The following is a 72,089-nucleotide window of genomic DNA, read 5'->3' as shown; positions in this document are numbered from 1 at the left end:
TAAAAATGCGATTGAACAGTTTAAGTAACGGTAAAAACTACCGAGTTGGTAAAATACATTTAAATAACAATAGTAATGAAAATAAGTTGGAAAATAAGACGATACAATATCGCAATTTCCATCTATAGTGTCCTCAAAACGTAATACTTACAATCTTTATTGTTATTTTATTTGCTTTTATACAGGGCGTTCCATATAATTCTGTTACACTTAATTACTTTCTTATTTGTCATGATACAAGAAGATGTTTCAAGACAAAATTATTCTATTTCAATTTGAGTGCCATCTCAATGGTTGTATCTTCTGGGATTTTAATAATAGTAACGATTGTTTGAAACGGAATAGCCTATTTTTCGTTTATCATTTAAAAAGGTATGATCAGAACGCGTAGAGTCATGTACCATACCATGAGCTTGAAATGATCTGAACCGCAAATTTCGCAAGTAAATGACTGAAATGAGAGCTCATAGAAAATGATCGCATTATTTATTATTTTAATATATGCTCAAAGTGTTGCCCTTCAAACTCAATACGAAAATTTATTTAGGCGCGAAGCTAATGCATGTGAAGCTCTCTTTATTGTATTCGAACATATGCTTGCACAGGCGTTGGAAATACGCATTTGTATACCTGATGCCGTTGTCGGAATATCGTTTCACACATTCAATTGATAAACAATGCGATTAACGTATTTAGTTTGTTTCTGCAATTCGTCTTCCGTGAGCTTCCACTTCAGTCATTTACTTGCGAAATTTTCGGCTCAGATCATTTCAGAATCATGGTATGCGGCATGGTTCGATGCGTTTTGATCTCACCTTTTTAATGGTAAACAAGAAAACACATCATCGCGTTAAAAAAACATTCCTATTACTACAACCTCAGAAGATATGAGCTTGAAATGACATTCGCTCTCATTGGTTAACTTCCCTTTTAAAATACAATGACTTTATCTTTAAACATTTTTTCGTATCGTGACAAATAAGAGAGTAATTAAGGGTAGCAGAGTTAGTTGGGACAGCCACTTACCACTGTATATGTACAGAGTGTACACAAAGTAAGTACAAAGGCCACCACAGGCCACAGGGGTTCTACATCTTTGGATTGGTGAGCGGTATTTGTAAACAAAAGTACGTCCTGGAAATTCAAAGCCAAATTTTGTTTGCTTGCATCGTATCGTATTCGTTGCAAAGACCAAGTTCTGTATTCTCGAATTTTGACTTTTGACTTCCCAGAGGAAATACCTAATTTTCGTTTTATTGTATTTATATATCGTTTACAAAAATTGGCAATGGTCGAAAGTAATAAGAAATAATTTCATCATTGATAATGGTTATCGGTAACAAAGAAAAAGTTCCATCATCGATAATGATTATCGGTAACAGAAAAATATTCCGTTAGCGATGATGGTTATTGGTAAACAAAAAAAATTCCCTCGTCGATATTGGTTACCGGTTACCGTAAACCATTCAAATTTAGTCCATTTATAATGGTCAAAGCAGAACCTTTGAACATTTAAAAATTGATATTTTCTAATCATCTAATTTTCTGGAAAATTTCTGTAACATCTAGCGATCGCTGGCTCTTCCAAAAATTCCAAATCTACCTTTTTGTCAATGACTCTTTTCATGAAGATTGCAGAAACTTCATGTAGAAACAACTATTTTTTATCTTTGAATAGACGTTCATATTATATATAGATATTTCAAGTGACGAGGAATAGGACATCAGAGGAAGAACATTTAAAGCAAGCGAAAACATACAGGCAATGGTATTAATTGAATAAACGCAATCGGAGTCGCAGAGGTAGACCGTACTGATTTTCGCGAGATCAAAGACACAAAGAGGCCATGATTTCTGGTGGATAAGACGCCTCTGGCGTCGGTGCACCGTTGACAATAATCGAGAGTACGGTACGATTGCAATCCGAAAGAGGATCACAATAGAGTTAATTAAACATCTCAATAACAGACGGCTGCCCAAGGGTGATTAGGCATGCTGCGCGGTGACACAAGGACACAGGGAAACCGCCAGTGGCTATTGTACCCCTGCGGAGCAACCAGTCGCCGACAGAATACGACAGAGTCGCGAACAGAGGACAGAAACGAGCCTAGGAAGACCAAGAAAGAGAAGTACGTATATGGTATATAATACCGGAGAAAGATCGTGGTGAAACCAAGTCGAGAAAAGGATGAGCAACCAATAGGGAGCTTGACAATGAGGAAAAGAGAGAGAGAAAGGAAACGAGAAAAGGGGAGGCAGGAGAAGAGATCGCAACAAGGAGAAAAGGAGAGAAGGAAAGCAACAACACAATGCAGGTGACAGCTTGCGCACCCCACAGACCCTGTCTCATCTCTTTTGTTCCTGGCGTTTCGTCGGCTTTCTTCCCCTTGACGGCAAGACAACCGTGGTCGCTGCGGCGTCTCAGTCTCATGTCGCACTGAAATTGCTCAAATGGAAACGAGTGTGTCATTCTCACTACGTCCGCCTGTCACTCGGAGCTGCGACTGCTTTCTCCCTCTCATCCTCCTCTCTTTCTCTTTCGTTATCCGTCTCTCTTTTCCTTTTCCATCATATCGTCTACTTATACATCTGCTCTTTTGCTCACCTCAGTTTCGCGAAACGCGAATAGCGGCCATATTTACCGTCACATCGCGTCGCCGCCAATGTTTACGATTTAAGAGCTTTTAACAAATACCTCTGTAGGTATCGATCTTTCATCGTAATTACGCATTATTCGTTTTCAATATCTGTCGTTCCACTTTGTTGTTTTTAACAAATTTCACGCATCACGTAACAAGTATGCCAATATTTATTACTGGATTTAGTACTTACGTTACAATGTAATTGTCAGCAAATTTCCTTCTAGTACCATTTCATAATCCTTATTCGTTGATTAATTACTTTACTTGCAAAGAAGCTGTGGTATATCCTCTTTTTTATATTACTGGCATTTGTAGAAAAATCGTTTATAAAAATGAGCTGAGCGGAAAATCACATGTTTTGGATAGAAAATAATACGTACAAGGATTCATGCAATGCAAAAAACACTATTACCGCGAATAGCAGAATCGGACAAAATCTAAGAAGAAAAGAAAGCAAGAAAAGAAATGATATTATTGGCTGTTCACGTAGCGAATGCTAAGGATCGAGGGCAAACGGATATCAGTTGAGTCGGTCATGAGATAAAAAGCGAAAACGTTCGGTCTAAATTATTGTCCTCTTGTGATGAAAGATAGGAAGGCGCGGAGCGGACGAGGGTCCGGAGATAAGTATCGCGCGTCGCGCGTCTCATTCAAGCCGGCAAACAGCGTTCGTTGTCAACGTGGTAGGTAGCGTGTTAGGCGACGATATACACGCGTTCCGTTAGTCAGCCGGTTAGAGACAAATGGACGTCCTGATTCGTGACTACCGATTCTATAATGTTGACTTATAATTGTAAACCTTTCGATTTTGCTTGCGATAAAAGTCCAGCAAGAGAGAAACATCTTCGAGGATGTTTCAGAACTATCAATTTCCGATACAAGTGTAATCAACCTGCCTATGAATGATAATCTTCACGGGAAATGAAAACACAAAGATGTGTCACACATTGATCGAAGTTAATTCTTCTGTGTGAATCAGTTATGAATATTATAATTGTTATTATAATAACGTAAATATGCCGTACATTTCACCGGGGATGGGAACGAATAAATGGCATTATACTTCGTATGTAGATTCGTATTGATGTAATTTACGAAGCAATATGAAAAATACATATCTTTTCGATATTATCGCTTCTGAGAATTTAAGATAGTTTAATGCATACGATTATCAATTTTGAATATTTTGAACGTATACCTAAATCTATTTTATATATATATATATATAGTTATGTCTTATATATGATATTAAATTGATACTGTGTAATATTTTACATGTTTTAACAACATTTTCACAGAACGCTGACTAATAAATTTTACTGAACATCCGTGACTAAAAATAGAAAAGTATTCGTGAAACTATAAAGTTTCGAATAAAGAATGTTTAAAACCAAAATTGTAACAATCAGAATATAAAAGAAGGTAATAATCTATATATAATACGTCAAGTGGATTATAAAATATCATCAAGTTCGGATTACTAATCTAACTCTTTATTAACCTTCATATTACGTGAAACATGTAAGGTAAATAACACAATCTTTGCAAAATGATTAAAGAAAGTCCTAATAAACATGGATCGAAAAATTAATAGCTTCAAAGTTATAAACAATTTTTTGCTTTGGCCGGAGCGAGTGGAATTTTGCGTCTACATTGAATTATTCCAAATTAATAAGTGTAAGTTAATTTACGATATGCAACTTATAATAAATCTTCAAATAATTATATCTACACATACACTAAACCATGACTGATTTAAAGTTAAGTATATATATAAGCGGCCAAAGTGATTTCCATAATTCGAAGAAGTATTACATCACATATCTTGTGCTTTATTCGCAAATCAATCATATTTAAATCATTGATATTTATCAAATCTCTGATATTTAAATACTTGAACGACTGATAATATACTTATAATCAGAATTTTGAACTTTGACTACACTATAAATCAAAGTCACTTCGCATAAAAAACAAATAAAATAATAATCCTTAGGTCGTTAAATATTCTGAAGTTAATAAAAAGTCGATCGTATCAGATAAAAATGAAAAAATAAGCTCGTTATTTAAGGAATGGGCCTAATCTCCAAATCTTTAATATAGCTGTATTCGTTAAAAGATTGCCTACTTACTATTCGTTATATTATGAATTCCTTTATAAGACTTTATAGAACTTTCATCAGTAGTATTTTTTCGAATCTATAAAAATATCATATGTGTTTAAATTAAAATAACTCCTATTACCGTAATTTACGAAGGGAACCATAAACCATATTAAAAGACTAAAGCAATAAGAGGAAACAAACTTATCTTTTGACTACGTTTGAGTTTTACATAACTCAATAATAATTAAACGAAATTCTTTATCTGTAAATCTGATTTTGTTATGATATTCGGAAGCTATACACTGTACATATCTCTTGATTACAAAGCTTTCGATTTCGCGGTACTTCACAATATCGATAAATTACTTTCTCCTCTTTTCTATGTTGCGTAACTTATATTTAAGTAATAACACACGAGGTATAAACACGTACGAGTGATTCGACCAATTCTTTTTATTCGTGTAATCGCGTTACATTCTGCATGACACGACAGTAAAAATACTTTATTTCGTCTTTCAAGAAGCAGCGCGAAAAAACAGGAAAGTATGTTCACTGTTTTGTAGAAAAACATATCACACAGAACTCATCTCCATTTTCCGTGGCTTCGGCGAACTGTTCGGTAGCTGATAAATCACGGCTGTCATACGCCAGGTGTCGTACATCAGGATGAAAACGCGTTCTACGTCGCCGGCAACGTTATGTCTGCTACACGAATCCGATTTTACGCACATCCCAACGACAAATACAAATTACACGGGATCTCACGAGGCACTCGTGTTTTACGCCTTGGCAGGCGCAATTCTCTGGATTCGCAATGGGGTAAAATTCACCCCCTTCTTCCTTTTCGTTGCGATACCTTCAAACGCATGTGATGTTCGCGCATGAGACTCGTACAGACATACATAGGTACATACCTAAGTACGTGTCAGTGGTATTACATGCTACCTATCACCAGTTTCCTTCGATCTGTGTATGTATACACGCTTATGGGTTGTTTGACGGAGATTCGATTTAAACGTGTTACCGTGTGTGCGTCTTTTTACGAGCAACGTGCATGGGGCTAGTTTGCTTAGTATACGTATCAGACGGCATGTTCTTGAATACGTTGGCAGTGCGGTTTATGCGCCGATCTCTCAGTCCGTTTCCCCCGGTCTGGCCGCAGTTGTGCGTTTGTGTGAAGTTCACGACCACGGCTCTTGTACGGCTCGTCTCTTCTCATCAAAGAAGCGCGTTGTACAGACACAGCAAGCAACACTCGTACAACTCGGAATATAAACAAAATTTACCCATGGACAACACACGTGCGTTTGTCATATTTCAAAACCCGACGTATTCCCCTTCTCTATGTTCGCGTCGCCAGTAATTTCAGCGTTGTACCGTGCCGACTTTGAAGGCGGCTTGTGTAAAAACGCGCGTAAAAAACTGTTAATGCCTGTACGTCGTGTTTGTCTCTGCCAGGATATTTCGTTAACATGCGTCACTCCATTTGAAATTTCAACTTGAAAATGAAGGAACTCTACGAATTCTATCCATTCGACCTTATAAGAATAAAACAAATTCTCGTCACGATTTTATGTATGTGTAGTATGATTAAGTTTTCAGTTAAATTCAATCAGATATTACCTGTTTCGATAAAAAATTAACCGGACTGCGAACATATCTCTATTTTTGACTAGAAAAAATAATATCGTCTCACCATCTATCAATAATTAAGTATCACCGAATTTCCATTAAGAATTCACTTTTTCTAAGGCTCCGTCTCTACCGAAGCAACAATGGACGACTTTCTGTTATCTGTCGCCTCTTGTTGCATGTTCCAAAACATTTCCAACAAACAGCACCTTTTAGAAACACTTCGCTCATACCAAAGTAACTCGACTTCTTCAAGAAACATGAAACAGCGACGAACATTTGCTCGACATGGTCTCAGTGGAAACGGGACTTAAAAATGGTAACGTCATTTATCTTTCTCTGAAACTTTGAATAAAGTCGTTTATCTTGTCATAGATTTAATATTTGTAAATAACAATTGGCTATAATAAAAGTGCAGACTCAATTGTATAGGGTGTAAAGGAATTCTACGTACGTTATAATAATCCCGTTTATCTTCGGATTGCCGAAAATCGGCTAAGAGAAGACAATAAAGTTGTCCTTAACCTTGAAATATAAGAATAAACTCTTTCTATTACCATGATGACTAAGCTCATCAGAAGAACCGTGTGTCATAACTAAACTACATTTTAAATATTTGTTTAAATCGTAGAACGAAACTTCAAGTAAGTACATATGTATGTGTGTACGTATTTGGTTCCTTGATTTCATGTATCCGTGGAAACGTGAAGGAGAAACAAAATCACATTTTGGTCAATTAATCCGTATAATAAGCACGTCGCGTTTCCTGTCACTGAGTAGCGTGAAACAGTTAGGATCGGCTGTCACGATAGGTTTTCATGTTCCAATGGTTTCCCTGGTGCAGGGAGACGACATATTGGTCGAGAGTGCGGGAGGCGACGTCTAGCATCGAATGAGAGACGGGTGTCGTGTTGAAAGCAGACGGCCGAGTGACGAGATGCCAGGACTTCTCCTACCGTAGAAGACAAGATGTCGTCTCTGATTACACACAGCTCTTCCAAAATTCCGAGCGAAGTCGAGAAAAACGTATTACCCTCGTGTTCGCTCCGAAACGAAACGATATTACTGCCCTATTGACAACATTTTCTGTATTTTACGTTATTATTTATTACCGTATTGAAACGTCAAGTGGTATGTGGTTGAAATCTTAAAATAAAGTTATAGATATGCTAATAAATGTAAATACTTCAGTATCTATTTAAGGCAACAAAAAAACTAGGAAATAAATAAAAACTTACGAAATGGCGCTAATAGAAATAAAAAAATATAAAGATATATTACTAATTAGTAAGTGTTGGTCAATATGAAACAATTACTAACCGAATTCAAAGTCAAATTCGCTGATCGTATCGCTATATTCCTGAACGTGTATATTTAAATGATGCAGGTTAAAACCTTTTACGTTTCTCAATAATTCACGATTCATACAAATAAATATGTATAAAAATATGTTCTCTTCTGTGTGATTCTTAGGATAATAAAAACGTAACAGAAATGTACTAAAAAAATTGCAGACTAGTAAAATTTAAAAAGTGGTAAACGAAAATAAAAAAAGATTGTAAGTATATAAATAAATAAATGTGTACACACAATGATAGATACCTGCAAATTTACGATCGCATGATTTGAAAGGCATTAGGATTATCGAGAAGATAACAGTCGCGTGATTACGATACGTTGTTAGATCTGTAATGATTTTCATGTGTACTAATAGTAACGATACTCGGTTCATTCGGAACAACGATTCATCATCCATGCGCGAAACAATTTAACAGTCACGTTCGCATCGAAACCGATAGCTTGGGATATTATACCGTCGAGTAAACGTATCATCAGGAATCAGGACTCCTATTTTAATAACACGATTTGGGCAGGGCGTTCGTTCCCTCAGCATTGTCATTACATGGTGGCCGTTGGGTCATTTCGTCCGAAATAATTAGCGGTCCCAGGTCTTGTCCCAGAAGAGAGGGTTGGGATGTAACGATAATGGCAGGGTGCCCTCTGCGATAATACCAGCGAGAACGTAGCTGAGAACGAATTCAACCAGAGAACGAGGGAATTAGTCATACGACGTAACCTCATCTAAGAGAATCTAAAACTATTCGACATATTAACAACCGCAATGTTACCAGACACCGCACCACATAAATAGAGGGCACTGAATGCCGACTTTTCGGAAATAAAATTGCTAAATCGTGTATACTTTATGCCCATAATCATTCTTATCCTTTCCCTCCTCGTCTTGGCTCTTGATATGATTTAACGTAGACTTGTTTATCGAAAGCAATGTCATTACGGTATACGAAGGAGCTCGTAAAAATACGCAATGCATTTGCGTGCTATTATAGATAATCTGCGAATTTTTACTGCACGACTGGTTAAATAGGCAACTATTTTCCCACTTCTAGCTTGATAGACGTGATCTAGGTTACCTTTGTATACAGGGCAATAAAAAGAAAAACCTACACAATAAGATTTTAATCAATGTAGTTCCTAGAATCATATCCTTTCGATATAAACTTTTGCATTACGAGCCTTCGAAGTCGTAAATAAACTTTTTCATAATCGATTGTATGTAAATAGAGAAATTGATTTATATAGATTCTTTCTTGTGGAATAATTTAAAGCCTTTAGTATAGAGTAACGATAGTCGATCTATGATTATAGAAAATAATTGTTATATGGATAAGAGATATAACAAAAATGCAAGTACTTGAAAATTACTCTTATATTGAAAAATATAAGCCTTGTATTAAATTAAATATTGTAAGTGCCAAAATAGATTTTTATGCTCTCCGTTTTTAAAATTCGTTTGAACACATATGCATAAAATCTTAGAATCTTTTTTCCTTTCTTTCTTATCGCATTATATATGTTTTCAGACTGTATAGTATGAATAATGGCGTGGATACTACCAGGCTATAATTGAATACTAGCACCAACTGATGTCTTATTGTTAAGGTAATAGACCTATTTAGGATAAGTACACTGCATTCTATTCTAGGATATCGTGTAATAAAGAAGAATTATGATTTATGACTACCGGTACCTACTTTACAAAAAAAGATTATAAATATTAATTATTATGTCAACAAATTGGGTAATGAAGAAGAAAAATTGTAATATGAATATAAATTTATACATATATATTTCATATTTCTGTTATGTGTGTAATTCTTTTATTTTCACATCCAAAATATAATTGTATATACACTACACATGCTTTACCGACCGACGATCTTATAATTTTGTAATTAAGTAGTTTTGAAATGTTTATAGCCATTTGTAAAAGGAAAACTTTTACTTCGATGATTTAAGAACGTTAATATACACACGTATTTGCATAATACGTCTATACAGATGTATAATAATTTTTATTCGAAATTTACTTCAAACGTGCATCGTTAAACATATAATAAACTAAAAATTCTACACGGATATGACAGAATAATTAAAGAAACATCGTAGAAAGATAGAAAAAATTTCCCAGAGAATCCAAATACATATGTCGACACGCCGCAATAGATTTGCATGTTGTAGCAGGACGCTATTGTAATAGTATTACGTTTAGCGTATTTTTTCTCTGTCCACGTTTTTATCCGACGTTTTGGAGAAAATCTGTACGCGGACCTTACCGCCAACATAAAAATGCAGGTCGTGCACGCCTGCGCAATTGCGCATTGGCTGGGTGACCCGACACGAGTGTTTTATGGCCGACAGTTTTGTGTGTTCCGAGTAGGCATTATTTTTCTTTCTAAACTCCGTTATACCTGGAACAATGGAGAGATTAAAACATAAAATATGATCCCCAGGGTATAGTTCGGAGTGGAGATCGGAGGATGGCGGCGCATAGTGCCTATAATAAATTCGATATACCTGAAGCTCCCTTTCGAATGACCTTTTTTTCGTCACGTGCGATACAGTGGCACCTCGAGTTAATTCACTCCGAAGTCTTAGAAATCAATCTGTATTCAACAAACGTGTTTTTCAAAATACTACATGGAGGACGTTACAAACGTAAGTGCAAAAAACGAAAAAAATTCTTGCAGAGACCTTTCTTAATTTTTCATCTCATCGCTCTACGACTGGCTCAATAAATTGAATGCACTTTTTTATAAGAAATCACAAAAGATACGATACAGATAAGTACATAATAAATTTTGCTACGGACATATCTTCTCGTATGTATCCATATGATAAATATATAATATATGGATACATTACATGTTGATACCGTGTTTATAACAATGAAAATTCATACAAAAATAAACGTATCAAGAATAAAATATATCATTGTATGCACGAGTGAGATACATCATAAAATCGCATACTATATGCAATTTACTTACTAACATACTACAATTATGTATATACTGATTTTACCATTATTATACAAATTTAATATGATTTATATAAGCGTCCCGGCTTTTCAGTATGCTGAATATGATTTATGTCTCCACACTTCGTGTTTCGTCTTGCTTCATTCATATTTATAAGCGTATAAACAGACATTTGTGCTTCAAGTAATTAAGAGATTTATAGTAGATCGAATTAGCATTAAACGCTTCGATAATTACCTATGTAACTACGTCAAATGTTTAGATAATCAACAAAGAACCATGATTTTCCGTGGAATAAATTGATGTTATTACATTAATTATGAACGGTAACCGAAAGATTAATAATTTTTTGTAGCAAATTGTATATTCCGTTTTTTACATTGTCTATATACAATTATAATTTTATAATTAATAAATGATTCTTAACACATTGACATTCACGGCGATTTTTCATCATACAAATACATTACGTACACTTTCAACAAGTCATTTAATCGTTAAGCCGCTATTATTGATTGACACCGATAAACCTATTTGATCGAAAATATATATGTACAAGGTAATCAATGTAGAAAGACGATGGACGAACTGTCACTTCGTCCACCATCTCAATTAAGTTATATAAGTCGATAAAATAATTATGTATCACACTTATTACTTGAAGCTAGATTATATACAGTGATATCGTCCCATTAAATTTTAACGACAATTTTACATTTCGTATTCATATTTCATAATTTTTAAGATTAAGATATATAATAACCACATTTATTGTTATTTTTAAATTACCCATCTATCTATTTTAAAAAATCCGAAGAAACATCTTGTCGAAAAATAATCAAAAGAATAAATAGTATCTATCATCATACACTAGAATGTTTGTAATATTACGAAATACGTAGCATTTACGTAATAACGTTTGAAACAAGGTAAGCATTTTCCACGCATTATATAAATTTATTTTACGATCTCTTGTACTTCTTAATACATTCTATTGTTAGGTAATTAAAATAAATGTATTCCGTAATAAAATCCAAGCTCGACTAATCTGTAAAATTCAATCTTGAAAAATACTAATAGATTGGTGAGATGGACGCAGTGATGAAATGAGAAGAAATGTCCCGTAGCATGAATAGCAAAATGCAGAATGCATAATAGAATTGAAAGGAAGAACGAAAGTGGTCGTTCAAGAGGAGGAAAGCATCCTATTACACGATTCGTTTTTCCATAAAAGCAAATGTCTTTTGGCTAGCGGCGAAGATAGTTTGCAATAGTGGTTGGTCCGGGTCGCGGTCGTATCGTCGCGCCGGACCGAGGACGCTCTTGTATTTGTCGAATACGAAGTCACGTACCGAATACATTATCGGGTGGAATACGGTCTATGCATGTGAAGGTTGAAAAGCAGGCATGCAGGCAGGCAGGCAGGCAGGCAGGCGGGCAGGCTGAGAGCAAGCTAGCTGGCGGACAGACGGACAGACGGACGAACGAACGAACGGACGGGTGGGTGACTATATTGATTGTGTAGCCGGCTGACAGCGACAGTGACATATGTCACCGAGGCTTCTCGTTATCGCTGATTTAAACATGAGGCAACGAGGCCCTTGCCGAGTTGTCTGCGCTGCACCAGCTTCGTATTTCTGTCTACGTCTCCATCCCTCCCTCCAGCCCCTGTTATTATTATTGCCGCACATATTTTTTTCTCTTCCTCTTTCCTGGTCAATGTATTGACTGTCACATTGTCGGAAGCCTGACGACGTGACCTTTTTGATCACCGTACCGATGAAACGCCATGTCAGAAATAATTACGAGCTAGTCGCACGCAGCTATGTTGTTGTTGCTTGAGCGCTCGTTACTGTTATTATCACTCACGTGCCGTATAATATTGCACCAAATAACAGTTTTTCCCAGAGCCATACGACATATATTGTGATTTTATCGAATATTTGACATTGAATCATGACATTTCAAATGACACTGTTTGTTAAAAAAAAAAATTTAATTTTCCTATCTCCTATTTCAATAAACAATATATTGTTATGTCTAATATAGGAACTCGTAAATTTGAAGATAAACGTATGACAAACAGGTCACATTTTGGCGGAAGTTGCTACAACATAGATTGTATTGGAAAGCAACGATACGTACATAATCACGTAGCGCCCCCCTGTCATTTCGTGCTTCGAGTTCGATATATAAGAAGTAAGGGATGAGGCGAAGGGAGAAGAAAGAAGACTGCTATGATTTATTACCGGCCGCAAATTCTGTTTCTCCTCTGTGCACGCCAACTGCGTTTGCGTTCATCCATCTTTTTCCCTTTCACGGCTCACCGAGCAACTTTTCCCCAGCTTCCCCTCTCCTTCTTCCTTCACCCTCTTTGTTCCGCGCCATCTCTCAAAGTGACTGACTGCCTCCTTTATTATCCGCTTGTCAGCATTTTTACACTTTTATCCAGCGTTCTAGTATCTATTGTCCCCGAAGCGAATTCGTTTGGTCACAATACGTCATGAAGAACGATCATCCTGAAGTATTACTAAAGTATTGTTAAATCTCGTTGAAAATAGCGGTGATGTTTGAAAAGCTATTGCGGTCTAATGTCTGATTCGAATTGACGCATGGATTATAAATTATATACTTCGTAAGCGTTCTTTGGCTTTCGAAACGGAAAAATGGAGGACAGCTGCCGTTTCTAGGTCAACACACGTTCACTAGTAGCCAGTCTTATCAATTTCCATATATTTAAATATAAATAATTCTAAAAACTATTTTTTTTAGAAAATGATTTATAGAAGCTTCTTTCGTTATAGAATTTTAAGATAAATATAATTTCATTTTATATATTGATTGACACATCATGTTATTTTTCCAAATTCATAAAATATAATTTTTATTGTTGTTTATGATTCTTCATTCTCACTTGACATTTTTATAACACAGCCCATAAAAGCTTTTACGACCGGCAGAATTTCCCAATTTCTTAAATCTATTTATAGCCAGGTATGACTAACCAGTACCCTAATGCGAGTCTGTAATAGTTCGGAAAATTATAGTCTAATAAAATTATAGTTTAATCATAATATCTACCATTTCATATATTCTATTTATTGCATCACCCACTTATATTACCCCTCCCCCTTTCTCTCCCTCATTTTACAACTACTGTAAACTAGAAAGGAATTGTGTACGCATTAAATTACTATTACTTAAATTACTTTACGATCGCATTATTGTTACATCAGAAGGACATTTTCACAAAACTAGCATGATCTATATCTATATTTATCAGATTTATTGTTTGCATACATGTATACATTTTCCTACGATTGACGAAATAATGCATATTTCACATCAGATGCAATTAGCATTGCATTTTATATAATAAACATTGTTTATGTCACTGCATCTGTCAGTAACACATCAAAGCTGAATCTTTATCCGTCTGGTAGCTGACGTTTTGAAATCTCCGAAACGTGGACTGAAGGAGCGGCGGAGATGAAAGAGAACTATATTAGCCGTAAACTCATCCGTCAGCGTCAAAACGTCAAAGACTTGCCATTGGGGTATTAACGGCGCCATAACTTCAGAGAAACAGAGCAGGAGAAAGGAGAGAAGAGGAATGAGAGGGATACAGAAAGTCAAAGATATAGAATGGAAGTAGAACTCCCAAAGACCTTTATTTCTTCTGGGAAATATTACACGATAGAAAGATTTAATATTACCTTGTATCCCACTGTTTAGTTGAAAATGGAAGTTCAACGCATACAGACGCAATCATTCTTATTAGTAGACTTTCAATATTATTTATCGTTATTCTTAGATTTGTTTAATACGTTACGATCTTAATTATGCAATAGCAAATTGTAATAATGTGTGTGAGATTAGACATAATTAATGTACTATAATTGTTGTTCGTTTCACTCTTCACAAATAGAGTACGCACGATAAATATGTACAGAATGTTATTAAAATTCTTAATATCTACATATATACATATTTCTAAATCAGTAACAAATATAGTTCTATATTTTTATTCCGTTTTTTCCATCTGTTTCTGTTGGAAGTTGACCTAAAATTGAAATTTTACATAGGATACTTTGCGTTTAAAATTGATCGTATTTTATTGTATGTTATACCATTTCGAAACTCCAAAAACATTATGAATTTAAATTTAAACTGCAACCGACATAACTGTATACATTTCTCAGACACTATTCGCGTACATTTCTACACAAAGTGTTTCTCGGGCTAATTATTGCTTACCGCGATTATGCGGTCTACGTAACCAGCGTGTGGATATTGTCATAATTCGTTGTAATTACCTTGTAACATAACTGCTTCACCGATCGCTTTATCTTACTTAAAGTCATACCGCGTGAAATGGCCACAATCCCCTAACCGCGCGGAACGTTTGAGTTTCAACGCAGCTGGTATTCAAGTTTTTTAATGGCCACGTTTGGCGGGTGCAGCAGTCACGATGCGTAGCTTTTATTAATACACAGCACAGAACACACGTTTGTTTTAAAGGTTTCGCATAAATACTATTGCGACCATATTGCGAAAACAGTTTCTATGAGTCGTGAAAACGGTATTTTTCTTCCAACTAATACATTATTGATTACATATTATGATAAACTATGACTATAAAAGCTAAAGTAGAAATCAAAACGCATCTTGTTGTGTTTGGAAAATAATTTATAGCGGAAATTCGCAACGAAAATTTCAAAGACGTTTATTTAAAAGTAATGCCAGCGCTTGTGTTTGTTCGTTATATTTTGGTAGAATGACGATTCCTCGAAACGTGTACATTCCATTACTTTACATTATTTAATGGTGTTATCTTAGCACGGAAGTCAGAAGAGATCAGTAGCTCGAATCGTTTAGTATCCGGTGAGTCAGTATGCGACAAAGTCGAGGCGCGGTTGGGGCGATAATTAAAACGCTTTTACAAAACTGTAGGCAAACAGCGCTTAAGTGGCTGTCATTCGTTACCCCGTGGGCTGTGGCAAGTCGGTAAGTCGCTGAGCGAGCAATCAATCACCCGACATTCCCTTCCCCACCAACCCATTACATTTCTATTTTGAAAGCTGCTTATTAAGCGGGGCCGGTCGGAGAGACAGACAGGTTTCACGGTATAAAATATCGGGTTGCCGTGGTGGCAGGGACGGTTCCGTGTCGAGGTAGCTATGGTAGGCAAACTGGAAGGGGTGTGCAGAGTGAGAGGACGGAAGAGGAGAAGAGAGAGAGAGGGGGGGATGGACGGCTGTAAAAGCGGTGAAATATCAAAGCCGGGATGGGAGCTGTCATCGTCGGGCCAACATCATGGGTGGCGTGTTGAATTAGAATGCCTTCCCACACCCCACACAGGGCCAAACCCCACCGCAATTCTCCCACCATAATCCTTCGACTAGAACTGGTGGGGACGACAAGAGAGGACAGGTTATACACCCTGGCTTGCCGAAGAAGGAGGGGAAGAGAGCGGATCGTGTCGCCAGGCGGCGTTGCGGTCGCATTCCACTTCGTGCACCGAACAGCTCCGTCGAGAGCTGCCACTATTTTCCTGGATTCCACTTGGTGTACATCGTTTGCGTTTAATCGTTTCATATCACGGAGAAATTGATCAACTAAAGCGTATATCGAAACTGTGCCCCGGAATATTTAAAACGTTTACGTTCATCAGTTTGTTTCTGTTTCGTGATTTGTGAAGATTTACTTGTAGTTTTGTGCAGTGATTGGCTTAATAAGTGTAAAACCAAATGGTTGTCCTCGAGGAAGGCGGTATGCTGACTACTGGACACAATCAATATCTACAACCGGATTATCTTTCTCCGCTTCCAACTACGGTTAGTATATGCTTCAAAAAAATATTGTTTTTGATAAACAATTTTTAAATTATTTAATTGTGGATGCAGTGAAGGGAGTAAAGTACTACAATTTTTACATTATTCTATTTCTTTTTGTTATTTTGTATATAAATTAAAATTAACAACATTATTTTTTATGGAAAATCGAATGAACTTCGTTTGAATATTCAAAAATAAGATGTTTCATTTGTTTGTCGTATACCGACGGTACACGATGTCCGACGGGTTGCTGTACACCAACCTATTCGATCTTTTCGTGTGTATTTCATAAAATAATAAATGTTTCACGATATTACGTTCAAAGTTTTAGTATGTATTTATAAAATATCAAACATAGATATTGATTTGTAACGAGTTGCACAACTTTATTTTACAGTTGGATGCGAAGAAGAGTCCTTTAGCTTTATTGGCCCAAACATGCAGTCAGATAGGTGCTGATTCTCCAACAAAGCCTTTGATTTCTCCGCTGGATAAAACGCCGAAGAGTATGAATACCGGTACAAACGCAAAATCTCCACCAGCTGCAAAGTTGGAACGGAGTAGTACACGCAGCAGCCCGTCGGACGGGAAATCCTTGGCTTTTAAGCCTTACGAAACTAATGTTGTTTCGAAAAAATCTACTGACGAAAGTAGACCTGCGTCGAAAGCAAGTGTTCACAGTGTTAGTGGTCAAGAGAGTGTAAGTGTGAGTGATACCAGTCACACAGAAAAAAAGTCATCGGGAAATCGTACGCCCGTCGGCCGAAAGTCAGCCTCTCCCGCGACTCAAGCGACAGCGACGGCAAGTACCACTCCATCCACTGATCGGAAGACACCGGCGGATCGAGACAAAACCGATGGATCGCCACGTAATAACAACAATGGTACTAGCCCCATCATTAGATCAGGCATGGAGATTCTTTCTGGCAGTCATACAAAGGAATCGAACTTGGGTGCATATAAGCCTAGTCTTCCGGGATTTTCTGGAAACCCGCTCTGTTGCCCACCCGGATTAGCAGAAAATCCAGCGTTTAGACCACCGTTTGCTGGTGCATCTCCCTTTTCACACCATCACGCTGCAGCAGCAGCTCTTTTGGGTTATCCATCAAGTACTCCGACTGGTGGAAACCCATATCTGAATTACGCTCGTGTCAAGACTCCGACCGGTGCGGATGCCCTAATACCAGTTTGTAAGGATCCTTACTGTACTGGCTGCCAATACAGTATGCACAGCGCGCAGCTAATGATGAGTACTGGAACTTGTCCGAGTGGATGTACACAATGTGATCATCAAAAGTACGGTTTGGCAATGGCATTGTCATCGTTTGGTCCTATGGCTCCACCGTCGCTTTCTTACCCGTCCACATTAACTGGTGGTAGACCATACGTTTGTAATTGGATCGCTGGTGATTCTTATTGTGGAAAGCGATTTACTACATCGGAAGAGCTTCTTCAGCATCTTCGTAGTCACACAAGTTTAACCGGTGGCGATCATGCCTCGTCTTCAGCCGCTTTACTTAGTAATCCACATCCGCATCCTTTGCTCTCGCCGTCGGCAGCTTTACATCGTGCGAGCGGCGGGTCTTACCCGACGCCTTCTTTGAGTCCGTTGAGCGCCAGATATCACCCATACGGAAAGCCACCGACGGGACCTCTTCCAGCCTCGCTCGCCGCATCACCTTATAGCGCTTTCAACGCATTAGGACCTTATTATTCTCCATACGCGATCTACGGCCAGCGAATTGGTGCTGCAGTACATCCTTAAACTGGTGCTCCGGTGTAAACATTTTCAGTGTACAGTCTACAATAGTGTAAAATAGGAAATTGTCAAAATGAGCTTTTGACAATCTGTTGTGTAAATAATTAAACGTGTATAATATAAATTTATTTAAAAAGATATCTATATATATATATATATATATACAACATGTGTGTATAAATTCAAGATTACAATTAAAGTTTATAAAGATATCTTGTGACTTTAACGTTTCACCATCAAATCATTCTTTGCGGAAAACCTATATTAACGTACCTCCTAACGTTTGATCATTATGTAGGGAAGAACATGTACACCGTGGATAGACACCTTAAACATCTTCGAATCGATAGGAATGTTTCTATATGGCACGTTACTGCGTAAAGTATTGCGATCTTTGTAACCAAGTTCAAAAACCTATGGACAAGTAGCAAAAACGCCGTGCGTAGCGAAATTTTCAAGTGCTAATTAATTTCCATGTTCAATGGGAAACATTCGCTTGTTTCTTAATTGTGTTTGAAGTTTAAAGTGACACAATTAGTCGTACGGAAATAGTGTTAGGTGTTGACGAAAATCATAGTCTTATGTAGCGATACTCACTAATCGCTTTCTTCTATGATAGTGATGATAGTCTGATGGCGTGGATCTTGAAACGGTCGTGCATGTTCTAATGTCCACAATGTAACTGTGATATTACGCTATTTTTTCGAAAAAATAATAGGTGATAACATTAATGATGGTATCTAAACTATATCTATAATGAAGTGTATCGTCTAACTTATTCGTATCGTTTGTATAAGTGACAGATTGTAAAAGTGATAAAACTGAGAAAGAAATGTGCTTATTATTTCCTCTGAATTTCCGAATGCAGTTATTATAAACGGAATAATTAACAATACTTTACATTTATTCAGAAATACATTGGATTTTTATTCTTCGTTATGTAAAGTACTCTGATTGAACGAACATAATGTATGATAGATATTATTTGCACTGTAAATATCTCTTGTAAATATCGTTGAGTTTCCATACCGCTTTAATAAAAACAATGTTTGTGAAATCATTAAATTTGTCTTTTTATTAATACATTTTCCATACTCGTTGCGTATATAATTCTATTTCATTCGGATAAAACTTATTTTAATAGAAACTACTATTTATTCTTATTTATGTTTGTATAATAAAATAATTTTTATTATCATTTCATTAGAAAAAATATTTTCGTATCTCATGTGACATACTTTGCGGTACTAAATCGTTTGTATTATTATTGATCTACATATTTTTCTGTTAAGTTACTAGCTCTGGTAGACCACAAATTAAAAATGTTATGCTTTAATAATATAGTTCTCTGTGACTTAACGTCAAAAGTTTAATTCGTTTAAAATGATCATATGTTGGAATAGTTTTGTAATCGTACCAATTGAATATATCAAAAGTATTAATGCAAGTACAAAATTAAAAATTGAAGAGAAATAGTAGGAAAGGTAGAAGGCGACAAGGAAGAGGCAGAGGAACCGCCGTATCTACGCTTCTGATGCGCACCACCAGGGTGCTCGTTGTTCATGTGCGCGCACGAACGGTGAGTCTCAATCCCCGGGGTACCCAGGAGAGTAAATTTATTTCTTTCATTACGGACGGAGCAGGTCGCGAGTTCTCGGATATCAGCGCTGCAAGGCGGGGCGCATAAATCTGCAGCGTAGTGTCGGAAGGAGGAAAAGGGGCAGGGTGTGGAAGTAGGGAGGAAAATGCGGAGAGGGGGTGGTGGAGTGGGTGGTTGAAGGTTTTTAGACCCATGCAGAGGGAGAGACTTGCTTTACCCTCTGCGAACGTCGTTTCTATCGCCAGGGTGCCACGACAGGCGGTGGCAGGCTCAGCTGGCTCAGCAAAGTGAAATATTCGGTGATTTTAAACGTCGGGATGAATAGTTTCCTCGTATTTCGCGTTCTCGACCCGTTTCATGGATTGGAATTCATGTTATTTCGGTATCATTATGTGCATCGTTGGGTCTCAATTAGTGGCTCGTCCATTCTAAGTAGAATATTTATACGAACATGGATCGATTCACGTAATTTACCCCTTGTGATTGAATCTGCTAAGAAATATGCGCTTCTTGGAAAATTAATATAAAAGCGGTTATGTAACTGTCGAAAATGAATAAATATATTGCATGTAAATAAAATATACATCGGATTTTCAATTATGACTGTGCAATAGCAATAAATAGAAGTTCAATTGTGGAATAATAGGACTAATCTTGTTTATGATGTAACAAGTAGCATTTCAGTCAAAATAGCTTAAATTTTCAAAAGAATGAATTAACAAATAAATGAAATAACAAACAAATATAAAATAATCATATATATTTTGTTACTCATATTTTATTTCTTTATTATCTGTAATAAGATTTCTTTTATTATCTCTTTTTATTATCTCTAATAAGATTTCTTGAAGTAAAATTACAGTTTGATATTTTCTGGGTCGTTAGTCCCAAATTTAAACCTCAGACATGGGACCAAAAGCATACGAAAATCCCGTATTTCCCCACTCAAATACTCCTAATTTTTTATCTATATTTATTTCAAACGAAAAGGTTTATTTTTTCTATGCTGTTCTTTGTTGTTGTTTTTTTTCCCTTTTTTTGTTTGAGAATTTATTTTGAATCATCCTAATAGTGAACTTACCTCTTCTACTTAAAGAACGTATAAAAAGATATTGTCCTGCAATTTTGTTGATTCATCCTATAATATATTTTAACAACATTTATGTATTTAAATTTAGTAACAACTGTTCGTTATATTGCTTTTTGAATTTATTATTTTAGTATTAACACGTTATTTTAGTGTTTGTGCTAACATTGGAAAAAAATTAAATTTATTTCATGACAAGACTTGTCGAGTATGTATAATACATCTCTGATTGTTTTCTTATACAATGATACGTTCTGACTATATTGCTTTTTACAAATTAACTACGTTATTTAATAACATGTCTATTATCCTCCTTCCTTTGCTTCTTAAAACCAAACAATAGATAATTTGTGTGATAGAAGTAATTCATATTTCACTGAATTTATTTATCTTTTAATTACTAAATAATTAGTACCTGCACTGCACGCTAGGCTCTATGTAATAATTCGTTGAAAATACATAACTAGTACTTTAGTTAGTTTGCTTACTTATTTCATATAATGGTAAATCGCCATATTTTATGCCAGGCTATATATAATATTTCGTTACTGCTTTACAGCAGATAGATTTATTATATCTACAGGGTGGTCCATAAATCACTTTTCCATTTGAAAGTTGTATAACCTTTTTAATTGTATATTTTTATTTATTATTTATTTAAAGGTTATATAACTTCTAAGTGGAAAAGTAACTTATGAGCCTGTATATAATAAATCACCATATTTAAGAATAACCTATGCGTTTTCTTATGAAAAAGTTTAAAAATAATTGTAATAATTTGGTAATATCTTTTAGTATCGGTATAAAATTAATTATGTTTTATTATTTTTTGTTAAACATTTTGACAAAATACATATGTACACGGTATAAAGGTTATTTTTAATTAAAGGTTATTTAATCTATTGTCTATTTCAAGATAATATATAATTTATTATGAAATGAAAAGAGTAATAATAATTCATGTTTGTTTGCATTTATTTAATCTTGAAATCCCCTTTGTTTGGCGTTGCCATGTAAAATTGCACCGTCAATGAAAGTAATAGGGTGGTGCATGACGTGTTGTTTTTTATTACCCAGGCTAAATAATTTTGTAGCTTTGATGTGTATTTCCTTCGAATGATTCGATAAGTCATTGCAGCAATAATTATATTTTTCCCTTTTGCACAACCAGATTATAAATCTATTTCAGTTAGTTTCTTAAAAGTTAAACGTTGCGCTACAGATAGCAATTTATCATTATTTTGTAAGATATGTATAGCGTGTACATTATACCTAATGCGTATTCTCTTTTGCTTGGTGTCTTTTTGTTATTCTATCCAGATTTATCTCGATAATTGGGAAAAACGGGAACATGTACAACGAGACGCAAATAAAGGTGACAAACGATTTATTACCCGTTATTTCTAGAACGTGAGTTTCTCTTTTGCTCGAACCATTATCAACCTCCTACTCGACTAGCTGCAAAAAAAAGCTTTGAATTTTAATTACAGAGTATCGGGGGAATAGCTTTGAACACAGGAACCAAGTTCTTCGATATTCAACGCTTACATAGTATGTTACGTACATATATAGACTTTACGTTACCAGAAATTTACTATAATTTTGGTTAAAGAATGAAAGTCCCTGGTGTCATCGGCTGAATCTTTTTGTCGTTGAGAACATATCCTCGAATGACGTCTATCAGCCATCCTGCCCAGTCTTACGAGTCACAGCAGACAATTTAGCACATCAATAACAGGCCGCAGATAAAAGCAGCCCATACATCGTGGCTGACGTATCGTTTGTAATAAAACACAAAGGGGGTCTAGCCGCCAGCGGCATCTGTGTACCGCGTTGTGCAGCCGTTCGTTCATTCTTGCTGTTATTAACAGGCCGTACATCGTGGATGTTTTCTACCTACCATCTCCCGCCGAGTCATACATCACCGTTGAATGCGCGACAGCAAAGAGCAACTATAATTCATCTATAAGCTACAGCCGATCCCCCTCGGCAGAAATTGTGGAAGACGAAATCGATAGGTCAAACGTCGCTGAAGGTTTTACGATGTTCGCACTTCTGTCACATAAAATTGAATTTTCGGATAACGCGATCAAGACGCCGGATTATTGCTTTCCTATCGAATTTACTTCTTTTCCGACAAACAGAGGGCTTTTGACACGCTATAATAAATCTCAACTTTTGATTACGTGACGACACAATGACTTATCGTTGATCGGGCGCCTGATAACAGTAACGATACATTTTGCAAATAAATAAATTTTCGATTTCTCTTAAAATTCATAATCACATAAAAATCGCAGCATTTCTTGCGATTAATCTTATATAAGTTGATTTTCTAGTAATAACGCATAATCGTAGCTATAACTTATTGGAACAGATGCGATTGGAATAAATGGACGAAAGTAACGTTATTGTGTGAACATCGATCGCGATATCTGTGAACATTAAAGTAAAACTAACACTGTTATCGTTAGATATAATGCAGCATTACGTATAGCACAGGTATGTACCTCGTCGATTTCGTTTCTGCGGCGTCGCGTCGCGTCGTCTCCCGCAGCGTCATCGTGCCGGGGGCGCTGCACGGAAGAAGCAACAGCAGGACGGTGATGCATTATGCCTCCTTGTTACTTCCATTTACACCCAGCATGAGTGCCAGCCACTGTTTGCGTATGAGCGCATTTAATTTCGATGATGCGACCTACCCGCGGCTGCCCCTTTTCAAAGAATTTCTTCGATCGTCGTGTAGCGAATTAATTTTTGCTTGTCATAGAAGAAACTACGTGTATTTCTTAATAAACAGAGTGCACGAAGATATAATCTTTAAGCGTATATATTAATAAAAGGAATGAAGTTTCAGGCCTGTCCTGGCGAAGAGAACTGTAATGTTCATGAAACGTCGGCATAAAGAGTAACGCACGATTAAAACGCAATCGTAACTCGAAAAACCATAAATATATCACCAGGGTGATAGCTTTTTCGATTTAACTCTTCGACATCGATGGAATGTTGAAAAGTAGTAAGGCATCTTTGCAGTCTCTTTATAGAAGTCGTCGACAAATAAACTAGAAATTAACAAAAATATATCACGTTGCAGACGTTGATTACGATAGATGTAATTGCACTAAATCACAAAACAATTAACATTTTTGCTCAAACAAAATGACTAGAGATTTCATTTGGCTTAGATTTCGTTAAGTACACCACAATCCAAAGAGAATTACTTTACAAATTTTACGTGAAAATATATTTTAGTTTGTTGTTCCGGTCAACGTCGATCATCGAATTAATATTTAAAAGTGCCTTTCTAAGAAATATACGTCACCTGTATAGATGTAGTCTTCGTTATAAAAAGTTTTATATCTTTGTAATTAATATTGCTTATCGCAAAAGTTATTGCAAAAAAAGATTATCATAGAATCTTGATGTAGCATCCACTTCAAAGCAAAGGTTAGACGGATACTACATTATTTTCATCGATCATGTAGAGTCAAGAAGACGACGTCCGTCTCATTGACGAAGAAGCATTGCTCCAAAAGGCATTTGGAAATATCTTTCAGTTTATTTTTCAAATATACGTTAGAATCGATATTTTTAAGATATAATAAAATGGTAAATAGACTTTTCTTGCTCGAAACCTTGCAGTAAGTACAACATACACTGGACAGCTTGTACAGCAATGCATCCGCAATTTTGCAAATTATAATTGAAGTATTCAAATCATCTGTACATATTTAATTACGACATTTAATTACGTCTAATCTTTTACGTAGGAAATTTCAAAATACGATTTCGAACTACTCTTCAAAAAACCGTTTGTAGTGAAGCCAAAAAGTCCTTTATATTTCTTCAACGATCAATATCTCAAGACTTTTATGTTACTTATTACTGTTATCATCGCGTTTTACATGTAAGGTTGTACCTTCTCAAGCGTCTTCAAGAAAATCTCGGTTAAAAATCATAATTGCATTTGGTCTGGTATATCATTGTAATGATCGACTTAGCAGAACATTGAAAATTATTATCGTATTATATTTGTTGATCGCGTAGATACAAGGCCAAGAACTGATTTTACTTTAGAAGTTTGAAACGTTTTTCGACGAAATTTTTACTCATCGATGATGAAATAGCTGAAGTTAGCAGAATTTGATCGCATAAAAGTGGTAAGAATCAGAGTTCTTGGAATTACAATAGAACCCAGCAGAATCGACGTAATCTCGAAAATATGTTAAAAGTCAAACGATGGTTTACGATCCAATAAGATTTGCTTGATGAGAAGTTTTACAAGGATCAATCGGTGGAGATTAACTAAAAGTACAGATACTGATCTGGCCGTTTCACTGATCACATTGCCCGATTGCTGTCTCAGCGAAGAGTTGAACAGATTGATTCAGACTCAGATACTTAAGTGGCTGATACTTTCTCGAAGCAGTCGAGTAAAGGAAAAGACATATGCCTAGCTTTTTCGCTGCTATTATAGGGCAAATAGCGAAATCAGACGCGCGCAAAGGTGAAAAGTCGCAGAGGCAAGCAACGTTGAAAACAAAGGGAGTTTAGAAGAAAGAGAAAGGAAGGGATTGAGAAAAGTGGACGAAGAACCGAGGAGAGGGTTGAAGTGTGTGCCAAGCGGACACGAGGAAACGAGATGGTTAGGGGTAAAAGGAGAGCAGAGGGAGAGAGCAAACGCGACGGACCGGATGATGAATTAGCCGAGGTGACCTCTCGCGCGAAATCTCTCCTGCTAGCTCTCGCGGTAGGCAGCTCCCGTGATGTCGGCCCCGAGATGATGGATCGCTCCCCGTCACGGAGCCATTCATCACCTCCATCTATCAGCCACCCCTTCACCTTGCTTTAGAAAGCGAGCATTCGACGGCTATCTACTCGCTTCGGATAGTGATTAATGTTGATCGGAGCGTACCCTGTTATTCGACCTCACTTCCATCTCTATCTTGCTCTCTCTCTCTCTCTCTCTCTCTCTCTCCCTTTCCCTCTTTCTCTCTTTCTCACTCGCTTCCACCGTTTCCCTCGCTCTTTTCCTTTTCTTCCTTCTCGTTATCCCCTCTATCCTCCTCTCTCTTCTTGAACGACGTACGTCCACACGTCTCTGGACGTTGACTTAGTATTGACTATGCGCGTTCATCTCCTCGATCGTTGGACAGCTCGTTGGAAACGGCGTAAAGGATGACCTCCGAGCTGCTTCGTCTGAAATACCGATCTCCCATGTTTCCCTTCGATTTTCCATACGAAGTGCACAATCCATCGCCGAGCTTTTGCTACATCTCTCTATAGCATTAGGCCATTCCACGTATTTCGTAAGTTACTACGTCAGTACCAAATATGTCCCAGTCGGTCGTCAGCACCTTGAAATATACATATTTCGTTGCAACAGTATCATTTATTTTATTTAATGATTGCATTTGGTAGATTGTTATCGATCTCTTCATTGCCGATCACGAAGACTCAAAACTCGGAGGCTCTTGAATGACTCCTATCGAACAGTTCCTTTGCATATCATAATATGTTGCGAAAAATATACAATCGGATAAAAATATTTTTATATACCTGTAACGTCGCGAGTCAGAAGCACGCAGCGTCGTCGATGTGCGATCGTTGAAAATTCCAGGAGAAAGACACCAGGAAATCTTTACAAAAGTTTATGTGTACACGCGAATAACTAATTGTAGGGTCAGAGCTGATGTCGAGAATTTACATAAAACGACAGCGGCATAGCGATCAGCTGAGTCTACCGGCAGTGGCTAGGGAAGAGGCAACTATCGTTCCGCTGGAATGGCTGATAATGTTGCACAAGTCGTATATCGTAGTCTTCTTAATGGGATAGCATTAACCTTTTTTCACGTGGCTCCTTCTGCCATGAACTTCGGTTTCGTTCGCGCCTCTTTCTCGCTTATTTAAAACCTGTAGGAATATAATGTATAATGATAATTGATCGATGCTTTTGGATTTTCATTTTATTTCATCGCTCAATGCCGCGTCACATTGTGCCGCATTGCGTCCGTGTGTCGTGTGTACAATTCGCGTGCTTATAGCGTTTCAATAAAGTACAGATTTTTTTATCTTTGATTGACTCGACTGCTTGTGACATAGCATCAACTTCGTGTTACAACATACCTCCGGCATGAAAGCGACTATTTTCTATATTAATAAACGGATCAAAATGAAACATTTTTTACGACATTTCTATCCAACGAAAGAACGTGTAGTCCATTCAAAGTATCGACTATGTCCCTGTTACACATGTATTTTTTACAATGGTGTGTATTACTTTTTTCAGTAGTTTATTGCGTATCGATCAGTATTCACTAGCAAACGAAAAGTGTTATTTAAGGGCTGGTTGTAGGTATACCTATAGCACAGAGAATTTAAAAAAAATTTCTTTAAAATTTTTTACTTTTTTCGAGTATGTATAATATGTATTGAAAGGAATGGTTTGAAATTTGAAAAATAATGTGCGATGCTAAAAAATTCAGGCAATACGTAGAAGAATATGTAAAGATAGTCTCATTACCTTCGTGTAGATGTGTGTTTTAAAACAGTTGTATCCAATACAGAAATCGTTTAAATCGCTAAAATTTATGGATATACAATTTATAGTGTATTCGAGATATGTACTGAAAAATAGAGAGAGATTGTGAAAAATAGAATACATTTGAAGCGTATAGTAAACAAAATAAGGTTGCGTCAGTTACGTTTATAGAAATGATCGTCTCTCAGTTCAAACTTGTTAATTACAGCGATTATTAACACTTCAATGCACCATTATGACATGAAATTAACGTGCACTTTCACCTTGGTTTAAAGTGACAATGAAATAATCGTGCGTTCAAGCGTATCGACGATGCAGATCCAATTAAACGGACGCATTAAATTAATTCACCTGAAATTCAAGCGGAATGGCGTGCCATGAAAAATATTTTTATTACATTTTCCTTCGTTTGTGAAAGCGATCCTACCTCTCGAAATCAAATTAATTTCAGAGCCAATCACTGATCCTCTGTTAAAAGACATTTCACGTTACGATGTCGTGAGTCGTGGCATGGTATGGAACGCAGTTTCAAATGTGTTTGCCTGAGCCGCGTCTGCAGCCTATCTACCAGCATGCTACGCTTGTAATTACGTTAAATTATTGGATCGAGCATGAAGGAGCAAGTTATCTCTCAATCTAGTCGACTACAAAGGAGCCGACCGAGTAATTGTGATTGGTGTAACGGAGCCGACTGACAAGAGACGATACTCACATTTCATTATACATATATATGTCATACTTGCATTTATCTGTGAGCGAGCCATGTAGTTATTATATACGGCATTTATGCTTTTTTCTTCTGCTACTCCCGTCCACAAAACGCGGCGTACAGTCGACATTTCTCAACGACTGTTACCGATTTCGTGGTAACATGGTGTCGAGAGAAGAAAATGATATTTGATAGAACATTTTATTTCGAAGATTTTCAGAAAATTATCACAATCAAGTACGAATTTTATTTCGCCGCTATTCGAATTGTTTCAGTTATTTCTATAAACGAATACACGAGGAAAACGTTCGTACCACAATCCCCGAATACAAATACATATATTTAGTTATTGAAAACTTGCGACATTTTGTACGCATCTTTAGATATTTTAATAAACTAATTGCTCTGTTTCGAGAGATTGATCCACGAAACAAAAGATGATGGATTTCTATGCTTTACGTCACAATTCATTTGCCATACTTGGTTTGATTTCATCGAAACATGATACACGATATCCATTAATTATGCTATTCCGCAGATCGGAATTACTATGAGTCAAGCGTCTTTGTTTCGCTTAAAGCACGGTATCGTAATTTCCAAGTAAAATGTTAGTGACAAAAGCCGTATAACGAGGCACTCGAGAAGAGGCAGGAAGTCGCAGACGCCAGGTTGGATGGGACATTGATGAGGAAACTTCGGTTGGTTATAGCCGGGGCTGGTGATAAGGAGCCAAGGAGTTCCTAAGTAAGAGGAGGTATAGCGGTGCTTGGCGAGGGGTTAAACCCGAGCTATCTCTTGCCTCGCGTTATCCTGCGAGCCCGTATATATCCGGCCCAGTCGAGGGTAGATATACCTTCGGATGGAAGGCGCCTTCGCGCTCCTTATCGCGTCGTTTTACAATCTAAATACAAGGAATCAGGAAGGATCAGCCGCAACCTCGTCTTAATGAACCGCAATGTCTTTGCCGGGCTTGTGCTCTCTAGACAACAAGCACCGCGTAACCTCTTGGGTCGATATTGCAAATAGAAATTAAAATCTACACCAAGAGATTTTCATTGAAATACGAAAGTTTATTGCTGCTGGAATTATCGAATCAATTATCGAGCTCAATTTGTACGCCTTCCAGACGAGTCTTTGATTAAACCGTCTCTGTGACTTTTTAAACATTCACCTCGTTGAAACGATGCTTTATATTACGTTACAGAATGAAGCGCGTGTAATTGCAACTATATATATACGTATATATTTTGATCGCTCCGCAGATAAAAGCTTTAGCGAGAATTGTTTCAGATAAATATCATACATGGTTCGAGGAAAGCTATACAGATACTATTTAATATTTTTAATCACCTGTCGAAATTTCCAAATTTCTACATTGTTTTCGATCTTTTAAATAGATGGACGCTACATTTTTTTTTTATAACAAAAGTTATGAATAATCTTGGAATAAATCCGGTCATCTGTATTAAAATGATTATTAAAAGATTTTTAAGGAAGGTGAAAATCATTTATGAAAATTGTAATTGTCGAATAACACAAAATAAGTCGTTTGCAAAATCGTACAATGATCTTAGAAATCAAGCTACAGTGACATTTCACGCAAAATAATTTCTTAACATAAATATATTTCTCATATATGATAATAAAATTTTTTGAATATTTTAATATAGATTTTTAATAATATTAATATCGTACAACTTCAATCCTTCGACACCGAGGAGAAGAGGAATACGATTTAATAAATATATGTACTAGCTACTCTTGTTTAATCGAGAAACTGAATGTCTTCTATTTAACTTTTCTATTTTACAAATTTGTAATATTGGATAATTTTCATCCGAATAAAACAACAAGACGATATTTTGATTATTTGGAGCATCGTATGTAGAACGACAGGAAACTCTTCTGTAGTGAAATGGTCACATTTTAATCGAAGTGCCGATTATCCATTCTCTGTTGTTCGTCTCGACATTTCTGTCCTCATAATCATGTTCGTATCGCTGTCGAGCCTCTGTGACACTTATTTCATTAGCTCCAAATAGAATTACACAAGTTACAGTCAGTGCAAGTCAACTGCAGGGTTGTGTGAGTGGTTTTAAGTGATTCCGAGTAGGACGATTCAATTGCCGGCTTGAACGAATTCCAAGTAAGGAGGAAGCAGATCCGTCGAACTATGAACATGATATACACTACTTGCTTAAATACGACTTATAAAAGTATGTTTCGTACTCCCATTCTGTATTGTTTTACTCCTTTTTGTTTTTGAAATCGTCAAAGCATTAATACGAAATTGTATACATGTTTTCTACATATATGTGAAATGACAGTTACCGAAAATGTACAATAGACATATTACTTTTATCGAAATGTCTTGTCATTTTTCTCTCTGTCATTTATAAGAATTTGCTTTGTAAATATACATTTTTTAAATAGCTTATAAAATAAAATATTATATTTGTACTTCTACTGTAGTTCAACTATGCATTCAAAATACCTCCCTTCTGAAATCACTGAACTTTTATCTATTTTTCACTACAAATAGTAATATTGATATCTATGGTAATAGTACCATGCGCGTCATAGGGCGAATAATGTTTCTTAAAGATTATTTATTTTGTCAAATTTTGCTTATACGTATGTACCGTTATTTTTTCTTTTGTCATAAAGAAGTTTTAACATACGTACAGTGACGAACAAAAGTGTAAACACATTCCGCTGATTTTATGTAAAAGGCGATAATACGACTAATTTTTCAAGTGATCGGTAAAGATTAGGTAACAATAACTACAAGCTGCATCTGATTAACGAAATGTAATAGTTCATTTTCATTAACATTAATAATGTACAGAACATTTTACAAAAATGGACATCTCAAAGCATGTTTACAGTTTTGCACTTTAATTATACTCGTCCAATTAAGGTTTCAACCTAGTATTTCGTCCACTTTCCTTTACTTTTTTTTAATGCTTTTAATCTACGAGGCATACTGTCAATTAAATTTTTAATTATTTGTAGTTCAATATTGTACCATTCCTGTTGTGTTCTTCCCCATAATCCATGAACACTTCAAGGTGGATTATTATATTTTGCCAGCCTTCTTTTCAAAATGGACCACGAATTTTCGATCGGATTCATATCCGAACTTTGTGCTGGCCACTTCATCACAGAAAAATTTTGACTTTCTAGCCAGGCTTTAACTATTTTTGCAGTATACTTAGGATCCTCGTCTTGTTGAAATACTACTTCACGTTCATTATATCCAATAGAATTAACAACAGAAGGTAAATTGCTTTATAGAATGGTCAAATAATGCTCTTTTCGCATTATACCTTTGATTCGAACTAAGGAACCAACACCTCTGTGAGTAAAGCAACCCTAACACATAATTGAGTCACCTCCAAACTTCATAGTTTGTTTTATACCACCTGGTTGATCATTATTCTCGGATGAAGTCCAATATACCAGGACCTTCTGTCGGATTCGAATCTGTTAATTTTTGTTTCGTCACTCCATATAACTCTTTTCCAATCTTCGGTCGTCCATTCTTTGTACTAGGTGTCAATAAATTGTTTTCGTAATTTTTTTTTTCGTAATATTTTTGTTTGGAAGAGCTGGTTTACTTTCTTTTTCCTTCGCTCGGAAACCAATTCTCTTTAAAGAGCGACGAATGGTCAATTCACTAGCACTTATTTCGATTTCCTGAGCAGCAATTTTTGGTGTTTTGTAACAACCCGACCGAATACAGTGTGCAATTTCACGTGCTGCTCTATCCGAAATAAGTCGCGGTCTACGGTTTTGTGAAGAAATTGGTGCACTAACTATTGGTGCAACTATCGTATGACTGACACTACATTTCTCTGTTTGCCGCAACGACAAACCTTTATCACACAAACAAATAATACTGTTCTTTTTATCTTCACTAAGTGGCTTCATCTTGGATTAAGTATATCAAACTGAAAAGTAACCTAACAATGGTGTGGAACAGTTGACTGCGAAACAGTGGACAATCAGTGCTTACCGACAGTTTCGTTTCCCTGACATTTATGTAGTATCGTGAGGAAAAAACCTGGTTAGAAACTAACCAAAACAATGTCGTCTGTCCTTCGGCTGTTAGTTTACATAGGAGAAAAACCTATTGACTAAAGTCACCTAATCCTTGCGGCACGAAAACAGGACCGCATTAGGAAAAGGACAAAATAACGTTGATGGAGAAGTGAGAACGTTTTATCGAGAGGTCAGAGCTAGTCGAGAAGCCGAAGAGTAGAGTTGTAGAGTTGAGAGAGTCAGCGGAGTTGCCTGAGTTGCTAGCGTTGTTGAGAGATTGAGTTGTTAGAGTTATAGAGTTGCGAGAGTGATTTGAGTAGAATAAGATTTTTGCGTTTAGTTCAAGTTGAACATTTATCGTTCTCTGTCCAATTAATCTCTGTTATTTTTATTTATCTTAAATAAATAGTATTAGGAGAATTTTACAAATCTAAATTATCCTAATCCTATCCTTTTCCGATACTACATTTACATGCTATCAAAACTGTAAACATTGTTTCAAAACATAATTATTATAAAATATTCTGTATATTATTAATGTTAATGAAAATGAACTATTACATTTCGTCAATCAGACGTAGCTTGTAGTTACTGTTACCTAATCTTTACCGATCACTTGAAAAATTAGTCGCAGTATCGCCTTTTACATAAAATCAGTGTGTTTACACTTTCGCTCGTCACTGTATATAAGATTCTACGGAGTCATTCTATCCATCGTATAAAACTATTAATATAAAGAGCTATATCTTCAGTAGGACCAAACATATCCACAGAATTTTTTAACATTTACATAATCTTTTATTTCGTCCTTTATGATATATAAATCATGATAATATATAGATGACTTTGATTTTATAAAATCTTACTTAGTTGCTTCCCAATTCTTCTCATAGTTGTAGCAATCGTTCAAACTCAAGATACGATATTGAAAGTATACCGCATTTAAAGAGGAAATTATTAGATAACCTGTTAACGAACAAATTATTCATTTTCGATACTCCTGAATATTATTTATGCGAAAAATGAACATTCTAAGGTAACAGTTCAATATCGATTGCTTGGGATATCTGCAGGTATTTTGTCCTATAGGAAATATGTGCAAAACGCGTTGCTGAGAGCGATAATTATGTATAACATACTTCGCCCAGCATAATTATATATTATTATTACATAATTATATTATTACACTTTTCTGATCGAGATAGGTATTCAATTTTATTTCTTTAAATTAGCGTATCTAAATATTGAAAATGGAAACAGTGTAGACAGATTCGATTAAAATTCAGAACGAAACGGCTTACATTTAAATACTCGTTTTTCGGTATCGTTCGTTTTTTATTTGCAGAAGCATAAAATCTTAGGTTTTACGATTGTGTTTCTTAATGTAATGATTCATACGGTGTTATACCAGATAAAATCTGTCGTTAAAATTTATAATGCTATTAACGCAGAAATTCCCGATGAAGATTATTATTCGACTCAAAATACCTCGTAACTCTTCGTTATCGACGGCACGGGTTAATTATATGTATCTGTAGGAATTACAGGATCGTGATGTCCGATCTCTGAACGCCAATTTGAAAATGTATCGATGTTGGCATTTTGTTAACAATCCTACTTTTTGCATTTTCCTAGAGCCGATTAACATAATCGATGATAACGAAATAAACCGAATTTCTAGGCCTTAATGACGTAATTCATGATTCATTTGTGGTTGTCAGCAAGTTGTTACGTTGTCGGGTAACCGGCATATTCCGAAATCGAATAAATTAGCAGTTACACACTGCGTGGTATTTTATATCGTTGGCAAAGTATCGCCGTGTAAAGGGAAAAAAGTGGTTCTTTATAATCGCCTGAAATGGACGTTCATTTGAAATTCAACGGGTGGATCCTCGCGAGGCATCGTTGTTTGCGTGTCCGTGTACCGTAGTGAGAGAAAGTCGGTGAATTACTGCCATAATTCACGGAGAATAATGAGGGCTTAATTAGCCACGTGATGTAATGCATACGCGGTAGGAACGAAACGGAACGAAACGGAACGAAACGAAAGGAAAGACACATCGTGCTGTGCGCCGCTCGTAAACCAGCAATTCTTACGATTAATGCGGACATTGTATCTGTGTTGTATCTGGCACACTATGTTTATGAAGTGATTAGCCAGTAGGAACGGAGAAGTACCTATTAAAGTTTAAAATTAACGAGCACACTTTGCGGATCTTCAACAGCTTGCAACTATAATTTTCCGTTTTTCCTTTATGTGATTTCAACGAAGATTTACACCGTACGTGTTCGGTATTGTAACGTCCATCTAGCAAATAATTTAATACTTCGCCATTTTATCATGCAAGCATCGGGCAACCGTTCCATTCCTTCAATGATGTTAACTATATAAATGTGTACTAAAAAAAAATTTCTTTAGTAAAACTTGTATCGTTTGTTATTCGTATTTCTTTCGAAGCTTCAAGTAAATGGAATCTAAACGGAAACTACGCAAGTGCCGTTGGTAGTGAAAGAGATGCCGTCTGCTTGAGAATGGTTGGAACGATGTACGGAAAGTTGCAAGAAGTATAAGAATCTACGTAGGATGTATTGCGAGCTGGCGATCGGCACAGCGCAGCGGAGGTAGACGGGGAGTCACGCGAGACCGGATAAAATACGTGACCAGCTGCAGCGTGGCGTGGCTCGCGACGACAAGCCGAGGCTAACCATAAAAATAATAGGGTTTCCAGCGAAATAAATTGAGTTATTAACGTGACAGTATCACAATAAATTATGATGAAACGGTTCTAGGGGCAAAAAGGACCGGTCAGATGGCGGTTGGCGAAAGGTCGGACAGGGCTAACAGCGGTTGATTGCCGGTCGCTCGTTTGTCTCCATGTAGCTTGACAGGAACTATCCTGTCTGGAGTAACGTCAACTGAGCCTGCTAGCCAGACCAACGTGATTCGTTCTGTTGCGCGTTGCTTTGCTCTGCCCTGTTCTGCCCTGTTCTATTCCACTCGGCTCTACATTGTTCTGCATCATCCTGCGTCGCCCGTGGAAACTGACCGGTGAAGAGACCCGAATACGAGCGTTATTCGATGCTACTGTAATTATCTCTGTCCATAGATTGAAACAAATGGCACGCGGCACGAGACTCATTTGTACGGCGACGCTCGTGACGTGGTGCGGCGATGCGGTGCAGCCCAACCCGCGCCACGACCATGATTAACGCAACTCGCGCGTCTTTCTGTTCGTGCTGCTTTGGCTTTGCGCTACGGCACGAAACAAACTGACAGAGGGAACTTTGCGCTTCGTCTCTTCTCACGCCTTACCCTCATTCTGACGTCACACAGCTTAGATTCTATCATTTTCCTCTTTCTTCTTGCTATTGCCATTAACCATACTTTCAGCACGTTAATATCATGTTTTATCAATCTGATGTTAACTACGTTATTTCGTTATTCAAAGAACGTAAAACAGGGACTATAGCGATGACTGACCAAGAGAATGATTTATCGGCAGTTTCGCACAATACACGTAGATATTGATCGTAATACCGTGCAACGTTTTAAACGTGACGATATTAATTATGATCAACCACGATCGTACTTGATAAGGTTGGACGCCTAGGCTTTTGTATTGTTTTTAAGACAATTGTAGAATACGAAGAAGAAGAAGAAAAGTTTGTAGCTAACTTTATTTGTTATACACTACATAATTTTCCCTTACATGACTCTGTGATTAAGATAATATAAACAATAGTTACTCGTAACATCTGTGCCGTTGCTTAAGAAGAATTATGCAGTTCATTATAGTAATATTCCCATAATCTCACCTTGTAACAAATTGCATTCTGCGATTAAAATATTAGAGATTATAATTAATCTGTAAATGGTGAGCTTCTGAGAGAATGAAAAAAAAAGATTACGCGTTTTTGATAAGTATACTATATAAGCGTAATAACATATTTCGATATTATTATACATATGTAGATATGTGTGTGTTATACCACAAGATATTGTTTAAGAAAGATAGTTGTGTATTTTACATTGCATTTTCGTTATGAAAATAGCGTTAACGAGAAAGAATAATTTTATTGTTCTGATTATTCATTTTTAACAAATTGAAAATGTTAATTAGATCGCATCGTTAAGATCGCATGCAATATCCTGTATTTAATACGTATAACAATGATAAAGACTAACAGTAAAATTATAAAACTCCTAAAATCATTTGCTATTAACAGTCAATTAATGGAAGTATAAAACTATTTCTAGAAAATAAAAATTTTTTGTACATACATATAATTCTTATTACATGCATCAGTTTCTTCTATGCTTTTATTATTTATTGCCTTCCAGTACGCAGAGATTATTACATCCGTAACAGTTTAATTACTTTTGTGTAGTGGATATCTATTTTAGAGTTTATATTTTATATAAGATCAGTAGTTTTCTCTTTACTTTCTCTTAATTAATTTCTCTAATTTATACCGGTCTATACCTTTTAATTAACACTAAACAAATATATTTTATGGCAAAAGAAATTTTAACGATCCTTTCTCATATTGTTAATTTGAAATTACAAATAACAACACATATTTTTTAAATCATGATTACAGAAATTTATGTTTTACACTAATTTTTACAAATTACCGTTAACTATTTTATTCTAATCCATTTTTATTATCTTAGTTACATTTGATGTTTTCAATCGATTAAATGTTCATAACCATAAAAGTGGTATTATTGTACAATATGAACAAACAGGTTATAAGAAATAAAATAAGTGGCTATATTATATTTATGGCCAATAAAATCATTCAGTCGTTTCTTTATTCAACTTTTTTATTAGCTAAAATCGAAATGGTTTCGCAGAAATATTATCGATGCTAAAATTAATATAACATTATCAATGCAATTTCGTTTCGCTTGGCTTTATATTGGCAAAGATTTTTGCTATTCGATATTCTACAGAAAAGGTCCAATCACATACACCGTAGTAATTTCTTTTCAGTTGGTGTGTTTTAATAATGTTATCTTGGAAAAACGTGTGTTCGATTGAAAGAATTTTACCGTGTTTGAACATCGTATTACTTTACGGTTTATGAATAACGAACGGTCAATAACTTGATAAAACACTGATACTCGTATGAAGAGAGAAAGTACGAAAACGGACATGTGTACGTATTTTTACACACACCGAGAACCTTCACTTATACATTCGTATCTTAAAATTAATCTTGCTTAAATCATACTACAACGAAATTTCGGGATCTCGCACCTGTTGCACAAGCAATTTTCCTCTAATGAGAATAGACTACGTGATTATGATTCTCAAGTATTTCCGATATTCGTACTTTCGTGCAATACGCTTTAATATACACTACTTCCATGAAATTTTATTCAGCGTATCTGTTTATTATATATACAGGTCTATTATAACGAACTATTATAACAAGTGAAATAGAAAAGTAGCGAGTACTTTATGAAGTAGGATATTTGTAGTCTAATAATTCACATGAAAATCTAGCTAATATAAAAGGATCAAGTTGTATCGAGTCTCGAATGGATTTCATTTGGAAATTAATTATATTGTTTACAAGCGGCGGTTGCTACGAGAAAAAGTAGGATACAGACGCGCGAGAAATTCATTAACGTTACAGTTACAAAGAAATTCCAGAGGAATCAGAATGAATGACTGTTATAAACTTTCAATGAAATTGGGGGCGAATGGTTCGGCGATGTCTTCTTGTAAGTTAAAGTGTCCCCCCTCCTCGATCGGAACACCTATGGTCTGGTCGAGCCATTAATTACCTTTATTGAGCTTCTGTGCCGGTCTCGGTCGTACTTGTCGATCGGCCCTATCACTGCCAATCAATCTCGAACGCAACAGCGGTGGGGCTTCGTCAAACGTCCCGACGAAATCAGCCAATCTACTGCGGGACAATGGGCCAGCATGATTCGATCGTGTCTCGCCGGCTTTGCATCAACTGGCCGTCCCCTCTCTTTTTTGCCTCAACATCTATACATACTCTGTTCCAAGAACGCTTTCTCGATTCCTTCTTCGTCTTTTTGCCGCGGCCAAAGACGGTGAACATTAGCTGTTACGGTTGTCCGCAAGATTCGAGCATTAAATGAAAATGATCGTGTGCACGTCGTTTCAGATAGGGTAGGATATACGATGAATAGTAGATTCATTTCGCTTTGTGGGATACGCTTTCACGAAATAACGTGTTGTGGGTGATATACTTTCATATAAATGCGTTTTATTTTCCTTCGCAACACGTACATATCTATTATACGAATTCTTTGTACGATAAATCGGTTATATTCGAAAGTACGATAGTTTGCGTAATTCGAATCAAGATTTTTTTTTAATATTGCACATAAGATTTAGTTTGTGTATTGAAATTTTGAAGCAAGTGGAATATATATTAAAATATCATATGTTTTAAGTAAAAAGATTAGAAAATCAGCGATTGATCGTATTGTAATAAATGTCCCTGTGAAAAAATATTTTAAGTAAACAGGTAATGTAACAAAAATTCAATTATAGATACGTGGAAACGTACCATTCGTATTCGAATCTGTACGATGATTGATTCTAAAATGACTGACGCTTACACAATATCGGCCGTCTATTTGAATGCTAAACTGGCAGACACGTATCAGTTAAGTAATTGCTATTACATTATTTAGTGAGATTTCATTAATGGAGGTTCAAGTGAGCTACTAGAGAGATACGATGGGACGTTAATTTCATTGGTGAATTTAGTTCACTTCGTAACAATTGCCATCGACACCGATAATCCAATGAATCGAGGTCTACTCACTTCGTTTAAACATCAAATTTTACTAGTTTTAAAAGTATACAGCGAATAAGACATTATGTTTGCATTTTTATTTGCAAGAATATTAATAAAAATTTCGGAGTTATTCGATTCCTTTGCTCCAGCCTCCAGCAAGCATATAAAATAATCCTTCGAAATGCATTGGTAGTATCTTTCGTCTTGTTTCATCTTTCCTAGAATATACTTATTACTTATTTTAATATTTCGTTTATTATTGCGATATTAGATTGATCTTATGACTATACGTTCCAGTAATCATCTGAAAACTGATACACTCGATGTTCATTTTATAATTATCTGAAGTACTTTTCCGTTAAACGCTCTTATTGGTTTTATTATGGAAAGAAAAATTCATAATGTCGGCAAGATACGGAAAATTTTCTTAATTACTTTGTTATGTGTTCAGAGATAAAAAAGTTTTTGTGATCAAGATTGTCAGTGGTAAATTGAATAATTGTCAAAGTAATTGGTGACTCGAAGGAGAAAGATCTATTTTTACTTATTACTTCCTGACAGCCCCAACGATGTGGGTATGTGACATCTGAATAGCTGGCGTCACGTTTTCAATTTTCTACTCACCGGTTCGGCAAGCTGTCCTTACTCGTTAAGTGTACTGACAGCATCACTGGAGCGTTCCCCTTAGATAAATTAAAATATCGATCGGGACACGCCAATTATAAGTTTGACGTTGTACTAATATCAGCCACGTCACCGTTCCCGCGCACACACTTGTACAAGATCATAGTAAACGTTGTAATAAATAATTTATGTAAATTCTAAAAAAATATGTTTAGCTCCTCTTTCGAAACTTTAACATTTGTTCCATTTAATTGTCTTTTTTCCTAGGAAAATAAATTGTTTAGTCCGTCGAAATAATAGTTGCTTTATTTAAATTTAAGATGAGATAAAATAAAATTAATACACAGCTACGATAATAGAAAAGCTTGGGTTTTGGTCAGAATTTAATCGGCGAACATAAACATATAACAGGATATTTATAAAAATTGTATACATGAGACGTAAACTTTTCAACTATGGTAGCACCTGCATACATGTTTGTATATTAAAAAGTTATAATATATTCGGAAACGTTGCGTTTATAACGCATATACGACGAACAATCCTCAATTATATACACAGTATGAAAATTAAAGTATATAATCCATCTTCCTTGTCTTCGGTTAAGTCTGTTCGAAAAGCAGTTCCTACGACAGCTTGAAATTTTGACGCTCGTCGCATCGCATTATCCCATGAGTCGGCGAATGAACACGGCCACTGACGTATAATATGTGGGCCGAAAAAAACCAGTGACTCGTTGATACCTTGGTTGAAGCAGCTCCAGGAAATCGATATCGACAAGTTGAATCATTGCTTCTGCGGTCTCGCGGTAAGCAGTTAAAGTGGTTTTCGGCAGTTCGTTGTACCTTTCCGCCGTTGGCGAGAGGTTAATGGACTATGTATCGGTCGCGATACGTCAATATCACGTATCTGCAAATTATTTTTCCGGTCATTTATTTATACATTTTGATATATGTATAAATTTCGGTTGATTTTTTTATGGTTGAGCCACAGAAAAATTCTAACGCATGGACAACAATATCGAGAGGTGTACTTTTCGAGCGATGGCAGCAGCAGTAGCGGCGTCGGTGGTGGTGCAGGCGGAGGCGGAGGCGGTGACGGTAGAAGCAGAGGCAGGTAGATGGTATGCAGACGTTGACTAGAGTCAGCCGGGGTGGTTGTGCATTTAGCAAGCTGTCGCCCCCAACCAGTCCGCCGTGTCAGGCCACTGACAGTTTTCATTCCGCGCATACTTGACGTGCAACCGGCTCCTCTTCGCTCGCTTCGTTTCTACTAGAACCGCCAACACCATGCCGATCGCTGCGATTAATTATTTTGTCGATCCACTACCTTTTCTTTTCTTCGTCTAACGATGCCAGTCATAGCTCGTTTAATCTCGATAATCTACGTCCTATAGTCGTTTGCGTGGATCCGTAATAAGTTGCGCGCACCATAGGTAATAGTCGTGTAGCATTGTTGTCGTGAACGTGGAAATGAAATTCCTGAATTGGAAAAAATCATATTTTAATACCTTTCCATTTGTCTAAAATTGATGATTAAAATTCTTGAAGAAATCCGTGAAAAACGTGATTAGAGTCCGAAAATATTTAAATAATATTATCCAAATATTACCTCACTATAACATACGAGAGATATTCAGAATTTGGTGATGGCAGAAAGGACATGGTGATAATTAATTATAGAAATTGGTGTCATTTTTCCAAAAGAATAAAACCTATAATACGTCAAGGATCAAATGTATCGTTTATAAGCGTTTTACATTTAAACGAAATAAGCAAGTTGTTTATTTCAAGTTAGGTTTCGAGCATTTCGAATTTTGGACAACATCAACTCGTATTTACAGAAGGGGCAACAAGAAACAACATACGACATGACGCGACGTGACGCGATGCGAAGAATCGAAACGAGACGTGAAAGACGTGAGGAGAGGAGAGGAGAGAAGAGGAGAGGAGAAGAGAAGAGAAGAGAAGAGAAGCGGAGAGAAGCGAAGAGAGGCGGAAAGAAGCGAAGAGATGTGAAGAGAAGCGAAGCGAAGAGAAGAGAAGAGAAGAGAAGAGAAGGGAGGAGAAGAGGAGGAGACTATAGGATAGGTGGAAGTTCGATTCAGGGCGAAAGGGAAGGATTAATGGCGCAGGCGGGACACACCGCGGCCATAAATCGCCGCACGGCCAGGAATTACCGGCTCGCAACTTGCGAAATATGACGGTCTCATAAATCCGAGTCCACTAGCCCGCGCGCCTCCATCGACTACGTCGACTAGTCCCGCTTCCAGTCTCGCGTCGGTATATTGCGATCTCGCTTCTACTTCTAACTCGCGGCCTAACGTCATCTTCGTTCGCTCGCGCTCGCGGGAGAATACACCGTGCACCCTGTGTATACGTTTCAGCTCGGCGTGCAACGGCCATTTATAACTTGCGCGCCTGGAAAAGCGAGGTCCATAACCTAATACGTTCGTTCCGCTCGCCGAGGGGAGGCGAGAAAGGAGTTAAACAAAGAACGGGGCACGCCGATTTAAAGGACGGGGATAGATGGATGGAGACACCGGTGTGTCGTAACGATGTGCCGCCTCGAACGATCAATTCACTTACCGCTTACCGTGCTTAGATTCATGTGCCTTGCCGTGATTTTCCATTCGTCCTCCACTATTTCACTCTTCTTGCGCCTCCTCGGAAGTTCGATCGTATCAACTGTCTTACCTTCTCGTAATTGTTCCTAAAATCCAACGATCCAACTTATCCTCGGAAATTTCGTATTATTGTAAACTTTTTAATGTTTAATGAAGTAACAACACTCTCTAGCTCCCCATTCGGAGAACTCTGCAAATTATAATTAGCTTTTTCGCATTTTTAGTTTAATAATTTCGTAAATATAAAGTTAACCAGAGATATACTTATAAGAATGAATTGAAATTTAAATATTTTTACGATTTGATACGAGATTATATTTTACTTGAACAAGAATTTCGTAAAGTACCCTGCAATCGAATCAATTGAATTTTCAAACGTGGTTCGTCAGCCCTGAAGTTTGACTTTATGTTCGTATCCGATTTTTCTATATTTAAGTAAATTTATTTCAAAAATAATATTTGTTTGTAAAATAAATATTAGAATTTGTGATGTGGAATTTTTCTATTTATTTTATTACTTTATTATGTATCCTATGATACATGCACTTACATATGTGCGCTCTTAATTAGCTGTTAAAAATGCCTAAAAATCTATCCCTAGTTTGAATAATTCTGTATAGTACAAATAATAATTATAAGTATAATAGTAAATAAAATACTTGTAAACAAAGATGAGCAGGAAGGACATCCTAGCAATGTTTAAATTAATTTCTTGATTACGCGACATACATACATCTAAATACATACATGAAACATGCCATGCATATGAAAGAGCAGCTTAAACGGAGTACAATAGTCGAGGCACTTTCCGACCACGATAATGCTTTAGCTTGAATTATTCTGTAATTTTCACGAAATTGTCTCTGAATATGATTTGTAGAGTTATTAAGATTTACAGAGATTAGAAGAGTACCCATACTAAACATAGATACGGTTATTACAAAGCTACGGCTAAAATGCTATTACATATGTATATATTTAAGTATTACGAGCAATCTTAAAGTGCTGTTGATATTATTTGACTTGCATCAAATATATTGTCATCTATTAAACGTGTGATCGTTCAGGTAATAAAAATCAAACCGAGAAACACTAAACTATCGTAAATTAATAACGTAATCGCTTTTTATTGATATTTTTATATCCTGAAATCTAATGCACAAATATCATATCCAACTTACGCGTTTCACACGCGTAAAGAATCAATTTCCAATTTTTTTTATTATGGAAAAGCGTGAACACATTTGGTTTATATTTGACGATTTTTTTCCAAGCGAAATGAACAAATACTGTAAAACGCAGTTTATTGCTCCTTTAGTAGATACTACGAAATACAACTAATGTTTATGTCAATTATATTAGCAGTAATTACGATATGTGCTGTAATTGAGAATTACACGAACACGCTGTATCAGGATGCCAGAATAAAATATCCCTAGTGTATGTACAGCGTACATGGGTATCCGCCTATCGTTATCTAAATCCATGGAAATCGAATTTATGGTTTGGCTACCAGCCATTAAGTAATAATAATTTGTTTCAACAAACATTTGTTTATTGATTTTACGCAGTCTGTCATGAACGCTGTAATGAGCGGAAGTTTTAAATGTTGTTCATTTATTATTTGTATATTACCTGCGTTTCCAGTATCAGAATTCATACGATTAAACGTATCATATATTATCTGCTTTTACAAATACTTTCTATTTGAAACGCTTTTACAATGAAAATTTATAAATATGGCAATTGAAAATTATAGATGTTGTCAGTTTGAAAAATGTCAATAACTTTTAACACTGTAATTTAAAATAAATCATTTAAAGCCTCAACCATGTTATTCTATACGTTTACGAGATAATTGGACAAACCTAAATATCTAGGTAATATAATTTTATATATTTTGCCTTAAGGATACTTTAGACTTTTTAAATTGTTAAATTTGAAAGTTTCATATACTAATAAAAAAATTCTAATAAATAAAAATGAATACTCTAACTAATTATTCTCCTCCGCGATTCTATGCTTATCGTATAAAAAACTAAGTAAACCATTAAAAAGGAAATATATTAATTTTCATAATTTGTTTTATTTTTTATTATTTTTATACGTAATACCTTATTATTTTCCGTTTTTATTTCCTCGGGAATGAATCTTCTAAGGTTAAAACAAAATAATATAATTTTTTGCGTAGTCGTGGCTCATTTAATGAAAATTTATAGTAGTTAAGCGAAAAAGAAGGGAGATCGATAAATTTAAAAGTAAACCTGAGAAAAAGAGTATGTATACATATATATGTCATCCGGCTACAATAGGTGTTAGTTAAGGATAAAGTATACGTGTCGATAACCTTGACGCAGTTAATTACTATTTCTTCCTAGGCGAAGCAGCGTCCGAGTACGTAATAATGAATTAGTGAATTATAAAATGAAATGGCTCTATCGTCAATCATAAATTTTCTGCTTGTTCATTAATTTTATATGTTATGTGGAATATTTATACAAGTGTGACAATTTTGAAAGTGGAAATAGGAACAACTCGGCAACGTTGTGTCAGCGTTTATATCGTCATCGATCCTAAAATTTATACGTTCCATAAAATTCCGGAGCGAGAGAAAGGCTATCGAAATTCATAAAGTTATAATAATAAAATTTAAAAGCAGCTTCGATTTCGCAGCATGTTGGGTTTCGCGGTTATCGCGATAAACATGCGAATTGTGCAAAAAATTTATAGCGGCATAACACTCGGCTTCATTAGTTTCCATTCGATTAAAACGACGGCCAAGAGGAATGTATGCGCTGTTCTGCAGGTTAGGTAGTCACACGTATTCGTACACGCGCATGCACGCACCGTAGAAGGCGGGCAGAGCTCGTTACCATTCATAACGTTATCTCAAATTATAAAGTATCTTGCATTTCATATCTTTGGCTCTTTCTCGTATCTCCTTAACGGCTGCCCGACAGGCTTAATCGACCGTTAATCGAACGAGCAACAGGCAAGTAACCTTAGTGGAAACGAGAATTACAGCCTGACAGTTATACGTTACTGTGTTATGTATATTTCTAGGATATTAGAAAGGCACGCATACACCGATCGACATTCGCGACTGATCCGTAAAATACCTTAGACAGCTCTTGATAACTCTGCAATGACGCTGAAATACGTGAATACATTCGGTAGAAGATATATTCCAGAAGACTAACTCAGACTCGGCGTATTACATATGTAAATTGCAGGGATAGAAATGTTTTGGAAATTTGCAACTTACCACCAAAAGAGAAAGACAGACTCAATTAACAACAGAAGGTACGCGAACAGATAATAGATTTCTGTAACGACTAAGATTAAACGGTATGAATACAAGTACTAGTGCATTTTCTTAATTTACACTCGGACATGTTGAACATTTTTTTAACACATTTCAAATCCTACTTTTATCGTTTGCAATTTTGACGCGATGACCGAAAAGTAGAAAGTATCGAGAGATCCTTTTGAAAGTTACGTCATCGATATTTTAAAGTTAATGGCTGACATCGCAGGTTGAACGATCAAAAATCCTGTTATAACGTGCTACGTAATCAATGTTGATGGTTGAAAGATGCGATCGTTGGAGAATTTACCTAAGAGTGTGAAATTTATAATGATTATATTCTTCGGAAGAGAGAAAGAAAGGCGTGTGAAATATTTCGTATCAGTGGTTGTTGGAATCTCCTTAACGGCTGTCACATGAACCTAATTGATCGCTAATCGAGTGGATAACGGGCAACTAGTTTTAACAGAAACGAGACTTACGAGCTGACAGCTATACATACCGTAATTCTTCGCGATAATGGTGAAAAGGAGGGGTTCCAGCAAACCTTAAAGGCAGTGACAGTGGCGCTAATTGACGGGTTGCCAGTTGCAGCCGGGAACGTGAAAGTCCCCGCCGGAACCGCTGTCGCCTTTGGACTTTCTGTCTTTCGCCTCGACACTATAATTAATCTGCTGCATGTTACGATAACCACAAGAATCATTGACTGCGGGTGATTAACGTTGAAGCGTAGTAATCGAATCGATGATTGCGAACCCTTAAAACTTATTACATTCACGTATTCGTAATTAAAAGGAAGGCATTTTAACGACCAAAAAGAAATCGATGACTAATAGAACCGATATGATATTAAAATATATATAATATACGAGTTTTTTAACCTCTCGATACCAAAATGTGAAAATAATCGCAAGACAAAATACTAACAATAAACATTAACTGTTAACTTTATTAATATCTTTACAGTATAGGTATAGTCAGTGAAAGAAATACATATAGTGAGAAATTGTAAATTCGATCAACTGTCGAAGTTGAAAAAACCTGAGAAGATAAAGACTAAAAAGTTTGATTAGAATCGCGTAATGTATACATCGTGCCTAAAGATGTATAATATTGTGCACGGCGATAAATGTCATTGTATCATATGTGAAGCTCTGATTTCAAACTTTTTTATACTTCTTTTTTCAAAGTAGTTTTCAGGGCAAATTCCGTATATGTACAGTGACTTAGTGTTTTAGTATATAGATTAGTATTCGGACATCCTTTCAAACGGAATAATTTTTTTAATATTGGACGAAACGACTTGTGTTTTCTTGGGAAGTTAGAAGAACTATTTTACTAGATGACGTGCGAAAAAATTTTGAAAATATAGCAATTGCAATCCAATGAGCAAGCGCTCCCTGCTGCAACTTGTTTAACTGAATCTGCAATGAAAATTTAAAAAATGATTTATGTCAATTAGATATACATGCCGGAAATTTCATCGAAATAAGTTGATGCAGTAATAATAGACAGATATGGAAAGATATTATAGCAGCTGTAAGCCGCAAGTCGCGATAATCTGCGATTTTTACCATTTTTAACAGTTTATAGCTCGTAAGAACGTACTAGCAAGGCTCATAAACTAATGTTCAGTATGTATATACAATAATTCTCATAAATCAACAGAACGTATTGTACAAATTTTCATCACAGGTTCAGATAAGAAATCGTAGAAATCTAGTCCACTAATCCTTCCAATTTGTCATAAAACGTAAAGTCCAATTTTGTTCCAATATTACAAAGGTTATTCCGTTTTAAAAGGTGTCCGAATATTAATGTGAGCGACTGTATATGTATGCACGTATATACGTATGTGTATACAAGCATGGATAAAAGTGGAAAATGCGACTGATTTATACCAAATTTGAATGTAATGATAATCATGCATAAAATAAGTAGGTACACACAGATACGTGCAATATATGTAAATATATATTTGCCACCAACTCTCTCGTATTTGTTTGAAAGTGTTATTTCGTATAATTTGCATTACGATCTGCACTATTTCGATATAAGTCCGTGCAAAACATTGCAGTGCTAACATTTCGTTCATTTCACTAGAAACAGGGTGGCGTCTCTATAACTTACGTTTCATAAAATCGTAGTCCGGGCTCGTATCTTAAACCGGACAAGGAAAGAACTACGAACCTCAAAGCGTGTCTACTGTCTACATTTACTGAAATATTATCTAGATATTTGTTGAACGTCTAGACAGCGATTACATATTCGGCCGATATCACAGTGCAAGAATTAACTCTTTGGCTCATATGTAAATCCCTGGGTGATTCAGCACGAATTACGAGAATTTCGGAGAATGTACATGCGAGTTGGATCGTAGATCGTAGGCATACAAAGTTTTCTGCATACTGGTCGCTATTTTCGTACGTCGACCGAGAGAACCGAGATGGTCGACGACTCGCTTTGAGCGAGATATCGCGTTGTTGACCGCATAAATCGACGGTAGATATGGCGGTTAGTCTTGCATATACGTAGACACGAGTGAGTACAAACGGATACACCCACACGGTAGGATTTTAACACGAGTCGGCTGCCGGACAAGCGAGCATACGTATGTAGTATGTATGTATTGAAAGTAATCTACTGTCGGATTACTTTGATGGCGCAGTCAGCCTAAGCGGATCAAAGAGACTCTCTCTATCTCTCTTCCTCTCTTTCTCTCTCTCTCTCTCCTTCGTTCCTCCTTCTCTTTCTTTCTCTTCCTGCTCGTTCCTTCTTTTTCTCTCTATTTCGCACAGAGTACCAATGCTCTGCTATAGTTCTTCTCAGTTCCTCTTGCCCACTTTATCTTTGTTAGATACTTCACGGAGACGTGTCTAATGTGCTGTCCGCATTAATACTAACCGATCCTACACGCTCTACCCTGCCTTTCATCTCATGCTGATTTAACCGTGTTGTAAAAAGAATTTACTGGATCGCGTGTATATCTAAATGTAATGTCTTCGGTAGGGGTAGCAGCGAACGGAGAACGGGAAAATCCACACAACACACAACCCATCGACGAAACTAACAAAAATAGATACCGCTTCTCTGTGCCTGTCCCCTTCGTTTTATCGTTCACCGTTTCCCTTCTCGTTCTTGCTTCTCTTTACTTCTCCTTACTTCTTTTCGACAGAGACGAAGAAGACGACGAGGACATTGAGAATTGAGAACGAAGCGACGCATTGATAGTTTGTCGAGTGAGTCACGTAGAGTGTCGTAGAACGTTGCGCGGGGTGAAACGCACGGTGCGTTTATCCGGGCCCCTTTAAAGCCTCCGGCTTCCGTAGCTGATTCGACTTAGTCATTTCTCTTTTCGAAACATCTTTTATGTTTTACCCACGCGCGATTTCGAGCAGTTTTATGTGCCACAGGTGCGGATACTTACGGTGAAATTGTTTTCAGAAAATATTTTATATCGTTACTCAATGGCATTTGCGTATTTATAACCCGCATGCGAACAGGGGACATCTTTCTCGAATTTACTTTATGTACGATTATACATCCCTGCGATTTGTTTGAAAAGCTTGGATTTTCCGAAACTAACCTGTACTTTTCTTACTTCCTTCGCTGCATAATCTATGCAAAATATTAAGGTCTAAAGTACTTTTTTTAAAAGTACAAACAGTGTATAATACGCTTTATAAAATCAACGGTGGGTTATAGTGACTTTTAGGAATTTTTCTTTGCGTAAATTCTACAATTCTTGCGTAAATATTACAAGAAAGAATGAATTCCCTAATATTCCGCGTAAGTTCTTAGTTATCTTTGTTGATCGTTTCCTTCAAAGAAATTGTTCGATGTATTAATAAACAATTTATTGAATTCTATGAGAAATATTACTATGAAAAAAACGAATATTTATAATCGATGAATTATATGTTGTATTATTCTGTACTGTTCACTGTATCATATGCCGTAAATTACAATATACTGTCACCAGTGAACTGATATCAAATTGGTCAGGTATGACGTATATCAAATTTTGTTCTCTTTTTTTAATGACATTTTTGTTACGCTATAAAATCGCAGTACCTTAACTTATTCGCGTACGTATTCTGATTACGTATGTACGATATCTGTAAGAAATCGTTTCTCTCAAATACGTTTCACTTGGCTGGTTCCTTTCGTATTAAAATTTTCAAGTTAAGTACGTTGAAAGGTATTATTGCGTATGCAAGGAACCTTATAATATGTAGATATATTAGCAAATTGTGTGAAGTATCTTGTTGAAAGTAATTATGTGAAATGCCTCGTTGTAACAAAATTCTTTAACACATTATTATACACTATCTATGGAAAACGATGTTAGATACCTAATACGTTTCGTATAAATGAATATTTTACGCATTTACAGCGTTGGTGTCACAATGCGGCGGTTTCTTAAGAAACGTGGGAGAACGTTTAACGAGTAATCAACATCGAATACAATAATACTGCGAAGAAAAATGTTTTTAGGTGACAAAGAAGAGATAATGATCATCGTTCCCACAATGACTAACGCGATTATAGGATTGTGCAACAGTTTTATTAGTTTTGACGTGTCGCAACGAGTACATGGCTGGTTGCATAGCATATAACGTATTCATTATCTGTGATTGTGCAGACGCGCGAAGAAATTGATTTAACCTTGTTGTTAAACGATAGTGCCTTAAATCAATTCAATTTATTGGCGATTATGGATTCAGTTATTGGTATGCAAATGCGGAGTAGATACAAGTAAAAGATTAACACGCTTGCATCTAGCCCAACTAGCTTTTGATTTATGCTTGTAATAAAGTATAAAACGTTTACACGCCGGAAATTTTATATACAGGCAAATACGATCACTTTTTAAATAATTACCTATCAACGTTAAATAATTGATAATTGGTGTGGATGAAACTCGGTTCGCGTTTAACGCATAAACGTTTATCACCAATGAGAGAACGAGAGATCGCTAACGTAAATCGTATAGCGAAGGACGAGTACGGACGTGTCAAACTACGTAACGCTCGAACGTGTCCGGTTGAGCGGAAAATTAAAACGTAAAGGCTCGCGAGGAAGGAACGAGAATACAATCCTAACGTGAGCTCCACGTACATTTCGTTATCTGCATCCGGCCCATCGAATATCCGGAGGACGTCTTCCATCTCGAAGGAATATTTATCGCGCGAGGGAAGGGCGCTCTGGTAAGCTGGAAGCGCGAAGGTGAACGTGCGACGCGACGTATCGGGAGCGCGAAGAAGACAGCTGTGTGGCTGCGGTTGTGGAGAGGTTAAAAGCGGTTGTAGCATAATTGTACTCGTGCTATGAAGCGCAGTCCAGGGGTGAGATGCAACATATTGCCCCGTAGCCGACTCTTATCGACTGGGAGCAGACAGGCGGGCTGGTAGGAAGGCTGGCTGGCTGGATGGCGGGCAGATTTACGAGGACCGCTCGGATAGCGAATGATAAACGCGAGTCGAGATAGCTTTATTTATTCGCGCCGTGCCTACCATCCCTTTGCCTCGCGTTTCCCTTCTTGGTCTGCTCGCCAGTTTGGCCGCTTCTCTACATTCTACACTCTACACGACGATTGTCAGAGCCGTGTCCGCGCGACGGGATTCTGCTAGGTCAAGATGCCTCTTTGACATAACGACTTTGTTTTACATGCGTTGCCAGCCGACCGTGCAACGTCGATATAATTTATGTATCTCAAGACGCGACCACCGCTCGCTGCCACACCACGCCGCACCACATCGCGCCGAGCTTTCCATCGTAGTTAAATTTTTTTCGTGTGTCATTTACTCGCCATTCGCTCGTTACCTGAAAATCCTGTAATTACCGCGTGCTGCTGCACACCGCGTTATAATGCTACGCGAGAAATCTGTGTGATCCTTTATAACGCAAAACAACCAACTGCTCTTTGATTTTCGTAGAATCTCGAGATTCCGTTGCTAATAAACCGGTAATTACTATCTTCGCCGTGATACATACTACGTATTTTCACCACTGAGGAATTTGAAACTATTATCGGGCATTGCACCACGCGTATCGTGCCAATCTAGGGGCTACTATCTTATCATCAATTTTTACGTGATATTTTACAGCTCGATATGCACTTGATTTTCTAAGTAATTACCAACTTTCGCAATACTTTATTTTAATTGTAAATGCCAACGTTATGATCTTACTCCACATTAGAATTTTATTCTATTCCGTTCTGCATCGAGGAAATTGAGAGCGATAAGGAATAATGATAAGGAGATTTTCAGAGTCTTAAAGCATTTAACATTTACAACATGAATATATACAAATACTAATAGATTATAATCTTTATATTATAATAATTGTATTAATTATAATTATAATATCAGCCGTTCATAATATATATATATATAACGTATGAATACTAATAATTAATGGTAGTAAATATAACGTACGAATAACAGAATACTGTTGTATATGTACAAGATGTACAACTTTCCAGCAGGATACAATATTTTATTTCAATGTAAAGATTATCATCTTTATACGCTCTATCTATTAATCAATTTTGTTTACCTCAATTATGATGGGTAGCTATATGACATTTCTAATCGTAGGAGTATCTACTTTTCAAATCTATAAATTTTGTTCGTCGAAATCATATTAACCCAGGCGTGTTTAACTTCTAGGCGGACCTCCACGTTTCAATCCAACGAACTATTTTCTTATATGCGACGTAATATGCGCTTATCGAAAATACATCCTTGAGCATAGGTTCTCCAGCAATTTTATTTGTCACCAAGCTTTATTATTCCTCGAAATTCGGTTGGTAAATCACGACGAAGGTCGAAAATCGGATCAACTATACATACACACTGCCAGATAACATTGCGAGCTCACTACCTATTTACTGTTATTTTGCTCAATAAATAACTATAAACACTGGTGAATGTGAGAAATTTAAAAAAAAGAGAAATGTTTTTTCAAAATTTACCCCCACTACTCATAAGTTCTGAAATTTTATCTTTCGCTATCACACCGTGTATGATCTTTGAAGAGCTTTTTACGAATACATAATGATTTGAAACAACAAAATTTCTGAACACACAAAATCGAAGGATGTAACATTGAATACCGACCGTGAGATCTTGCTTAGCTGTGGCAGCTCATGAAAATTATATAGATTAATTATATTATACTAATTATATTAAATTACTCACATAATTTCTCACATGTACAAGCATGGGGATTTGTAGCAATGTTTGTGTCTTAATATCTTTTTATAAACTGTTTATTTACGTATTAAAATTCCTCTGATTCAAATCGTACAAACATTACATAAACTGGATCACGGTTACATTGCTCTATTGTATACAACGCATTTCCTTATCCTTTGTTCAAACGATACAATAGTTGGATATTAGAGAGTTGGATACTATTGTAACAATAACATCTATTTATGTCCGGTTTATTTCGCGATAAAAAAGATAGAAGAAATTATTTATGTGCATATATTTAATGTAATTAGTATAATATAATTAATATATATAATTTTCATGAGTTACCACAGCTAAGCAAGATCTCACAGTCGGTATTCTATGTTACATCCTTCGATTTTATGTGTTGAAAAATGTTGTTATTTCAAATCATTTATATATTTGTGAAGAGTAATATCTTTCTCTTTTTTTAATTTCTCACATCCACAATGTATGTAAGAGCCTTTGCGTATCGCTTTATTAATTAAAAAATAATTTTTTAATTGTCAAAGTTTTACATTTTTTTAGAATTTCATATTTTATTACCACAAATCCTCTAAGCAATCATCGTTAGATCAGCCAGAGTAGATTACAGTAATTCATACTTTGTTAAAGATTTCTCATTCCTTCCTCTTTTTCCTGCTTTCTGAAAAGTATCTAATGGTAAGCAGTTCTCTGATACTCCAAAAGCCAAGAATGTAAATAACCTCGTAATGTTTATTTCATTTAATTCCATTTCTGGTGTTGTACATTAATTATTATTAATTAAAAAATAGAGTGCGAACGTAAATTTGTCCGTAAGTTTAAACTTCTCATTCTCTTGAATTATTATCACTAAAATTGTATCTTTGATACAAATCAATCTCCCATAGAAAATAAAAACCGAAGAGTCACAAACATGTCAGTCTTTAGGTATTTCAAAGTTTCCAATTAATTAACACAGTCTTTAAGAATAAATTATAATATTATATGCCTCGTTAGATTTCCTCCACTTATTCCTTTGGATTCGATGATTCCTGCTTGATGCCGAACTGTATGTTGACATCCCCTGAGCCACATTATGAATGACAACAAGCTTTCGCATCTCATAAAATATGAGTTGTGTGCATTTTTGCCCCTCTGGCCACTCAATCATGTCGTAAAATGAAAGGTTTAAATCGACACAGGTGACTGGTTGTATTGCGTGAAACTTTTGAGCACAGTGCATAAAACATAGTTATTTATTAGTTCAGAATATGTTTTTGTTACACGTTACATTTTTAAATGTTAATAACACTTCATTAATGACTAATATACGTATACTGAGTGGAACACTTAAAACAGGCAACATGAATAAATCTCTTGCTTTTGCAAATTTGTTTGATTTTGAGGCATAATCTGTTGTTAATGATCTTTTTTATAGATGGGAAATATCAAAGCCAGCTTCATTTTTTTAACTTTCCTTGTTTCTTTATTTTTTTATTTACTTTCTGATGCAGCGTTTTAACATAAATACGATGACTTATGACCTGTAGTACACACCTTGTATAAAAGTATAATGTAGGAATATAGATACAATTGTTAAATTATCAAAATATTACAATATAAAGAATTGATATGAATAACACAATGTTGATAATTAATATATGTATCCGTAACTGAAATTACAGAGTGTATTCATTATAATTATTTATAAGATCAAAGTATATTCAAGATGATCTTTTTAGCTCATGATTTTCAGACTTATTTTTTCTGTATTCACATTATGTGTGTATCGTATGGTTACATTGGTTAGCTGGTATGGTTAGGCTGTGGAATTGTATCGTTCTTTACTATTCCAAGCAATATATAATATATTCCAAACAATATAGTTTTGAAATATTAATAAATTTCACAATTACTATCGATACGTTCGCAATTTACGATGTTAAAAACAGCAAATTGAATAATAGTACAATTATTAATCTTAATAAATGATATGATAATGAAAAGTATACAATAACGGTAACAAATTTCGTATTACTTATTTCAATAATATCATTTATTCAGATGACGTATATACACATGATTATGAATATTTATATAACACGATCGGCGGCGAATATCGAATTAAAATTGAAATTAAAATATGTCTAATTAAAATCGAATATTTATGTATAAGTTTTATCGTTTTATTTTACGCAATAGTAGCTAGCCTTCGTCAGCCAACTTCAAGAAAATAGTACGAAAATTAGAATGTGAAAGTATTCGGTTGTCCCGAGCGTCTTGAAACGTCTTTCCACTGTAGGCTTTTGCGTCCGAGTTATGTATAAATACCGCGAAGTAAATGTGTTGATACGCTTATATTGCCATCTTTGTAATGTAGAATTAAATAGGATAAATAATATACTTCCTGGTGCGTTTGTTGTAATTATAAGTGTGTAAGTAGAACTGACTAGATTAGCGCAGTTTCTGGTCGGATAGGCTTATCCTTTCGCTTGTCCAACCTGTTTCGCGAAATGCAATCTGAAAAATCAACGGCGACACTGGCACAAATGGAGCATGCCAGTCTTCTCTAGCTTCGCCCTTCGATTTTTTGAATTTTGCGATTGCGGTCGCGACAAACATATCTCGAAACAAACGTCCATATATGTACGAGTACTGTAATTGCTCGAGCATGTATATGTGAACGGACAGCAATCACTATGATCAATGGTCGTCCACGTGAAATTGAATCAGTTTACGTGATCTATCTTTTTATTCTTTCTCTATAAGCAGTTTCTTGTTTTACGATTAGAAAGACTTGGGCCTGGATTTAAATTTTAGCGGATGTAGCGTCCGGAGAAAGAAGAGACTTTAAGCAAGTTGCCATACAAGAAGGCCACTACCAATGGCTTTTCAATGGTTTCAATGGATAAGAAGTGCTTCATTCAGCGCTTGAGAAGCGTAACATAAATTGATTTCTTTTTAAATGTCGTGTATGGCATAGGTCTATATATTTCATTTTGTTAGTCAGTTGTATCATAAGTTTATTTTTCTGTTTCTTTTGATCTAACAGAAACAATATCGAAGGTAGCTTTTAAATAGACGATCTTTCATTCCCTCTCTCCATAATCAATTTCGCCATTGTAATTTTTGAAGCTCTACAATCAAGGTCCGGTTGGCTGCTTGCATTTCCGTTTTTATATTACACGTAAATACACATCATATCGATATAAATTCATAACGGAGTATGATGTACTATGTACGATATGGTAAAAATGGTAAAACTAGATACTAAACGAAGAATTGATAACAGAACTGACTCATAGTATAATATTTAAGAGTACGAAATATTGAAAATGTAATCATTATAAAAGCTTTCTAAAATGCTAACTTGGTTGGTTAAAAAATACTTAACGAAGAAAATATTTATACGGTTATTGAGAAAGATAAGTTCGCAATCTATGCCGAGCAAGTCGTTACGAACAAGCCGAAAGTTTATAACGGCGTTAAGTAATTGCGGTAGGCGGAGTGCGAACGCTTGGCCGTTAGTGTAAAATATCAATTCATTTATCCCCTGTTCGGCGGCGCGGTTGTTCGCAAGCAACGGTCTCTCTTATGAGAGTATAATTGCACGTAGACGCGCAAAGTGGCGTGAGCTGCGGGCCAAAGACAATCAAGATTATTATTATACCGCACACAACAGATGTGCTCCGTTTCTCAGTAATAATGCTGGTAATGGTCGTGGTAATGATAACGATAATAAACCATGGACCGTTTCTCTATATATAAGTACGGTGACGTGGAAAGATACGGGGCAAGTGATCGTTGGAAATAATTATCAATGTACCAGGTTCTCTTTTCGCTCGGTATCGGATATCGATTTATGTAAAACAGGTTTGGTATTAATCGATCAGATGTACCTCTCTGATCTATCTTTCGTTTATAAATGAAAGAGAACTGGTTCGACTGACGTATGATCATTTGCTATTTCTTCGACTAATAGTCGATGAAATTCAATTTCTCAGTACCGAGCGCTTTCATTGATCGCCCCCTATGAAGCACCAATCAGATCGGTAATGTTGTTCTATCGACGTTAAATCCTATAATTCTTCTTTCATATACTTATTATTTCATGTTCTTACATATTATTTCTTTTTTTCTGGTTAAAGATTCGGTTTAGTTAAAAAATGTTTTTTCGTATTGTCATTTATCTTTAAATTATATTTAGAAATACGATTACATTCTAATACGTATTTACTATCTTCCCTTTTAAAAACTTTTATCGGTAGCAATAAAAATGACAACATATGATATTTTTAAGACGGTAATTTAAATAATTGTTTGTTAAACGAGGGTCATGTTTAAAATATACTGCTTCGTTCCATTGTTAATTAGTGCTATAGTTTAAGGTTATTGTGGAAAGGTCGTTTGCCAAGTACCTAAGTCATAGAGATATTCGTAGAATGTGTAATACGTAAGTATGTATAAATATGTTATCCTGTTTGGACACGATTACAAATGATTGATATTATTTATGATAACCACCAATGATAAAAATGACTTGAGTTACTGGACTAAAAATTTATTTTACATATATGATTATACATTATGTAACGGAGTATCGGCAGCATTTTAAATTATTTAAATTGTTAAAGTTTATTCTTTAAGGACTAAAAATAAAATTATGACGAAACAATTTATTTTAATACAAGAATTTATCATTATTTAATATAAGATATAGGAAATTTGAAACATGTCCAAAATTACGTGTAAAAGTAAAATAATATCTTAGATGTCAAACAGCATGTTGCCTTCAATTTATACAATTACGTATGTATTTATTTTCTAAAATAGCGATTCGAATTCTTAGGATTTCGAAGTTGTTTGAAGAAGAGAATATAAAACGAGAATACAAATTACTTTTGAATCGTTTCTGTTAAAACTCAACTTTCTCTCATAAAATAACTTCATTTATTCAAGATGTCTACTCTATAACTATTTTATCTCTATAACTCTATAACTATAACTATTCTAAAAATATTTGTTGTTCTTTCCGCCAGAAACAGATCTAAGGATAAAAATGTGCGTCGTAATTCTAATTGAAATATTTTTTACAATCCTTAGGATAATCGGTGCTAACTTGTAATTAATATAAAAGGAAATTAAATTGTTGGGATTTATTCATCTGACAGAGAATATTTATACCAACAGCTACATGTGTACATCTAATTGTCGGATAAAACAAAACGGTAATCAGCGGCACTCCGATTGCATAAAATGCTGTTTCTAATCCAAAGTATATATCTTTTAATTGAACGAAAAACGTACGGCATGTAATGAGTACTTTCAAACTACTTTAACACACCTTCAAACCAGTATACGTTGTTGATTGTTGGCGGAAATTTATGCGCTCTATTCGCCTGAGTTACGAGTAGAAAGTCGATAAGGCACATCGTGCTCACGGTACAAGAATAACCCAGCATATTTATGATATTCGTTTCAATTTTATCTAATCGGCTCCAGGGCCATTAATTATTAGTAGCTGTGAACAATTACGCTTTGCGCGCGTCTTCCTGTAACTTTCTACGATATCTCGCGCGTTCCTCCTGCTATTTCACTTAAAACATAAAACATCTTGTTGCGTAGGCCCTACTATAGGTATACATACATAAGTTGTAACGTTTCGTAATTGATCAATTCAATAATCATTATTCCACTTTGTAAAATATCTATTGTGCATTTTACCATTTCAGGTTTCACTGAAATGGTTTACGTTTTTTCTTTTTTACGCATGCAGATATTGATTATATAATTAATCTTTCCATTAAACATCTTTGTTAGGCATGGTAAAATATAATTCTTACACACATCATTCATAATTTTAATACTGCATTACTTTTTTAAAACAAACTCGAGAGAATTGTATCTTTAACATCATTTTCTACCTTCCATTAAACTTTTTCAAATAAACATAAACAAACGAATTCCGATGTAAATATTTTTCTAATTAAATAAATAACCTATATATAATACTTTCTAGCGATTAACGATCATAAACTTTCTTCGAAATGTTTTTACAATGAAAGTCTGCCTATGTAGGTAATCTCAAAAATACAAAGCAGTTCAGCCTTTCTAATCTTCGATCTAGTCCTCTCATATTTGGCATGTACTGCTTTGGAAATTTCTAAAAGATTTCCAAAACGCGGGAACGTGTTTCACGAAAACAAAATATGAATGTTGAAATACTCGCCTTGCTAATTAACCTATCTTTTCATATTTCTGCTCGCCATCTTTGCTCATATGTTTCATTTGAAGGTTAAAAACAGTGCGATATATAATATATAATGATATAATATAACGATAAATAAATACATAGTATAAAAATGTACAACTATACGTGTACAACTATACTATAAATATACAACGATACGTGTTCAATTTATGAACGTATCGATGGTTCCATTAATTAGACGCGATGTCAGAGAGAAAGGTAAAACGTTGATTTCCCCATTTTATAAATTTTTCGTAAGAGTAAAACGGCGATAAATGTTTCAAACGTCCTATGTATTATGTTCGATATGAAACTTAAACATCGAATCGCGTGAATTCACAGATGTTTGGCAAACGGCTTGTAAATAATTATGACCTAATAACGCGTTCGGTGTATCACGTGAACGCGCAGTTTCGCTTTCGCGCCATTTTGACGAAAATCGACCATTGTAGTTGCCGTTGGTAACGCAAGATCATAGCCGAGTAGAAAGAGCTGACGATGAGAACGAAGGTAACAGCTTGTATAAATTTGAGAGTGTGTACCAAGCTGTATACAGACGGTAACCATTTTCTGCGGAAGCAGCCTTTCTTTGAAACGATCCTCATAAGCTCGACATAAAATAACTCCATTTTCACGGTGCCATTGCGATGCTTAGCACCTGGAGTGGAAGTCACGGCGTAAGCGCGGCAGCTCCACGTACCTTGAAAAATACACAGACGACGCTCCGTTTATGGAAATGCGTTTGGCTTATCTCATATACGCTAAACAAACTAAAAGTTGGGTGTTTCGGCTTTTTCGCTTGCCGAGGAATTCCGGAAAACGAACGTTTATATTCGACCGTCGCGTCCGTTAGATCGGCCAATTTACACAATAAAAGGCTTGCGTCCCCATTTTCATTGACCAAATTCGTTACGCTGCAACAACTTTCTAACTGATAACAAAATACCATGTTAAATTATTCGTCGTATTATTCTCGCATAATTGGCCTCTTGTACATTCAATGAACGTTTAACATTCCCCTTTGATTATTCGTCTAACGTTACAAAGACTGGTTGTCTCTGTGGCTATGTAAAGTACAATAAAATTTTGCATTTTTCTTTAAACTTAATGCTACATTATCATTTAAGAGATGCAGATACATGCACGAAAGATATGGAATCATACTTAACTATCGCAAAAACATCAATTTAATTATCAATATCTGACACTTTGACAGCGCTTTGACGCATAGGCACGTATATTGCACATTTATATGAATGGAAACTTAAATTTAAACAGATTTTACTTGAATTATGCATACATATACCGTAGAAGACTAATATTTTCGTTAATCACACGTTTATAATTAACTGGTTCTGTGCTCTTTGGTTGGATTTCCATGAATCACACAGAGACAAATCGGCAATTGAGAAAGGAGCGAAGGATTAGAGAGGAAAGAATGAGAGCCACTGATCTTTCACGAGTTCTTTCACAGCAAGCAAATGAAAAGTTAAGAAGGCGCGCGCGGTGCCTTGTCGTACCGCTTCGCCCGGCATAATGATTAGCAGGGGACCCGACGTGGATACACACGTAGGCCAACACAGGCACACACGTCCGATGAGAAGATCGACGAAGACGTGTTCAGTTGGTCGGGAAAGAGACGAAGCAACGTGGAACACGATCGGAAAACGACAGGGGAAGTCGGCCGGTGAAAGAGAAAGAGAGAAGAAATGAAAGGGCCAACAGAACCAAACCTATATACTGGTGTGTAGGGAAGAGAAAGAACAAATGAATAAGAGGAGAAGGAGAAAGAAAAAGAGGAAGTGGAAGAGAGGGAGAGAAAGAAAAGGAAGGGAAAGAGGGAGAGACAGATTCGCCTATCCTGTGTGCCTGTCCCGTTTGTCCGTGCACTGTCGGCGGCATGCTTCATGTCGAGCTGACAGCTCGTATCTACATTCTGCCCGCGAGAATCTTTATAAGCGTTCGTGGGCGAGTGACGAGCTCGATGACTGGCGGGCGTGACGCCTGCTGCCTTGCCTGACTCTGCCTGACTGCCTTCCTTCGTACCTCGTTACGACGTGCCACGGGGGCTGACACGAAGGGCACGGGGTAAGGAGTTACGATGCCTAGCTATTGCACGGGACAAGCCTTCGATCTGACAGTCATGAATTTCCGTCGGCTTTCATCGTCCTTTCCGTCAGCTCTCTGTTAGGAACTGCTCCACTATACCTTGATCGGCTTGTTCTACACGCTCATTTGTTTCAACTCACCCTTGTCCTCATACACGATCTCCCCAATCCTTCTCAACCTCTTTCTCCCACCCTTTTACATTCCACAGTACGTTCTACTTGCGTGCGTCCATTTTAATTAGCCATCTAAGCCTGTGTCGCTTGTTTCAAACTTTTTCGATCGTTTCCTATAATAATTATTGATACCTAACCGATAACAACGTATCTTTAAATCTTACCAGGTAATGGAGAATATTTTGACTTACGTAAACGTTAAAATTATCAATGTCTAGTACAGTTTTTATTGGAACGGACCACTAGTTGGATTAAGAGATGATCGATTGATCAACAAATATTTCTCAAACCAGGTATTATTTATGTACGATATAAATATAATATATTATAATAAATGATTTATTTAAGCGGATAAATAACGAGATAAAACTAGTAATTTTCATTTACTTTCTTACAATTGTTTTTTTTAGAATTGATTTGTTATATGTGTTCCTTTTTCTTTTTTATCTTCTATATTGCTTTCGGATTTTTAAGGTCTTCATTTTCTGCTATTTCTTTTTTAATTATATAAACATGTATCTCGATACAGAACGCTGATAAATTCTTTCGAAACTTTAACTATAATTGCTTATTGTACATGCGATTTAGAAGTTTTATAACAAAGCAAGTGATATTTTATGAGGCTGTAAAGTGGGTAATATTTGCCTACAATATCTGTCAAATAACTAATACATTTACATTACCAAACAGTAAACTTACATGTATGTTTTTAACGCGAAACATTATCTTTTTCCTGTTCCTCATTAATAGCTGCTACGCAGACGCAAACGTAGACAATATAAATGGTGGGAAATAAGGAATTATACTGCTTAAGCAGTTCAGTCATAATTTCCAACTGATTTTCATTATCCTTGGTGTTAATTCTTTAACAGGAACCAAGACAATGTTAGATATCTTATCGCACGTAAATGTTCTTTAAGTAGTACGTAGTTATGTATGCATGTACATAAGCGAGAATACAAAATAATCTTTCTTTGGATTATTGGAAAAATATTTCTAGAAATATTATAACTTGGCGGAAATGTTAATAAAACGCATAAAAATGTATATACTCTGAGAGGAAAATTTAATAACGGCGAAATATGCTCTAATAGAATACTGTCATTGAAAATTTTATCTTCTCAATCTTAGAAAAGAATTAAAGCATTTATACATTAATAATACATTTCAGTAAAAATATATTTAATCGTGAATGGAATATTTTCGATTTTTTAAATAATTTTCTGTTACATTGATATCGTCTGCTAAATATTTTCATATATTGTGTGTGCTTTTTGTTCAATATTTGAATATTAAACTGAAATTCTTTATTTATCCGTTATATTATAAAACGTTGTAATAGGTATAAGCCTCAGTACAATAAACGAATAGAATAGAAATACCAAATATTGGATTTTATTAGTAGATTGTTAGATATTAAATTATTTCTTAGTCTTATCCCTTTTCAACTATGACCATTTTAACAATACTAATCTATAAATAATAATAATAATTATATATATATTATATATATATAATTTGAAAATAAATTTCTATTTTTTGTTCAAGATGTGCTTTATATTTTATTACAGCTAAGTATTTATTTTTGTATTTATATATATCCTATCTTAACTGATTTATATGCATTTGTAATGTTGCCTTAACAAAATGTATCTTCAGAAAACAAGGAAAGATACCTTGTTGGAAAATGTTAAAAGAATTAATTTTTTTTTAATATAAAACAACATTTTCTATAAAGGGATGTCTGATATGTATCGGTATAACAATTCCGTCATTAATTTGTTATTATTTTATATTTGAAATGTACCTATTTCATAACATTTTCGTATATAGTCTGATGTCAACTTAATATTTAAAAAAATTTAATTTATTATTTTTCCTGATATAAATAATCCAAAAAGCAATTCAATTATACCATTAGACTATAAATGTTTGATTAACAATTGTGTTCTAAATAAACTACTCTGGAGTTGAATATCAAAGTAAACTACCCTATGAATTAAAACAAGAAGTATAATTATTAAAATCACATTAATTGTACACGACTAATCTTTAAGCTATTGATCTGTAATAAAGCTTTTATCAAAGTTTTAGCACATGTAAAGTTATAGAGGGAATTAGAAAAATGATACGTTTGGAACATATAAAAGTTAATCTACTATAAATCGCTGATCGCCGAACTGAAAAGATTTGTCCTTTATCAAGTTGGAATCGAGATTTCTTGGATTTGTATCCAACGGTTAACTGAACCGTTTATCTCGCTAACACGTGACACGATCACACTGTTCGTTTCGGGTGAATGGGGGTTTTACTGGAATCCGAACTTATTTACGAACCATTGTAACGTTACAGAACGTGACTCCACTTCCGCCAGTACAGACTTACGTGAAATTCACGTTAGCAGAACGTATTATGATAATCGACTGGTTTTTTGTTCGAACGAATAGGATTCCAATGTTCGCTCTATTGCCTCACTTTGATTGTTCTCTTGGTTTTCGAAACTTTATGACGTTCATTTACCAAGTTACTTTAAAAAATTATCTGTCACGTGTACATATGTACTTTATTTTTATAATTCGAATTCCAAAAGCTTTAACTTCTGTTAGTCTGAGTTTGATCACTGCTGTCTCTACTACAACACGAAATAATATGTAATATACATGTTACATGTACAACGTTTACAGGAAAACTGAAATAAGAAAAACAAGCAACTTATGTTTCAACTTGTACCCACCATGATGTTGGCCCTTATGCTAGCATATATGTACAATGTACATACGTGCAAGTACATACATGTGTGAGTTATTTTCGTTTGTGAAACTTCTCTTACTCGAAAAGCTCGATAAAACAAAAAAATTTAACAGCTTGAAAATATTAGCTTTTCCTTTGAAATTCGAGTTATTGAAATTCCACTGCGTTATATTTTTGTATTCTGCGTCCAGATTCTTTACTCGATGCTTTGTAAAAAGAATATACTTTCCATTCGTTTCGCTTATATTCTTTATTTAATTTCCCCATGTGTTGCAAATACGATTATCTACTTTCATTAAAAAAGATTTCCTCGAAATTACTGTGCAAGAAGTAAATACAATTTACTATTCTAATTTATTACTGTCAGCTCTTTTCGATACGATACGTTAAACTGGTTTTTATATAAGCAACTGACGGTTTCGTCAAAAGACTCAATACAAGTTCATACAACTTTATAATTGGGGAGAGAATGTGTATAATAGTACGATATACGTATAATAGTGACATACTTATTGAATATTCGTGAGAATTGGAACTCGTTTCGTTCGAGCCAAACGTCAAAGAAGTCCTTGTGCATTAACATTCTACGGTGTGTCTTTGGACTATTAAGAGGAGCCAAAAACCAGTCTTCTGATGCATTATTCCGTTAAGTGGTTGTCACAAATTCGACCTTAATTGTAGGAATGACAAATGGCACGCCTGTGTTCGGCGTGTTTTGTGTCTTCTCGGACGTCAGCGACATTACAAAGCGTTTCACGACGTTGCCAACAGACGTTCTATATTTGAGGACTAAGAGACTTAATTAAGAGGGACGGTAGTGCATACCTTCGATTTTTAAACGTGTCCATTAGCTTTATTCGATGTCGTTTATATTTACTTTCTTGTTACGAAAACCATCCAAATTATATACAACGAACATAATTCACATCAACGATAGGTAGAAATATCTCTTTTGTATTGCGTACAATTCCTGTTGCAGAAAGCAAACAGTCTACGACAATATGTCGTTATTATCATTACTATTATTATTATTGTCATTATTCAAATTATTAGTTTAGATTATATAAATAAATTTAAAAATAATTTTTAAATAATTTTTAATTAAAGAAAATAAATTTAAATAAATAATAAAAAGTTAATACAGGGAATAGAGAAATTCAACACGAAAGAAAGAGAGAAAGAGAGGAAGAATAAATGTTATATACGACAAGTAAAAATGCAAGTTACGAAAAGTTTAAGCCTAAAGTAGATTTAATATACGTACATATAGTCGTAATAGACTATAGACTACGTCTACATACATGTAACAAATTTATTTCATTTTTATTTTTATTTTCATTTTCTTTTCTATATCTATCTTACATTTTTTGGAATATTTGTAACTAGCGTTAAACATTACATGTACGGTAAAGTTTGTAATAAACCTTAAAGAGCCTTAATTAGAGGAGAAATGAAAGTGTAACGTAAGCCATAGTGGTTCGCCTTTGTCATCGAGCAAACGAGATGGGATGAATTCCGAAATCTCAGTGTCTTTGACATTCTGCCGCAACGGAAACAAACTGCAACTGAGAGCAGTGTTAGGCGTGCAACCGAGTTGAAATTAAGTTAGAAAACGCGCCTAAGTGCGGGGTAGACGCGTGGAAGATCAAAGGAACCGCATGAGTGACGGAAACCAGCTGCTAGACGATGTTCCCGACTCTCCAGATTTATACACCCATTTTCTTCCTTTCTGATGCTTCTCAAAGCACCGTTTTTCTGGCTTCTATCCTCCTTTCTATTACAGCTTACTTAGCGTCATTAAGATTATTTGTTGCTCGTTTTGCTGCATTTTTTATATGACTAAATGTGCGACTATTAAGAAAATAAAATATTACCTATTTCACACCAGGAAAGTGATGTTTTTATACCATTATGAAAGAACGAAATCAACTAGCAGTCCGACTTAACATTTATATTTACTATTTTTCTTTCTAATAACTACAAACAGTACCATGCAATTATAACGTATCTTCTTACAGCGGACATTAGCGGGTAACGCTTTTCCGGGTAAATTCCACAAAACTTATTAAATAGTGATTAATGAGCTGTAGTGATTAATGCAACATATATTAACTCACACCAAAGTTATAATTAGGAATATGATTTTTTCTCGAATTATATTCGCAATATTAAAAGCCTTAAATCTAAGACAAAAGTTATGTAAAAAGTAGCTTTTCTCTGTCGAAGTATTCCTATAGTTCATTCTTTTGCTCAGTATCGAGTATAAGCTTGAATCTGTCCAGTTGTTTTATGGTAACATTTATAACACGGTCATTTAGATTTGAATCTTTTAAACTATCATACAATTGGGCACTATACATTATACATATTAATCTGCAGTCGCGTTTGTCGTTTTATCGCTCCTTTATCCTACGACTGATAATTTACCTTTTTTCATGAGTTTTAACATGAAAGGAAATAATCCTAAAAGTTAGAAGAAATGAATGTAAATAAATTCAGCGAACGCTTTTATTTTACGCTTGGTAAAGCCTGGTACACTTTGGTACACTTTCGCAAATATTTATCGAAAGTGTATAGAAATTTTATAGACATTTATAGAAATTCTAATACCATAAAAAATATGAACACTTTTTATATTTGCCTCATATCTCACTTCAAAATGAAGAATTTAATTCTATGGACAAAATCTAATACGCTGTAGTAAATATTCCTCCATATAAAATTTATTATTCGAAACTTATCAAGGAATAATTCAAGTGACTTCGTCAATAGTATCAATATTCGATAGAATAGTGAGTAAATAATTTTAAAAAATGATTTGGGCCATCTATAAGTGAATCATACTGTTGTTAGAACTGTAGCTACCTCATGAAGTGCGTGTATAGATGGTTGTTTAGGATTACAACACACAGAGATAACCACGGGCATGAGATACATAATGCAGCAGGTATTGTAAACCATACCACGCCCTCCTGCATACAATACGCTCTACCGATGCATTCTATTGTTGTCTTTTGGAATAAACTCAGTCAGCCACCACCTCCCTGAGGCTCTATATTATCTTCATGCGCGTAATACATATTGCATTCACGAGTCTCTTTTAGCCTGCCATTTTACTTGGTATGTTTGACAGAAGAATTTTCGAAATGACTGTGTTAAGCTTGTTCTGATGTGTATTTTTTCCAAACTCACTGCTATAAATATAATATCACCTTAAAAATATTTTCGGAATTATGCACAGAAAATTCTCTTAATGCGAAGGATTATTCGCTGTTTATTGTTGATATAGGATCTATAACATTCCTTAGAGATATTACTAATTTTACAATACAATATATTTGCTCGATATCAATCCTACGAAAATAAGGTCCCTTTTATTCTAGCAAAGGAGTTTTCCCATTAGGGAACAGGTTGTGTCTTTCTAGCTGACAGGTAAAGAAAAGACAGGGTGACATAAGCCATGACAGCGGGAAGTGGCAGGCTAGGTATAATATTCGAAATCTGGCATCCAAGTATAGATCCTAGTTTCGTCGTAGGAAGTAAGAGCCCCTCGGGGAGATGTAATCCGTGATAAGCCTCGATTTATTTGGTAGTTGCTAACAACTGCGGCATCTGTTAATCACTAGCACGTTTGGCGATGCATCTTCAACGTACTTTAAATGCTGATGAGTGGGATGATTCTTTGGCAGTTTTCCAGCAATATGTCATGTCAGTTTAAATAGAAAATTTTAAACACGTCAATTTTCCTTGTCATTTACTCGATTTAAACCTTAAAATACTTAGGGTTTGTGAGAAAGGAGCTTTATTGATCGATTAAAGCATGAAAATATGTAGTTACACATATATTTTTAGATACGTTTCAAAGACTCGTAAATATCGGGTGGAAGAAATATAACAAAGATCGATCTAGAATGGCGATCATGTTAAAGTCAGTTTGAAAAAGGAATAAATTCACCTGCTCGAAGCGGCAGGCGTGCGATGATACCATCGTCGAATGCCTGAATCACGGTATCGCGTCCGATAAAGTCGACGAAGCGGAGTGTACGAGTGGACTGTCACGCGATGTCGTATTCACGTCGCATATACGACGTTCCGCGCTAACTGGAACGAACGTTCCGGACGTCCCTGTTCGAAAGCCGCTGCGTCGTTTTCCAGTTCGTCGGCGCGTTTATGCATCCGCGTCCCACTGCGCGTGTCAGTACCAGTATTTCAAGCCGAACCATGTCCCCAAGACTTATAATTTACGAACGAGTTGAGTGAAGCGCACAGAAGTGCACAGCGCTCAACCTCTAGCGTTGATTTTGGCTTTGGCGTGTTCGCTCGTTTGCCAGAGCGTATAACGAAGCGAAATGGACGTTCCACGTGCTTCGAGCTACACATAGGAAAGGTGTTAGGATCTTGTAGAAAGATTGTGATTGTATGCACGTTCGAAATCCAGCTATAGTCTAGCAACAGCAACAGGAACAGCAACAGCAGCGGCGGCGGCAGCAGTTCTGAAAGCGATGGTGGTACACCGGTACACGTCTGTGTCCGCGTGCTGGCCGCAGCCGCGGTAGTGGCACGGCGCGGCACGGCGTGGCCACGGTGCGGCTTACCATGGCGTGGCCGTGACTCGAGAAGTGCCGCGACGTGGAATCAGGGCCATGCTTATGCAGCCCGCCGCTTCTCGGCCTGCGTAACGTTATTTATCACGGCCGCCGTAGGCGCGCAGGCGGCAACTTTGTGCCGACCTCGCCGCTCGCAGCCAGAATCGCGATACAGCCGACCAGATATAATTTTATTATACCTGCGAAGTGAGCGCAGAGGGTAGTTTATCAGCAGTCGAGTGTACCGGTTTTCTATCTCCCTCCAATTCTTCCGCGTCTCTTTCTCCCTTTTTCTCTCCCCGCTCCTCTCCTTCTTACTCTTGTTTTCTCTTTTCGTATTCTCTCGCCTTTCACCCTTCCTACCCCAACCGTTCTGTTGTATCCCTATCCTCTTTGCGCCTCCTTCTTCCGCTTCTATCTCTCTCTCTCTCTCTCTCTCCTTCCCCTTCCCGAACTTCTCTCTTTCACTTTCTCCGTTTCTCTTCTGCTCACGCCGCGTCGTTTTACAGTACGCCATGCCATACCACACCGCACCATACTACGGCACGCCACGCCACGCCGTGTCAGGGAATAATATAGTGCTGGCGGGCTCTAACGGCGGTAATGTATGGCCGACACTCCGGGCAAAAGGGTACGCCAACTCGGAGGACGCCAAGGGTGAACAGGCCGAGCCACTCTGTCACGCAGTTTTCACTGAGCGCCTCTTCTTCTTCCTTCTCCTCATCCTCCACTTCCACGTCGAGAGATTACCGCCTCCGATAATTACGACGTTTGCACCCACCGGGGCCGATTTGTCTTCCACGTTTGTGGAGGGGCTGCGATTCGATGTCGAGCGCCACGCTTACTGACATTCTTCGCTGTTTCTTCTTTCCTTTAACGAATCTCCGTTTACGAGTACAAACAGGACACGCGTTATTTCCAATATTTTTTCCATGACTTATTTCCATAGAAAGTATAATTTTTTAACGATAGCGATATTTATGAAAATTTATCTTGATCTAACTTTGCGACGCAATATTTTCAATGTTACTTTTTTTTTTATTAATCCTTACGGTAACAGGAATTAGGAGAAAGTGTCTACATGTAATTTGTAAATAATATGCAAACGCAGGTGAAAGATATTAAGAAGAATCGTGCATGGAACTCAAAATAATTAACTTAGCAAATACAAAATATAAAATGCTTATCTGCATGTGTGGCTGTAGAAGCTATTACTGCTGCAGCATACAGTCGAAGCAGTAATAAAATCAATGTTTATCGTAAACGTGATATCCGCACAGCCTAAGATACATCAGGAATGTGTCAATTTAAATGCTTATCTACACCTTGCACGCCAGCTCGCAACTCCAATATCACGATATAATTAATTTCATAATACATATTCCTTGGCTTTGCTCCGCTTAATTGCTCACTGTTAGCGGCGAAGCGAGAGAGTCGACGAGGCGGTACCTAGATTCAAGGGAGTAAAGCGAGCGGAGAAAAAGCGAGCGGAATAACGATGATGAGGACGGAAAGAGCAAAGAGAGAGAAAGAGAGAAAATAGGTGTAGAGAAGGGAAGAAGCGAAGCGGTGTTGCGTAGGTGGAAAGCAGTTAGCAGCCTCTCGGGTTCCGCTAAGCGTTTAGCGGTAAAACTAATTACCGCAGGAGTTTCAAGGAATGCGTCTAGTATAAAATGAACGCGATTGATATCAAGCGCGTCTCTGTGTAAGTATAATTCATTGGGATTTTCGTACGTATAGTAACACGTATAGATGCACTGGTCCCGAATGAAGTTCCCGATCCTCATGAAGAGGTAGCTGTAACGTCTGTACGTTTCCTCTAGGAAAAAGAGAAGGAGGAAAAAGAGAAAGAATCACAGCGGATCTTATTCGTAATTAAACTGACGCGAATGGGGCTAATAAATTTGTGCGAGAGCATAAAACAAGTCTTGTAACTCTATCGAGGTAATTGCGGCGACCACGCCTCGTTGCCGTGGGCTGCGGTTGGCTCTCTTACACCTTTTCGCATACCGCAATTTGATATGCTATACTACAAACCGCTGTAATATCTACGGTGTACCTTGTCAAAGCGTCAGGCCACGCCAGTATCGGCGTCAGCAGTTAGACAAGGAACAGGAACAAACAATTAACGAGACACCCGTTAACCCATAACGTGTCTATTCAATGCAAATGACTTACTAATGAAAGATAAATCTTACACAGCTATCGAGACGTGCACGAAGGTGAATATTAAAGCGTGTTATCTCCTGGTTCACGCGTTTCGCGAGAAACAATCCGTGGTTTTTCTTCTTTTGTAATATCTTTAAAATTTCTCCAGCTCAACGCAACGATAATCGCGGTCGCGCTTTGATCCTTCAAACGAGCATGGAGAACAACTATCGATAACTAACGCATCTATGCATCGATGTTTCAAAGCATCGACAAAGGCAAGCGAATCGGGGCGGTGCTTTGAAACGAGTGGATTTAAAAATCAATTCTGCCGGACGACCGTGCTTGGTAATATAACGACGTTATTAAACAGTACAAAGGAACTCGCGCCACACGAGCCATTAACGTCGAGTAGACTCGGATGGACTTCCGAGGGCGCTACAGTCGCTGATGTCGCCGAACACTGTTCATTCGGTGTTTATATGTGTCCGTAAAACTCACCGTGTGGAATATACCAAGTCGGAGGAGCTAACCGGTTCCTGGAGTCAAGATGGCCGCTGTGAAAGTAGAAGGGTGAAGAAGAAGAGGGCAGTTAGGGAAGCAAGGAGGTAGGCAGCCAAGCAGCCAGCCGAGCAGCCAGGGTGGGCACAGAGCGATCATAACTCAGGTGGCCGCGGACAAGCAGCGCTTGTTCCGTGCATTCGGAACACGGAACACACACGAGTTCGCCGACGTTCTGCACGACGTGCCTTCCATGGACGCCTGCAACACTGTTCTCTTCTCTTCTCTTCTCTTCTCTTCTCTTCTCTTCTCGTCCCTTCTGTACCCTTCTTTTCCCTTCTTTTCCCTTCTCTTCTCTTCTCTCTTCTTTCTTTTCTATTTAGCTTTTCGTCTTTATTTCTTTCTTGACCGATCGGTTTCTCTCCTACTTCTCTGTTTCCCTTTCTTCTTCTCTGGAGCATTTGGACGTTCGTGGCGCGGACGGTGGCAGCCGCGGCACGCCACACAATCCGGCAATCTTTCTTGCGTATACTCATGTGCAAAAGTTCACCGGCAACCAGAAATTGAACACATTTTTTTCGTTAACGATCAAATATTCAACAATTTTTTTAAATAATTTACTATATTACAAAAATTCATACAACGGTGTCTTACATCTCAAATTTAATTTTCGTATGCGCAAAATTTTTCCGTGTTTTATTTTCTATTGTTTCATGTCCTA

General features: G+C 36.2%; 2 protein-coding genes and 3 long non-coding RNA genes across 6 annotated transcripts in view; 2 read left to right on the top strand and 3 right to left on the bottom strand.

The window, feature by feature from the left end:
* Positions 1 to 15,804: 15,804 nt before the first annotated feature.
* LOC126916512 (zinc finger protein Noc) lies at positions 15,805 to 19,380 on the top strand. The gene is made up of 2 exons (XM_050722368.1): positions 15,805 to 16,556; positions 16,954 to 19,380. Exons 1-2 carry the CDS (start codon positions 16,470 to 16,472, stop codon positions 18,319 to 18,321), a joined length of 1,455 nt encoding a protein of 484 aa, XP_050578325.1. The 5' UTR covers positions 15,805 to 16,469; the 3' UTR covers positions 18,322 to 19,380.
* Positions 19,381 to 31,318: 11,938 nt separating this feature from the next.
* LOC126916994 (uncharacterized) lies at positions 31,319 to 32,185 on the bottom strand. The gene is made up of 3 exons (XM_050723379.1): positions 32,072 to 32,185; positions 31,715 to 31,803; positions 31,319 to 31,541 (listed from the first exon to the last, which is right to left on the bottom strand). Exons 1-3 carry the CDS (start codon positions 32,183 to 32,185, stop codon positions 31,319 to 31,321), a joined length of 426 nt encoding a protein of 141 aa, XP_050579336.1.
* Positions 32,186 to 39,997: 7,812 nt separating this feature from the next.
* Positions 39,998 to 47,933, bottom strand: LOC126916520 (uncharacterized). Of its 2 annotated transcripts, XR_007710631.1 has the most exons (4): positions 47,773 to 47,933; positions 42,298 to 42,421; positions 40,743 to 41,190; positions 39,998 to 40,618 (listed from the first exon to the last, which is right to left on the bottom strand). It is a non-coding gene; the product is annotated as an uncharacterized LOC126916520 (long non-coding RNA). The 2 variants fall into 2 exon arrangements; XR_007710630.1 differs by having other exon boundaries at positions 39,998 to 41,190.
* LOC126916521 (uncharacterized) lies at positions 41,022 to 42,421 on the top strand. Its single transcript, XR_007710632.1, has 2 exons — positions 41,022 to 41,144; positions 41,553 to 42,421. It is a non-coding gene; the product is annotated as an uncharacterized LOC126916521 (long non-coding RNA).
* Positions 47,934 to 70,562: 22,629 nt separating the features above from the next.
* LOC126917011 (uncharacterized) overlaps positions 70,563 to 72,089 on the bottom strand; it is a 2,406-nt gene continuing 879 nt past the window's right edge. The window contains exon 3 of the long non-coding RNA XR_007710844.1: positions 70,563 to 72,089. This exon is cut by the window's right edge and continues 79 nt beyond it. This is a non-coding gene — a long non-coding RNA (uncharacterized LOC126917011).

Source organism: Bombus affinis, chromosome 5 (assembly GCF_024516045.1).
Source record: "Bombus affinis isolate iyBomAffi1 chromosome 5, iyBomAffi1.2, whole genome shotgun sequence".
Classification (NCBI taxonomy): domain Eukaryota; kingdom Metazoa; phylum Arthropoda; class Insecta; order Hymenoptera; family Apidae; genus Bombus; species Bombus affinis.
The sequence above is the reverse complement of the archived record's forward strand: the minus strand, read 5'-3'. Positions and strand labels throughout refer to the sequence as shown.

Bases quoted from the DNA above. Each gene is read 5' to 3' on its own strand.
- LOC126916512 (XM_050722368.1), top strand. From the start codon at position 16,470: ATGGTTGTCCTCGAGGAAGGCGGTATGCTGACTACTGGACACAATCAA. The intron at 16,557-16,953 runs GTTAGTATATGC...TTTATTTTACAG, and splicing joins TTTCTCCGCTTCCAACTACG to TTGGATGCGAAGAAGAGTCC.
- LOC126916994 (XM_050723379.1), bottom strand. From the start codon at position 32,185: ATGAAGCCACTTAGTGAAGATAAAAAGAACAGTATTATTTGTTTGTGT. The intron at 31,804-32,071 runs GTTAGTGCACCA...ATTGACACCTAG, and splicing joins ATACGATAGTTGCACCAATA to TACAAAGAATGGACGACCGA. The intron at 31,542-31,714 runs GTATATTGGACT...CATTCTATAAAG, and splicing joins GAATCCGACAGAAGGTCCTG to CAATTTACCTTCTGTTGTTA.